Raw genomic sequence first — 71,016 nt, forward strand, 5'->3', positions numbered from 1 at the left:
ATAACTAATTATGGGCCAAACTGAAAATTGCTCAGGGTACCAGCATTCTGGCATACGATTATTTACAAACTGCTGAATTTACCTGAGTCAGAAGTGTTTTTAAAATTAAGTTGAGGTTGAGAGTATATGTTGACAAATCAGGAGCAAAAAAGAAGCTTCATACTCTAGTTATTCGGGGGTGGGGGGCAGGAAATAGAGAGGAAAAGGCAGCATTACTTTTGAGATATCAGGAATATCAGTTGTGGTAACACTCAGTCAGCTTTATTCCCGTCCTTATGGCTATGCTAACTTCTTTCTCTCTGTACCTTTGGGCTGTGTCTGATGATACACGAGCTATTTTCTGAGACATTTATGACCAAGAGAGGAACTGCCACATCTGTATGAATATGTATGGATTGATCATCAGCTATGAATGACTTTGAAATTACTATTTTTGACATAGGAAACTTTCTAAAAGTTGAAAGAATGAAAGCTATCCAGGAGTTTCATTCTTTTTTTAAGGAAAATCAAACTGTTAGAACTACATGCAAGTCACAGTTCTACGTGAATTTGTAATAGTCAAGGTGGTAACATATAACTGGTTCTGGAAAAGGCGGTGTATTCTTATTTGGTTGACACATGGGTGTAACAAGATTATCTAGAGCTTCATTAAGTGACTTAGAAGTGTAAAGAACCAACTGCATCTCCTGACATTTCTAATACCTTTGTAATGCAAGTAAGTTGCCTGACAGAAAACCAAGGTAAGAGGAAAATCAGTCCCTGTAAATTAGTATGTGTTTAACACTGCTTTTCTGGCTTCTTCACAAAGTGGATCCAACTTGCCATCACCTCCTAAAGGAGAAAAACACAACTTAGAAAGTATATGCAAGTAAATTTATTCTTATTTTACATGTCTACTTCTCCTAGCATCTACATTCCTTTGCATTCTCTCTCACAGTACTTGGACCCAGCTTGGCTCTACTCTGGTTAGCTGTAAGATTCTGAGATTGATTCAGCATTGATCTGGATTTGAAACAGAGCAAAAAGTAAATGTGGCAGTGCAGGTGGTTCAGCAGACAGTAGTGTGGCCTATTAGCCAGTACTTCACTGTCCAGCGTAGGGCTAGGATTGGGACAAAAAAAAGTTCTATTTTGTTGGAAGAAATATCCAGCTGGAACCTCCCAGTTCCTGACCTGTCTGCCTGCCTTTCAGAAAGGTGAAACCAACCAAGCTGTAGTGCTGGAAATGCCATTATCCTTGGTCAGTTTTCTGCTTTTGCTCTACAACTTCCGTCGCCAGCCCTAGAGAGGCTGTTGAAAAGTGGGGAGGCAAGAAGCAGTGGCTTTCAGCCTTTATCTGGAAGCCACTTGCATAGGAGATAAGAAAACTTGAGCCCTGAACTCCTTGTCTCACCTGCAGCAAAAAATGATAAAAATATTACTCTCTGCAAGGCACCGAGATGGTATTATCTGTGTTTTGCTGGGGGGGAGGAGGGGAAGACAAAAAAACCAAAGAAACTAAGGCCCAAGCAAAGAAAAATACTTGCTATTTTGAAAGCAAAAGGATGCCCTAATACCTCTGTGGACTGAAACCTAGCAGGTTTTCTTGTGATTGTGCATCCAGGAAGGCCCTGAACAGTGCTCTCCCAAGCATGGCCTTAACTCCCAAACCATCCTCTCTTCCTGACTGTGCCCTTCAAACTGCCCCAAATATAAAGGAGTGCAGAGCTTAAAAGTGTTAGTGTTGACAGAACCTGGACTGTTTATGCCTTAGGAAGCACTCATTTCAAAATGTGAGTGCTTTCAGCGAGAGACTGCGATGCATAAAACTCTGTACTTACCAAAATCCAGGTCATTGATGTTGCAGCGAAATACCATCTCCCCGTTGACCACCAGCTGTACAGTGTTCCAGTCTGGTATCTCTTCCAGAATAAGCTGATGCCTGCAGGACAGCTGGAAAAGCGCAAAGAAGCAGTGGCCAGCACTGTATTTTCTTGGTTTCCTGTGAACTCTTGAGTGTATCTAAGTTTTAGCTCTTATGAGGGCAAGGAGCAAAAAACAGTGTTAATGTAGTTAAGTGCTGTACAAATCCTATCAGCTTTAATCTCTGGCTTCACTATTATTACATTAATGGCTCTCCTTTGAATGAAGCCTCCACCCTCTGTCATTTCTAGTTCTAGCGGTAAAAGGCAATAAATTCATTATGTACTTGTATTTGCTATTAACTGGCACAGCAGCTGTAAGAAATGCAACGTATTTATTTGTAAGTACCATGGAATAAGACTAAATTCAAAAGAAATCTCCAATAAATGTTAAGATGGTGCTATAGAACAGCTGGAACATTAAGTGAACAACCTTGATAACCCAATTGTTCATTGACGCATAATTCATTTTGCTTCTGCTGAAAGAGTAATTCCTCAGGACATTAAAGACTTGAGATTTTGTGAAGCTGAGAATGAAACCAGAAGGGACAAAATCCTCTCTCGACCCACATATTTGTTTAGATGAATTAGGTGGGTTTTGGTTTATTACGGTACATTGTATAGTGTTGTTGTAAATTAATTGGAACTGGGGAAATAAGAGAACTGGCTGATAATGCAATTCCAGCAACACAGAAATGCCATGTGCTTCTGCCTGGGCCCCCATAGATTTTTTTTTTTTTAATTCATCTTATTCTGTTGACTTGTTTTCCAAGGCAGAAGTAGATCCCTGTACACTCAAACATTCAGGGTCTCACCTTTACAGGTTTTTATCAGCTACGTGTTAAGGCTGAGACAGCATACTGACCAATACCCATCAGTTATTTTGGCAGGCAGGGGTACTGCTTCCTCTATCCCAGTTCCAGGGTAGCTGTATGACTTGCAAGGGCCGGTGTTTCTCAAACATTTAACCTAACTGCATCCACCTGTGACAGCTGTTGGCAGCATTTTAATTCAACTTACTGAAAAGCTACAGAAAACGGCTGAGGAAGGAGTCTGGTTCATAAAGCAGCATGCTTTCAGCAGCAGCTGCTGCTGCTGTTTTGTCATCCTCTTCAGGCAGCTCTCCCTGCTTTCTAGGAAACTTCAATGGCAATCTCTGACAATTAATTCACATTTATAAAGTGGATGAGAGAGATGGCATATCTCTATACTGTTGGCTCTGAATTAAAAAAGAAACCTTACTAGTTTCCCTAGGTTGAGCCATGGTCTCTCTCGGTCCATGCCAGGTACATTGGAACGATCTCGCAACCCCAGTAAGATAATTTGAATGAGTTGCTGGTAGCCCATATATCGCATTAACTCGATGCTCTTTGTAAGTTTCCTGTGTTAACCAAATAGCGATTTGTCTGACACTGAGTGTATCTTTCTTTTTTTAGACGCATCTATGTGATCTAAATTCCTGCTGTAGGCTCCCAGCTGGAGCCTGGCTGCCAGCGCCCCAAGACGGAGAGCGCTCTGCTCCCAAACACGGCACGGGTACCCCCCCCCCCCCCCGAGTCTGGGGGTACCTGCCACCTACGTTAATTGCTGGGAGTTACAGCTGAGCTGTAAGCAACAAACGTTACTTCGTACGCCCAAGTACTTTGCTTTATAGCTACCTTTGAGCTCAAACAGTTTCATCTTTGATTTACGAGTTTATTTCAGACTGTGTTTTTAATGAGGTTTGTGTAATTGGAAAAGAAAAATACATACATACGAGCTTATTTCAGCAAACACAAACGATGGGAGTGTTTGTGCGTCCCGAGGCACGGCTAAGGACCAGCTCTTCACTTTGTCGCACGCATAACGCAATCGCTGGAGCCTCGCGTTGCCGCCTGCGAGCCGTCCGACACCGAGGCCCTTCCGGACGGCGCGACCAGCCAGAACCCCCCGCCACACCAGCCGCCCGGGCCGGGCCCTGCCCGCCGGGCCTCCAGCTGCCGCCCTGCCCGCTGCGCCTCCTCTCCCTCAGGGGAAGGGCAGAGCGCGGGGCCGCCCGCAGACCCCAGCCGGGCGGCGGGGCTTGGGGCTTCGGCCGGTGCTGCCGAATGAGCCGGCTGCTGCGGGGCGGGCGGGCACCCCGCCGGCCCCACAGGCGGGAGGCGCCGTCGCCTGCCGGTGACCCGCGCGCCGCCTCGCCTGCCGGGCCGCGCGCCCCGGCCGTTGGCGGGAGCCGTTGGCGGGAGCCGCTGGCGGCGCTGCCCCGGCCCTGAGGGGCGGCGCAGGGGGGTGTCTGAGGGGCGGCGGCGGGGACCGCCCCAGAGGCTGCCCCGCGGCTAGGCGGCCTGCGGCGGGGCGAGGGGGGCTGCCTGGCACAAAAAGGCGACGAGGTCTTTCCTCTGGTAGTTTTTATTGGCGGTGCGGAACTCCGTCTTTAAATAAGCTTGAGTTCGCGTTACCAGCGCGCGCTTCGGGTCGTATATATTAATATAGACAGAGAGATATATTTCGACACAGCACGAAACGTAACAGAAACAAAATGTGCTATAGGTACACATTTGCATTTCTCATAAATCTATGCTATATTATAAAAATAAAAGCATCGCTAAAATATTTTTATGTCTTCCGCAACTCGTACGCCAGAAGTTCGGCTGTATTGCCACAACCACGTCCTGCTTAACTACAGATGGCACGGGGCCTTTGGCAGCACTCAGAGGGGTGAGGTTGGGTTCTTACACACTTAAACCACTGCTCTTTTGCAGTCAAGTTGCTTTTTGCTTTTGTAAACACAGAAGTTGACAAAAGATCAGCTTTTTAATCTCTACATCCCAGTACTGCGTGTATGTGGGTGTACACCTACGGAGAGAGTGAAACAATTACCACCTTGAAATTCTCCCACAGGGAGTTTGCATCTCCCGGCTCCCACCAAGAGGTCTCATTAAATCATTGCCACTTGTTACCTTAATGTAATTACACTTAGTCTGTCAATTGAGATTTTCTCCCTTTTTATAATGAACAATCTATTCCATCGTTTTCTGGTTGTAAACACTTTAAAAGCTTCACATTTGATTTCCATAAGTGCATGTGCACAGATTGTGTATTTTTGAACTTCAGAGGAGAAGTTCATTTGTATAATACAAATACTTTTAAATAGGTACCCAAGAAAACTACCTATTTCCTGAAATCCTTAATAGATGCAGCTGCAGCACAGGATCATACCACACAGGTGTAGGGGATTCTGTTAACTGAGAAGAAGCACAGCCCCTTATGAAGCTCCTGCTGGCAAAGGGAAAAGTTTGTAATGCCCTGTGCTGTGAATTTTATCCATCTGTAATTTAATCAGGACTCTCCAATTTAAACATACCTAAACTGAGTCTGAAGTTTCTTGCACAAAGTCAGGTACTTTGCAGATACTACTTTTAGCATGGGTAATGGCTAAGGTTAAGCATGTACACAAATGCCTTCCTCTGGAGGGAGTGAGTTCACTAAGCTGCTCATTTCAGGCATTCAGGCTGAATACTAAAACCAGATCAGTAAGCATCTAAGATAAAGCATGGAATGGTTAGCTAAATAAATAGGAAGTATGGGTGGTCACTGGCTTCTTCCTCGAGTAAAAATGTGGTGTTGGTATTTCCTACCACCAGTATTTTCCAGTGTTGGAGAATCCAGAACACCTGTTATGGCAGCTGTAGACAAGTAAAGGGCTCTTAATCATAAATTGGTATAAAATTTCAGGTGTCGTAGTTTCTGTCTGAGATCTCAGTGACTGTGCGTTAAGCACGGTGTCTGAGCTACTGTTAAAAGTCCAGCCAAAAAATGTAAAATGAAAACACAGGTAATATTTGCAAATAAATATCAGTACCTATGGAACTAGGAACACAAAATAAAATTACACATTTCATTAGAAGCAAATTAATAAATAATCAAATAACTATTCACAGCATTTTTATACACTTAAAATATGGTTATAATTTTAAACATACAATTCTATTAAAAAATCTTGAGATTGTAGTGCTACATTTATGTTAAAAATGCAGAATGCCTTTGTAGTAGCATGAAACAGAACAAAGCAAAATTACTGGGAATGTTTCAAAGTAATTTTCATAATTATAGTATAGGAACAATTTAAAGTCATATTTTGAACCATATATTCATCAAGTGAACATTTGGTTTGACTAACAGTTTTCTTGATTTTTTTTTTATTTAGTTTTTTTACATTTGAACTTTGGGGCAGCTTTTATACCATAATATTATTTATATAACCTAACAATAGATTTCATCTTTGGCTTGAACCACAGCTCATGGAGTAATAAAACATACATATTTTTAAATGAACTCATTAACCTTAAAAAAATGAGCCCAGCTCTCAATCGCTGTAAATCATCACAGTTGATTAGCTCCAACATAGCTGACTTGCTCCAATTGATTATCAGGCCCACTGTGCTTTCATATATGGGGTCGTGGATAGCCTTTATCCAGCAGACTGCTTAATTGCATGTATGCAACTCCAAAGAGGCACTAAAATAAGCATGGACATATATAATCTACTGAATCTGTATCTAGAGCTCCTAGACAGAAATGTACCTGCGCTTCTAGTTTATTGTAATAAACTTATTCTCCCGCTTTTAGGCTTGAGAGAGCTTAAGCATGTGATTGTTCAGTCTGCAAAGGAAGAAGAAATGTTTCCGCTTCTCCGCAGGCAGGTGTGCTCCAGCTTGCCTAGCAAGGGGTCTGCACTGGAGTTAGTAAGTGTCTTTAGTCATTAAATTGTATTCTAACAGTGATGACTGAACACCTCTAAGCAAGGCAACATATTTCAGCTTGAGAGAAGGTAACTGAAAATATCAGTCCTTGGATTTGTAGGGAACAAAAGAGATAATAAGAAAACCCTCAGGATAACACTCTCAGAATATGGGAATTACCAGATACTATATTATTTTCCTCATTGCATTTACTGTATATTGCAGAATATGATACTCTACCTCTACTATTAAAAAATACAAAATATAAATCCCTCCCAAATGGGATGATGCAAAGCTGATATGAGTACTCTTAAACTGGTATTTATAGCTCTAGCTTGGAGACTTCCTTATATTGCAAGTTTGCCTCTTCATTCCAGTTACTTATTGCTCTTTGATTTTGTGTGGTTGCATACACTCTCCTGCTAGTCACAGTGACTGAATTCATTCCTGTGCAAACAAAAAAGGTCTTAAGTAGGATTGAATTGCACTTATGCTTTGTGCTTTGCCTCTCTGTCAGACTGGATTTTGCTAACTGATAGAAAGAAATAATTTCTATTTATTACGGACATGTCAATTTATTACGGACAAAATTCTCCCAGTTCTCTATGATGAATCTTATCTCCAGTATGCTGCTTTCAGATGGGACTGTGCTGGGGCCAGTGCAAACCAGAATAAGGGCTAAATTATTTCTGCAGCATTTTTGAACTGGGGGATTGTGCAAACACTAGTATAATCTTCCTAAACTCTGTTTGTGGAAATACCCAGCAGCCACTCTTAAAAATGATCTGCTTTTCTTATGTAGGAAATAGCATGGTGGTATTAAATACTCTTCATGCATATTTTCAAGATCTAATGGCATCAGCCTATTATTTACAATGTTACTCTCAACATTACCAATAAGGGAAATTATTTTTTTTTCTTTCTATGCAAATCTTGCAGGAATAGATGTGAATATTTTAGAACTACTTGCAGGGGATATTAATTAATTGGTGTGCCTTAGTATTTAATTTATGTCATATACAAACTTACTGATTTTTTTAGGTGATAAAATGGCCTAAGTTGGTTATGGTTAGAAATGGTAGTACAACACATACTTGTATTGCTTCCTCCTTCATTTCAGCCAGTATGACCAAACCTTTTTTGCTGACTCTCAAGCAAGAAATGGTAGCTGTAGTACTTACAGGGTTTTAAATGTTGGCAACAATGTAAAACAAATAACATTTTGGTTCTACACTAATATATTACTAGTACTATCTTGCCTTTGAACAACTATGTCATTGTTTCTTCATCAGGTGAATTCAGGAGAATAATTCCCACAGCCTCTTAGAGTTTGCGGTCACTCTGCAGCTGTGTGGCTGCTTCTTGTTTAGCAAGTGGCTTTGCCATTGTAGAGTTGCATTTGCTGCACAGATCTCTCATTTCTAGGAGACTTTCTTCCACAGCTTTTGCAAACATGTCTGAGGAGGTTTCTTTGCAGTCTTTAAAGCTTGAGATGCAGAATAATATATGCTCTGGCTGAGGGTTATAACATGCCCCATAACCATTGGGCACGACTGGCCCATAGCAGCAGAACATTTCCGTTGTAGTTGGAACCTGGTTGCAGGGAGAAGGTAAGGAGTGATCTCTGATTAATCAGGGCACCTGAAATCAGCTGGTTAGGAATGAGGAAAAAGACAAACAAATGCTACTAATGCTGGAAATGTGGTGAATCCCCCTTGTAGAATATCACTTCCTTCAGAAGTCCAGACCTGGAGCTGATACTTGGAAGGTAAAAGCTGATCTTGGTATAGAATTTGGTTGCTCTGTTTGTTTGCCCGTGTTTGAAAACTGGTATAATTTGAAGTGGATATAATGCATTTCTTTGCCCACTTTATATATGTTACTGATAGGGAGCTTTTAAGGCTGTATGTAATTATGATACGTAAAATTTCACTAAGGTTTTTAATTTCTTAAGGTTATATTAAACTTGTAATGTGAAGACTGTAATCAATTCTAGAAAGTAGTATTGTCCATTTCTAATAATCATTTATAATCATGATGCTGTATAAAAACGTATTTTAATACATCTAGCTGTTATATTTCTATTGCACCTCAGTTTAATCATGGCATAATACAGGAGCGAAACACTTTCTCCTGCAGAAAATAAAAGATGTGTTAGAAGTCTATATGTTTCAGGCTTTGTGTACATGGGCCTTCACAAATGACATTTGGCTTTTTAATGGTGTAGAACAAGCCATTAGTCCTGCTAATAGAGCCATAGAATTGTCAGATAAATTTGCTGTGCAACAGCCGAAGGCCATAAAGCTATTCAGAAGCACTCTTTGCTCATGGCTAGTTTCTTGGAGAATTTATGTGGTAGTATGTTGGTTACGTTCACTCATGTCTGAAAGCCTACAAACATTATGACAAGATCAAATTACTTATTAAGGTTTTATGCTGTAGCATGACATTATAAGTCTCTTTTGTTGCATAGTTCCAATCTGTGCAGTTGGGTTAGTGTTTCAGTAAATGAATTCCTACATAGATTTCTTCTTTCATTAGGACTGCTACTATATGCAATGAAACATTTCATTTTTAGGCTGTATGCTATAAAGATGTTTCCTTATTCAGAACATTAAATGTAGAAAGTGTTGACTCTTAGGAGTATCTTAGTGTAGTTGCAAATAACTGTAAATTCGTAAATGTCTGTAAATATCTAAAATGTCTGTAAATCCAAGATTCATGCCTGCAGAGGTTGAAGTCTTACACTGAGTAACTGAAGGCTCTCAAAGATTTCAAACACAGCTACCTTTTAAGAGTAGAATTTCCTCATGGCTCTTGGCTTTTGTTTCTCAGAGTGGCAGCCTATCTGGCTTGTGGCTGTACTGTCACTGGAGTAAAGAATTCCCACTAGAGCTGTCACCTTAGGGGAAGGAGGAGAAGAAAGGGAATGGGAAGATATATAGTTTGGAAAGTGAGGAAACACTGAGCCCTCATACAAGTTTTACTGAGTGAGTTTGTGTGCATTTCCAGGAAGATCTTTGGAATATTGCAAGGGAAGTGATAACTTCAGTCAATATTTACGGTGCTGATTTTGCAGAGTGAACCAAAACTGGATTAAAAATCTGGAGAATTTTCAGATTTCTTGATAGTATCAGCTTTTTTTTTTTTTTTTTTTTTTTTTAAATACATTGTTCTCACTGTGAGCTACAAGGTCTGGCAGAAGGCAAATGAATTAGCCTTTGCTTAGCAAGACCAGTGAACATGAGAAACTCACCTGGCTGGTCGAGAGGATGAATCGATTGCTTGTCAAATATGTCTCATCCGTAAATATCTCTGGCAGTTCCTTGAAATGTTCCCGTGCCACCTCCCTGAGCCCTAGCAGGTGATTGTCTATTGCCATTCCAGTAATAGCCTGCGTACAACATAAGACACCAGCATTTAACTGAGTATGGAGACGTTTTCTCGGCTGTTGCTGCCTTGTTCTCTGGTCAGAGTTGATGAACTGGGTTTGAGTGATGTAATGCCTGTAATGTTCAGATATTACTCTGAGTATGTACTTTGCTGATGATCAGTAACTAGAAATTCATATGGTGCTCTGAAGATGTAAAAAGTAGGAAGGAAATGGTTTTGAGATGTATTATGTACTGATGTTATCTGGCGTTCTGGGTGTTCATCATCTTTCAGAGCTGAATATCATGGTGTGGGCTTCCAAAGCTGCTGGGGGGAGCATATGGGACACCAGAAATCTCAGAGTATGTTTTGGAATTGCCTGTGCGTCACTTAGATTGTATTTCAAGATTGGAGGCTCCAAAACACCTCCAAATTGGAAGAAATTAAAGTTTCATTGCCTTGCTGCCTGCATCTCACTCTGGCAGGTAAAGTATGTGTAATTCCATAGAATTTAGATCCAAAGATTTCATAGATGTCTCCAACAGATTTAACAGTGATCATAAAATAACAGATAGCTTTACCAGTGATCTATCACAGATCTACTAGCATACCCCACCACTTGAGAAGACTGAGATTAGGGACACAGATACCTTCTCAATTCACTGCCCAAATATCCCAATTGTCTCCCCCTCTCCCTGTGCTGGCGTCATTGCAGAGCTGGATTATCTCAGGGGCAGCCCTTACTTTAGCCCTTGCTTTAATGAGGCAATTGGAAACAGTAAGTGTAGGACAGCATAGTTGGATGGTACCGTAGTCCAGGTACCATGAGTCTAAAATCAAATTAAACAGGGCTTAACAGAGGAAAATAATGTGCTTGACAAGCAAGAGACCTAGAGCAGTCTACTTGCCATCCTGCTTGCCCATGTCTGTGCTCACCATCATCACCAGCACAGAACTAGCCATGCTTGCCCTCAAACTCTGCTTCTGAATGTCCCCAATTTCCTCTCCCGTTTCATGGTTACAGGTGAGGCTATCAGCAGCACATGTGGTGGCTGAACATTAGCAGCAGGGGCACACTGGTGGCCAGCTAGCCAGCTCACGAGAACTGCTGCTGAGCCTGCAGTCAGTCTTTCTGCCATGAGCTTGCTATGCTTAGGTACGTCTGCTCTATCCAGCTACCTAATGCTATAGACTTAAGGAATTTTTTAGCTTTAAGATCTTTGCCCTGCTAGCAAATGTGATTGAAGATGACTAACAGGATCAGAAGTCAGTAGTGGGAGATGGGCAGACAGGATCGTTACAGAGTTTTGTTTCTTTAGGAAACCAAATCAAAATTTTGGCATCTGAAGAACAGCACTGAGCTGTTTCAACCAGGCATGATTTGCCTCAGATTAAAATGGGCATTTAAAATCCTTCAGTCTAGATTTATTCTAGCTGGTGAGAGCATTGATTATGGGGACTGAGCTGTAGCTTGAGGGAAATAAGCAACCTGAGAGAAGGCAAGATTTAAAAAAGAGAACAAGCTTGGTTTTCCTCTTACAGGGAGAATTTAAAAAAAACAAAAAAAAAAAAGAAAAGAAAAAGAAAGAACAAGTTCGTTTTTCCTTTTAAGAGGAGAATCATTTTAACCACTAATAAGTGCCCGAAGCAGGGGGCTGGGAGTGCAAAATCTTGTTTGGCTTGTTAAGGAGTAGGCACCATTGGTAAAAGGGCTATTTGTTCATCAGCCCAGACAGAGCAAGGATGCAAAAAAAAGTAGCACACATCAGGGCAGTGTTTACGTTGTTTTTCCCATAGAGTGAAACTGACTTGATAATCAAAGGAAATATTTTGCTATCACACAAGATTTATAAGGCTGTTAGCAATGACATTTTTGCAACATAGATCAATGTCATGTCTGAAGAGAGGCTGAGACAGGCTAACGAAATAAACTGTGAGTCAACGCATAGGAAAAAACTGTGCTAAATTGAATTTTAGAGCTCCGCATTTAAGATAGCAATGCTACTAGTAAGCCCTAACAAGGGGAAATAAAATCATTAAATTGCTTTTTGTTTTATGAAGTAGATTTTTTTGTTTTTCTTAGGAGCTATTACATTTCAGTCTGTTACACACAATTTAGTCAGACCATGTAAGTCTTGCCCATAGTTTAAAGGCACAACAATTACATTCTGCTATTCAGAGAAAGAAAGGGGAGCTTGGTGAGTAGAAATACCTGGAGACATTTTTAAATTTAAAGATAAGTTAATTTTCCAATGGTGATTTTAATATTTTCCCATGAGCTACACTGGAGACTGAATTTTATAACAGTTTCTGGAATGGAAATGACTTGGAGGGGGGATTTTATGGATTTTTTTTTTTTCTGAGAGATGTTGTACAGAAATTCCATTGCTTGTGACCTAGGAGACCTACAGTATGTTGTGTTCACTGTGAGATTACCCTGAGATGGTTCAGGTGAGACAGTTGCCCTGAAGTAAGACTTGCTTCTGCTTTAGAGATGATGTGGAGTCTCAGCTTCTAAGATGTGGGTTCCCAGCACAATCCTTGAAAGACAAAACTGTTTTTCTTTCCTGCTTCTTTTGTTCATGGGAAACATTAGGAACGAATCCTGCCTGGAAGCAACACTTTATCTCTCCAGTGGTCTGAGTATACTTTTGAAACCACCTCTGGAAGTGAATGATTTCTTGAATACTATGAGTATTTAAACAGTAATCAGCAATGTGGGTTTGTTAGGCAATGGTCTGAGGCAAAACCATAGGTAGCAAATTCACTTAACATAGCTGGTTATTAACATCTATTAATTTCATGAGTGGTTTGACTAAGTTGTTTGTAGAGTAAGTCTGTGCTTTGTCTTGCCACAGTGGGATATAGAGCATTAGCCAGGCTGGATTGTCTCATTTTTAATCGAGAAAAAATGTGTTGTATTTGATACTAAACTGATTTCTTCACTGGAGGGCATCTCTTCCTTTTATTAGACACCGCATTCAGGTCTTTAAAAGAGAGCTTACTATAATAATTCCTAGAAATTGCACTTTGGAATATCAGTCCACCTGAGATTCAGGTCCCAGATAAGGACCACTCTAGGGAAGAGAAACATAAGAAAATGCATAAATGGTTAGTTTTAGGGGGGGAAGAAAAAGTTCCTGATGTTCCTTCCAAAGAGCCGTCTTAAGTTTATCTGTAACATTATAGCTTATGGGTCTAAATACCTGTAAATCTGGGGGATCTGGATTTTGCAGTTGGAGTTCTATTTCTCATGCATGTTACACAGCAGTTAAATTGGTTGCTTTTAAGCCTTACTTACTTCTCATCCTGATAAGGCTCTCAGCTGTCCTTGACACTTCTCTTGGCTATCTGCATGGCTAACATTTCATGTTGATCACAAAGCACACAGAATAAAGGCTTATTTCATCTGGCTACTGTTCCTCCTTGCAAACTTTTCAATATTTATAAAAAAAAATCCCTTTATTAAATTTTGATTGCAAGCTCTTTAAGATGGAGGCCATTTTTTAATTGTTAATTTGTACAGTACCAAATAGTGGAATCCTAATTCATCCCTGTCCTAATTATGACACAGATACAAATCATAAACACTTCACAGATGCACATTCCCTGTGAATATGTTGAATGCAGAGTGTCATGTTCCATGACAGTTCTAGAAAAGAGAGCTAATGCCCAAGAGTGATGGTCTTGCCCCTGTTGTCTAATGCATAATTTTGTTATTTTTCTTTCCAGGAAGCACTTTTTAAGGTGAGATTAGTTGAATATGTCTATTTTGAGAGTGTTTGGGTCATCAGAAATTTTTGTAGGTGTGACATAGGAGGTACTTTCCTATTTAGAGATGCTTATGTTTTCTGGTACTTAAATAGTTAATGATTGTATTTTTGTACTTTTCTTGAAAAAACTAACTAGTCCTTATTCAGACAAAGTAGTGTTTTACTTACCAGAATAGTGTAATTAGTCTGAGCTGCAATTGCATCCTTAAATTTCTGCATCTTCTCAGAATCCTGTTGGGGGAATCAAAATATATCTATTATTGAATAAACCCTCAAAGAAATAGCATCTTCCATCAATTAACCAGCACACAAATAGCAAGCATTCTCAACTGTCCTTTGCTCCTGGCTCAGGTGTAAGTGCTCTTTATAAATGAAAAACCATAGGGATTCAATGTCCTGATCAGCAATGGTGCCTGATTGTGCAAGGGTTGAACAGGCTTATTGGTGGTGGTTTGTTTGAAGATGAGGAAAGACTTGCCATCTCTTTCATGGATTCCTTCCATGGATTTTGAGGGTGTAGATTATTACTAATTGAATTGCTCCATTTGAAGTAGGGAAAATAATTGCCTAGTGTAATTCAGTGTTTTCAAAACAGCCAGGCAGTATATCTTCTCCAGAATGGTTTATCTAGACAATGACAGTGATATTAATGAAAGCCATTACTGATATTTTACTAGCCGGTCAAAAAATTACTCCCCTGTGTGAAAGGGCATCTAGAATTTTCCAAGGCTGCTCTACCCTCCACAGATGCCTCACATTTCAGATAACAAGCTAGTAAATTCTGACTCCTGTCAAATGGCAGCCTTTTATATTAAGGGAACGATCCTAAGAAGTGCTGCCCTGCTGTACATCAAGTCCGACGCTGCAACTTTGTGAGACCCTGAAACAGCCAGAAATGACTGGGTCTTCAGATAAACAGGGAACCTTCAGCTCCTATGGACGATGAATGATCTTTTGAACAAAGAATTCATTTTAGAAGCAATTCAAGGCCACCATCAGGGACCTTCGAAGTCCAGAGTCTGATATTTTTTCATAGGGCTACAGCTAGGCCTTAGTTCCCTTCTACAGATTAAATTACCAAATGCAGTCTTTAAATCTGATTAATTTACAGCTATTCAGCAATCTCTGCAGTGTCAGTTGCTGATTATTTTACAGCAAGTGTCAAATGCATGAGATATTTCTCCTGCTAGAGAATCAATCCAACTCAATCAATCTTTGGTGACTGTTCAAGCTACCGTTTGAAGATAATTTTTATTAGCATCAGATAGAAAATTTCTTTTAATTTGATTTGGATTAATGGATATATTTTGGGGAGTTCAAGGCTACTTAAACCAAGTGATGCATCTCTCTGTCCAAAAAATAGAATTAACCCCTTCACACCCAGAGGCAGTCTGTAGGTCTAAAGAAATCACTTTGGAATAGGGTTAAGTGAATTTTGTTTCTGTGATTCTGTGATAACAATATATATCATTTTGAACCAAAAGATGTTCACATCAAAACACAGATTTCTAAAAGTTTGTGGGAAAGAACAATCACAGATCCGTTTAAATGTCCTTTGCATCTCTCAGTGGACAAGAAGCTAGGAAAGCTATCAGTGGATTGGTTTGCATTATGATTACAGGTTTTTCAGGAGGAATGAAACCATTATTCTCCCTACTTGGTACTGCCAAGGCATGCAATATAAAGATTTGGGGGCTGAGACTGAGCTCGCTCTAGACATTCATAGCATTCATCTGCTTGCTTCTGTGAAGCAATACAGTTTAGGATGCTGTGAAAGGTGGGCACAGTCCCAGATTTGGGTGGTAAAACAGTGAGAAATGCTGAAGCTTTGGGAGAGCTGAAGAAGTCAGTAAGTGTTGGAATAAGGAAGGTAGGAAGAGATTGTTGGAGGGAACAAGAAGGATCTGGCAAAACAACGTGCTAGGAGCAGGCTGGCTCCTCCTAGGAGTACAGTCAGCCTGCAGCAGTGTGTGTTGGGGCTGTGGGTATGCTGAGTGCCCAAGTGTGGAGGGGAGGGTGTGCACAGATGACAGCAGCTTCAAATGAAATACAATTAAGAACCATGTTGTCAGACAGGGACTGATAGCAAATAACAATTGCCTCTTCTTGTCTACTGTATGGTAGTTACTATTATGTGTAATAGTATGGTCATAATCTGCCTTGAATTACCCACTCAGTGTAGGGAATTACTTCAGATTTCCTTTGAGTTATCATTTTAACACGGAATTTATTTCAGTCTTGTTCATCATGGGCTAAGTTCTGGGCATGGTAACCTTAAGGAGATTGAAGAAGCAGTGGGGGAACAGAGCACTTCTCGGCAAATTTTCCTCATCCTCTGGGACATTAGAGCTTGGTTTACAATATTTCATTCATTTACACTTAATCTACAGCCCAGCAATACTTCTAGCAATGCTATGCTAGATTCTAAAGAACAGCCATGTGGGCTGTTGCCACTGGAGTGGGCTTACTGTGCAAAATAATCTATATTGTGGCAGCATTTTGCATCTAAACAACCACCTGGAAATTCCCTGTACAGCAGCGAAGTGCAGTGGGTGGAAGCGGTACACGGAGAGACGTTGAGAGAGGCTCTCCAGGGATGGCAGGCGGGACAGTGCGCAAAGCTGTTTGTGCAGCTATAGTCTCAGCTCTCTCAGCTGTACCTCTTTGCGTCCCCATCTACTATGTACAGTACTCATGCTTCTGGCAAACAGATGGTGGTGTCTCAAAGAAAGGCAATTTCATTTTTCTTTTTGCAGGATGATGTCAGGACAATTTGGAGAGTTGCTTTATTAGCTTGATGAAGTTTTTTCGTCACGAAGGTTCAGGCCCCCTGAGGATCCTATAGAACTAACTCTGTTTAGTAGAAACTTACCTTTAAAACCAAATAGATCAGCCAGAACCTTATGCAGAAATCAAAGCATGTGAATTGTATCACTTCACACATTGCAATCTGCAGCAGAGCTATCTACTGCAGGGGACCTGCCAGGCAATTCCCCTGGTGTGGCAGTATAAAGATCCTGAACTTTGCATGTTCAGCCTAGATCTCTGTAGGGAGCTGAATTTGGATATGATGATAGATCATTCAGAAGACAGTACTAAGTCTAAAATCAGATGTTTTGTTTCTTATAATGTCATGTTTAGGCACCTCTGAATCTTAAATAAAAATAAGGAAATATTTATATTTAGCTTAATGGTTGGTTTGCACAAAAACCAAAATCCTGCAGGGCTTGCTACCCTGCCCTATTCCTTTATGTTCTTGGTTAACAGTTTAAAAAATGAGTGATTGGGGATTGTGAATGCGCTATTTGCTTAGTGTTTTGCCAAAGAAGGCAGATGGAGCCAGACCAACATACCGATAGAGCTGTCTTGTCATCAGTCATTGCTTTTACAAAAGCAAATGCTTCTGAGGTAGCAGACCTAATATTGTCAACTCTGCCCTCATCAAATCGGCGTATGGAAGCACTTTCGTAGGTAGGGACAAGTCTCCTGTGGCATCTGAGAGAATGAAGTAAGAAAAACAAAGAATATTTTCAAGGAGTCATAAAGACTAAAAGAAATAGGCTTGGTATGTTTTATTGTTACAGCCATGATTTTATTTTTTTGCATAGTATTCATCTTTATGTTGATACAATTCTGTAAGAAACTTAAAAAAGATGGATGCTCACTCCTTTCTAATATGAGGAGCTGCATACAGCTGTATACATTTTAGTTATGCATTGCCAGTAAAAAATGACTTGCTGTGTAAAAGCAAGGCTAGTAAAGCTAAAATTTACTGAAAGATCTCAAGGAATGTTTTATTTGTACTGCATCATAAAATAATTGTGTAATTAATCATTCACATGTGGGCTTGAAATATGTTTTATTTAAAACAAGAAAAAAGTATGCTCTGTGTGAATGAAAAACAGAAAACTAAAAGGAGAAAAGACTTGCTATTTGAGGCTGAGAGATGGAATGAAAACCCACATAGCAAATATTGTTTAATTTGGGTCTACTATTAATTTGGAGCTACTATTCCTCGCTTCAGGAGACCTACTGTGCCTTCCAGTTGAAGCAGGGGTCTCGGAACATAACTGTGCCCCAAGGTTTTTCTTGCATACGTGGGATTTATATCATGACTGGCATTCAGATGAAAATCTTGGACAAGGTCACTGTCGGAGTTTGGTTAATAGAATACGCAAACTGGATGTTTAACAGATGTTAATGGAGTATACAAAATGTGTTAGGCATCTCTGTTTTTTGACTAGGTAAAGACTGCTTCAGGATTTAATTTGACATGATAAAGAATTATTAGTGTAATAGGCTGTTCTGCAGGAAACCATGCAACCAATTTCTAGCCTGGAGCGTTAGCTGTTCTGACAATGTAGAAAGGAGCTTTTAACTTTGATAATACCATGGAAATTAGAGGATATTATCAAATCTTGGGATGCTTGTGAAGAAGGAAGCAGCAGTAGTTACTATCCTGTGTAGGAACTCTGATCTGATATGCTGCTGTAGTATTTTTCCCTGTGAATGCTTTTCACCTTGTGGTGCAAGGGATGAATGTGTGGTGAGCTATGGGTTACTGCCATGGTTCCTCCCAAGCTACCTGCAGTGGCAAGGGACTTGGACTCCCTAGCTGCTTCTGCTGCTCTGGGTGGTGGGGCTGTCTGCCACTACCTGCCACATCCCCTCACCCTCTTCTCTATGCCCAGCGGAGGGACAGCTTTGGGGAGGGTACTGGCTGGGAATGGCATGTGTGGGACACAGGGATGGGAAGGTAGAGCAAGGAGAGGGAAAGGGAGTGAAGGAAAGGAGTACTCTGTCTCAGAACTGGGTGGCAATTTCAATCTTGTCTGACCTACAGTCATTAGGCAAGATCTCATTTCCATGCAGGAGGCATTTGTTTGGGTGCCGAGTCAAAAACGGACCCTCTGTATAAAAAACAAAATGTGAATCTACTCTTGTGCTACCTTGTTCCTGTGATTTGAATTAACCTTACCTGTAAAATGCCAGCTGAAGTGCTACTTGAATGTAGGCATCTGGGCTAATCTTTTGTTTCTTAATAAATTCCTTTCCATAGCTCTCAAACTTGTAGGCGATGAAGTCCAGATTTTTTACTATCCTGGAAAACAAGCAGAGGCAATTACTGTGAGGGGAGATGCAAGAATCTCATGTTCCATTTCCATTTGCAAATAAAACCCAGAGATCATTTCCTGCCTGTACTCCCTTGGACATGAATGGGCTCCTGCTTTGCAGACAGTCCTGGCCTTTGGTAACTTGCCTCTAGTCAGTAACTCTTATTCATACAGATTCTAGGCTGGGCTTGTTATCTGCAGTCTTAACATGAGCTATGGCACTCAGGTCATTCCGTTCATGTGAGTAAAACACCTTCTTTTAAAACCTAGTGTTTCCACTCCTGAAGGCTAAGCCAGGGCCTCCTTTGTTCTCAACAAATTTCTGTGAGATTTACTACAGTGAGAAATGGGTGGATTTAAAACCTGATGAAGGCTGTAAGCTCCTTGCAAGTTTCAGTTTAGAGGACTACTACCTTTATTTAAAAACAAAAAGGAATTACTCTGCACCCTGAATGTTTTCATACTCTTGTGTATGTTTCTAGCCACTTTGAGGTCTCATCTAATGCAATCACACTTGATGTACTTACAGCTGATCATGTAGACCATATGTTAATTCTCTACAGAGTGATCACAGGCCTGAGTGTTGAGATGAAATAATTTGAAAAAAAATATATCATTGCCATCCCCACCCCCAAAGATCATGCAAATCTTTTACAGTCTGGAAACACAGTCAGAAGAACTAACCTTTGTGGGAGCAACATGGATGTAAACAAATTACATTCCTGAATTCAAATTGTTTATTCAAACCAGTTGTATTCTACTGTCCCATATACATATCCCCACTGCCCTGGCTTTGGCTTTAGTCAGGTCAAACCCATAAAGTGCATCCACAAAAACCGAGGACCTGCACCGTTTGCATCCCAGGCAAATAGGACTCAACTGTTTTTCTGGTGGTCTTTAGCTTTCCTAATATTTACATGGAAGGAAAGCAATGGTAATGCAATTCCTGAATACAGCGAAGTAGCTCCAGCCCATAAGGTTGCCATCCTGCAAAGGGATGCTAGGTACGTCCAGTTTGGGAAGATGAGGAGGAGCGGGAGGGCAGGGAGAGCCCTCTAGGAGGAAACCCATGCCTGCATAAAATGTGCTGGGTAGTTCCCAGCTTGCAGTCATTGTTGAGAAAAACAAGGCATCTGTTCTACCTTTGGAGTTTTTCTGCTGCTGATGCCAAACGTGCCTGAATTTCAGGGGAACATTTCCATCTTAGTCTCCGTGGAGCAGGAAGCTCACTCACTGAATCAGCTCGGACTAATTTCTTGGAACTCTCTTTCCTGTTAGTTTGTGAGAGAAAAGTCTTTAAGGTCACAGGAATAATTTATTTGTTAAACACTGCTTTTTTTTTAGCAGGTAAATGACTGATTTCCAATAGTTGTATGGGTCTTAGTGGCCCTGTGCACCAGGGGGAATTAGCCACTGGCAGAGGCTTCCTGGGGGCTAGAGTGGATACAATAGGCGTACTGAAAGGGGACTCACATGTGCTTGAGCAAGTGTTCAGTGCACTGCACCAGTACGATGCCATCGAAAGGGGAATGTTCACACACGGTACCACAGACTCCATCTCTTCCTACCACAAACTAAGCAAGAAAAAGAACAAGTGCAAGATATATAGTGAATAAATCATGTTCTGGGTAAGTTACCCATGATAGCTACCTAACAGAAGATATTGTCATTCTCCTGTGGTTTTCTTATTGCTCACATCAGGAACTTCCTTGACTTGCAGATCAGTGGGTGACTTACAGATTTATCATGGGAGACTTTCTTGTCCTGTGAATGGCATTGCATTGGATCCCTTTCATGCTACTATTTTGGACTGAGTCCTGTGAGAATATAAATTTTAGCATTTCCCATTGGAGTCTAAGAATTGGATTTAGCATTTGCTTTATGGTAGAGAAAACCTGTTGCTGGGGTTCTCCTTCCACATTTGGGGGCAATGCAACTTCCGTAACTGGGAAGTCCCTTAGGATCACATTTTATTTTGAATATTGTATCCAATAAGAATAGTCATCCTTGTTTGATAGCTCTCTCATAGCTTGTTTTACTGTTCTGCTTCCTCTCCACCTTTTCTTTTGTGGTGCTTTCTTCATTTCCCTCTTACTTGTCTTCATTTCTGATTTTGTTGCATACACATGGTATAACTGGTGACACTTAACCTGCTGCACTGTAGTTCTGTGATACCCCCAAGCGGCTGGTTACTTTTGCATCTCAAACAAAAGCAGATGTCTAGGACCAAACTGCAACTTGTCTCACATGTTTTCTGTCCTTTTTCTGGACTTTTCCCCCACTTCTTTTGAAGTGTCTTTGGCTGGACTTCTCCCACTCAGCTCACTCTGCACATATGTATCACACATATGCATCCTGCCTCCCCGGTTCCCATGGGGTTTTCACAGAGTAAGTGTGTGATGCAGAAAGTTTAGCTGGATGTTTTCTGATGCATTACTGCAAAGTTGAAGAAGAATATGGAGAGAAAGAACAAGTCCTACTGTGAGAATGGCTTTCTACGTAATCTGCATTTGCATGAAAGAAAATGGGGTCTTTTTTCCCTAAGAATTTCTCTTTGCCTTTGAATTACTTCTAGCCTGAGCACATCTTGACAGATGAAGATCTCCCATATACTATGCAAATTTATTTGCTTTCTGCCACCTTCTAATAGTAAACAAAAATAAAATCTTGTTTATTCTCATCTGCTTGAAACATCTCAACTAGTGGCCCTGCAAATAACAAGGGATTTTAACTAGACAAATGGTTTGTTCTTTAAAAACACAGCACTGGAGTCTGCTAATAATGTCACTTGCAGTAGCATAAATCAGTAACGACTACTGAAATGTATTTGTACTGGGGTAAGTCAGTGCAAGTGAAATTAGTTTAGTGGTTTCCTTTTTTATGTTGCTGTTCTTAGATATGGCAAGAGCAACAAGCATTGCACAAGCAATGTATCAGTCAGGGTTTTTTCAATTTTTCATGAGGTGTCAACATTGTTGACAGTTGGAGATTAATACATTGCTTCACCCTGGGTCTAATGCAAAATGTGAAAATAACAGTGCAACACTTTCAAATATGACAATAAAAATCTGATTGGGGAAAAAGGCTGGAGAAATAAACACTTCCAGGAAAGCCTCAACAAGGATGTCACCAAATGAGTAAGCAGTCTGTTAAGTAAGAACTTAATACTAACTTAAACACACACTAAATTATAAGCAGTAGTATTTCTAGGATGTCACGAATATGTGTGAAAAGAGAAAACAGACAAAGCTATTGTGCTTTTCTTTCTTGTTCTGGGATGCTAGTCCAGCATTTTTATTTCATTTGATTGAATGTAATTAAATGTGTACTGTTTGGGTTTTTTTTTTAATCAGATGTCTACCTATCTGTATGTCTGTGTATCTGTCTGCCTCCTCAAGTGCAAAGAGCAACTTCAGGGAAGGTGAAAGCACACCTGTGTTGGAGAAGGCCCCCCCACTGCCAGCAAGGCAATAGGTCTGCTTCCCCTGCCTTGCAAGGAACAGTGCTGCTTGCACCAACCCTGCCTTGGCAGATGCTGACACCACCTCCCCCTCTTTCTCCCACTTCATTCTAAGTGGTTCCTACCACAAGGGCAACTGGTGTCCCTTGCCACATGCAAGTAATATCATAGTACCGTAAGGTTTTTACCTGCATAGGTTTGTCATACCAACGGTTGGCCCCATTTTTATGGTAGCCTCCCCCATGTAGCAGTTGCAGTGCCATGTTTGTATCACTGAGTTCCACCTCGCTTGGGCTGTCCAGGCACACCAGGCATATGCACCGTTCAATCATGTCAAGAGAGTCGCGGTTAGTAGAGTCTGGGGATAAAAGAGTGAAATGTTCACATCCTCTTACCTGTAGTGCAGGACTGGCTGGGGAACTCTGCTGCCTTGGAGAGCACTGAAGATCTGACCATGACTGCAATGAGCTGGTGCCTGCAGAGCTCTCTCAACAACAGAACATGTCAGTGCAAGGAAAGGTTACACCAAGGCATTCGTTCATGTGTTAACTTTTGCAATATCTCTGTATCTTTCATATGATTCAATAATAGCCACTTTCTTTTTCTGCCTTTCATTTCCTGAAGTAATTATATTACAAAATAGATCTATTTTACTCTTAAAGCCAGCAATGTTTACTTATTTTATATATAACAGTTACAGAGAGGACAGGTGGAAAATAGAAAATTTCAGAGCTCATGCTATTACTGCAGTGCTGCAGTATTCTGCTCTGGGCCAGCAGGGCCTATACTGGTTTTGTGCTGTTCTCCTATTAAAACCCTTTTCTGGACAAGGAACAGCAGGGCTCATGTTGTTTTTGTGTTCTTGTATAAAACCTTCCTCTCTCTCTTGTCCGTGGTAATTTCTTATACTTTAGAGAAATAAGCCCTGGACTGGGTATACTGCCTACATCACGAGGAAACGTCTGCGGATGAGGTCGTGAGGTTTAGTTTTTGAACATGGTATTGCCAAAACCATGGGTTGACACATTCCACTTCTTTCCTGCCACTAGTGTACTGCTGAATAAAGTGTCCTTTTTCTGGGTCTCTTTCTCTGTTTCTTTTCCCTATGCTGTCACTCTTGCTTCTACAGATGGACCACAAAGGCTATTTTTACGTTGTCCTCAGCGCTTTCCTCCTTATTAATGGTGTATTTATGAGGCCTTTTTTTTCTCAGCTTCTTTAACTCAGAAAAATTATGAAGGTAAAGGTTTGTACGCTTCTGAGGGCCAGTTTGAAGCATAGGAAGTATTTAATTGTGAGCACTTAATACAGCTCTAAAGCATATAACATCATTAATTGCTGTTAAATGGTTGTTAACAAGATCAAAGGAAAAAGGGCTTTCAAACATCAACTTAAAATTCCTTCCATTCTTAACAGATCAGTTTTCATCCGCTGGTTTTGCTAGATTTTAGTGAAAATGTTTTTGTTTCAGAATGTTCTTAATGAAAGATATGCATTCAGATTGATCAACACTTCTTGCAAGTCTGTGCTAAGTTCAACAAATCTGTGCTCAATTCAGGAGATTATTATCACTGAAAGAATGGAAAACGTCTAAAATGAAACAATTCTGATTTGCATTTGAAATATGGATCCATTTCAAAATGTGCATGTTTTTAATGTTTGGAAATATGAAAAGTAGCTTGATCCTCTGAAATAACAGCATTTGTCAAGTAAGAAAAATTGTACCTTCCCAAAATGAGTAACATAGGTTAGTGAGGAGCTAGAAAATATACAGATGCTTGTTATCATCCAGGTTCATTCGCCAGTTGCTGTGTAGTAAAAAAGAGCGCAAATATGGAAGAAAAGAAAAAGGTGCCAAGAGAAGGAAAGGCAGGTGATAGCAGTGGCTGAGAAGGAAGGGGGGAGGTGTGGCGTCTAGCAAGTTATGGTAAGGTACTGTCTATTGCTGTCTGGTGGCTCCTCTGAGGGAGTGTTGGCAGCCATGGGCCCAAGTGACAGGGACAGCCAGCCTGAATTCTTGCAGGCTGTGTGGGGACCTGGTGGAGCACACAGTGTGTTGTCTTCTGTTGCCCACAGAAGCAGAGTCCTAGGGAATGCACCTGGCATTCCTGCCAGCTCCTACAAAGACTTGAGCCAGGAGATTGTAATTGATGGGGCATGCAGATAGGCTGAGCTTTCTGCCAGCGATCTGTGCCTCCCTACAACACGTAAAACACTGATGTCCCTACGAATTGTCTTCAAAAGCATTCAGAAGCTTTATAAGGGAGAAGACATGTCCCTGTCCTCTTTGCTGTAAAGCTCTTCTAGTATCTGACACTTGCAGAGCTGAGCATAGTTGTGGTTATTTATTCCATTGATGGTCTGGGTACATCAATGCAAAGGCTGAAAAGATCCTTTTGAATGGAAGTTGCCCCATATACATCAGCTGCCAGTATTTGGGGACAGGCGCCTTCAAGGAAAAACTGCTTGGACAGTGATTTACAAACTGCTCACAGCTTGCTCAGCATTCTGCTTTATGTTGTCTGATAGGTTTATATATATTTCATTGTGGCTGCTGCCCACACATCTTTGACAGATATGAATCCCTTATTCTGACATATGGCTTCAGGGTATCTTGAGTCTAGGTATTAGAGTGAATAAAATTAATCTCTGCTAGAAAAAGAAACATAGGGGAAAGATGCCCTTACAGAAGGAAACAGACATGTCCAAAGAGCTGATCAAACACTGAAAAAATTATCATGTAAAACAGGCAATGAACTGCACAAGAATTCATGAACTGTGACTTGGGATGGAAAAGAAGTATTTCCGGAAAGAGCTGAAACAGCGGAGAAGTGTGAGAACAAGCCTAAAGCCCTACAAGACATTTCTTGTCCTTCTTCCTTTCTAATGCACACAATTGCATTGAATTGGCCAGTCAGCTGTTGGTTAGTTGGGGTTTTGGGGTTTTGTTTTAAAAACAAAAACATGAGGAGACAGTTCTGAATCAAATTCAGATATAATATGCATGGGACAGCAGCCCCTATAGCAGTAAGAACTGAATTCCTGTGCTTAGGAAAGTGAGTTAGTTCTGCAGCCTGAATGCAATTAAAACATTGAATGTGTTCATAAATCAGTGATGGCTAGGTTTATTACAATTTCTTTGAAATTTTCTCACCTAGAAGACCTATCCTCTACTTGTAGGTCTATGCAGGCCCATGTATATATCTCCTTCATAACATCTGCAAAGTGCTGTATAGGTCTTCTCTGTCCTGAAGCATCATCTTTTTCCCTGCCCAGTACAGAACAGTCGTGGAGTGACCCCTTCCACCTCACACTGCTTCACTAGAGGTTTTTCTCTTCCTCTGTTAGTTATTGTTGCATGAGCATTTCACCACAGATAAGAAAGAAAAAAGGGCTGTTAATAATCATGTATCCATGTGTAACAGCAGTGTATTATACTATATAGAGGAGCTGTCCTAATACAAGTTGTCTAGGATGGGATTCCTGCTTAGATTACAGAAGGCTCACATCATGATGCTGCAATATTTTCTAGTGCCGAATCTGGTTTTTTTCAGCTGCATAACTGAGTTGGTTTGCTTCCTCATTAAAATGAATATTTTGGCAAATGCCAGGCAATCCAAAAACACCATAGAGATGGTCCTGCTAGTTTTTGTTGATTTATCTTTTGTCTTTAGGATTATGTAGGTTTACAAAGATGATTCTGCTACAGGTTTCAAGGTACTCACTGTTTTACTTAAAAGCATGGCATGAAAATAAATGATTAGGTGTTTATCTCAGTTTTCGTTAAAATAAAGAATCTTTTTTTCTCCTGCTTTAAAAAGAAAAGATGAGGCGGGAAAAACCTAAAGATGAGACTGGTACCACATAATAATGCTCTAATAATGGCCAGGACTCTGTGCATGTGTGTGTTTATCTATATAAAGTTATTATAAGCACAGATAAACTTGAATAAGAAAAGTGAAGGTCTTCCTTAGGATGGTAAACATATTTTGAGACTATTGGTAACTCTTGTATGGTCCCGGGCATTGGTAAAACAGAAATATTTTCTGTAGCATTGCAGAACTGGGGATAAAGAGATGAGTTAACACTTTTCTCAGGAGGGAAAATGAATACCTAAGTCATCTAAAATGGCAAAAAGAGGGCGTTTACATCACTTAGCTTCAGGGTAAAATATATAAGGTGTGAAGTCATGGAGGTGACCAATCCCATCCTTTATTTTCATCTGTTTCAAAGTCAGGTATTCAAGTCCAGAATCCAAGACAGGTAAATGCTGCCTGTTGTTGGAAGACAGAGAGAACTATCCCCAGATAATAACTGGTATCACCTTTCCTAGATACTTACTTAAGATTTGGATGAATCAGCCCTGGTAATTTCTATTTTTCTCCATTGACTAGAGAGAGTACACGGCTAGATTCAATAGGTGTTTAACTTGTAGATGCCTTTGTTAGATGAGATGAAAAACGTCTAATAGTTGTCAAAAGTGAAGAGGATACATCATTCCTATTGGTACAAAATGGATGTGAAGAAAGAGACAAATCACAAAATCTGATGTAATGTAATTTATGTGATGAAGAACAAAGAATGAGTGACAGCTATTTACATGGCGTAACATTTAAACATACACAGCCAAAGAGTCAAACCGTATCTGCGGCTTCCCTGGTAACACACATCTGAACACTTACAGGTATTGAGTTTTGTCCTGCTAGAAAAATTCAGCAGTGCGGTTGCACATTCAGTCCTATACTTGCTGTAATGTTCACTCCCAGCAAAGAAAGGCAATGATGGTGAGGAGGAAGAGGAGGAAGATGATGAAGAGGAGAAAGCTGGGATTGCTGCTGCTAACCTTTCATAAGGATCGTCCTGGCCTCTGCCCACTCTGTTCTTCCGTCTGTTGTCAGCAGGCCAATTGGAGGCAGCATTTCCTCTTCGTTCTCTGCCATTTTGGCTATCTTTCGTAACTGAGTGAAAAGATCTCCCTCACTGAGACGACGGAAATTAATGACAACATCCAAAACAAAAAACTGCAAAAAAATGACAGAAGTCAGAAGAACAGTCACAGATGGGTTGGACCCTTACTGGTCCAACATTTCACTTTTGCCTGGGTGGGTGTTGAGATGCTGAAGTCCTGCCTGGAGAGCCAGGCCTGCAGGCAATGGAGCACAAAACCACTGGGGACTGGCCCAGGGCTCACCCCTCCTGTGTTTTTACACCAGTGTAATGCCAGTTGCTTCAGGAGACTTACATTGTGTGTTGGGCTCAAATAAAATGTAGGTTATTTGAATAAGCTTAAAAAACCCTGAAGAGATAAAATCAGGAAGTATGCAAATTATTTCCATGGTATTATTTGTTTAAAAATAACCTAGAGAATCTAGAGAACTTCCCATTGAGGTGAAGAACAGGACTTCCTGGAAAAGGGACCACTAGGATCTACCCCTTCATTCCAAGGGGGCCTGCAGGCATGGCTCCAGTACTACAGATAGTCAAGCTGGGCTGTAAGGTACCCTGTCCAGCCAACTCACTCTGCTGCTCGATGCCATTTGTTGGCTGGGGCAGATTCACTCCAAGGCTTCAGCAGTTTTGCCTGCACCTATGCTAACTTCCTCAGGCATAGCTCAGGTCCCCCTACACGCGACGGTGGTATATATGCCATGTGTTGTGTGCCAATACTTGACTGTCAAGAGAAAAGCATTTCCAGCAAGTGTAGTCTAATAAGATTTTTTTCTCTGTGGTTTCACCTCTGTTTAATAAACATTTTTGTTTGAATAAGAAGGCAAATGAATTCTGCCGCATTCTTCCTTTCTGCATCACTGTACTTGAAACATAATGTGGGCTAAGGACAAAAATGCTGCAGAAGCATCTTTTGGAAATATTGACAGTGAATGCTTGGTAAGAAGTGAGCTCATACGTAGCATGCTAATTGTGTTTCTGAACAGTGATTAGATTAGGCTCTTCTTGAGTGAATTTAAGCAAACTAAGAAATATAGAAAGGTATAAAAAAAAGAACACTCATTTACCTGATTGTTACAAGCAACAATGATGTGCTCTGGTTCTGGCATTACGCTGCTTTTCTGGGCCACGAGTGTATCTTTGGTATGTCCTGGAAGACGATAGGAAGAAAAGAGTCCATAGTATTGCTTCATACAGAGAGGGTGACCAGACAGCTGTCCACGAGCAAAATCAACAGGTAAAGCATGGCTGGAGAGAGAGAAGGAGAAAAACAAAGCCAGAGGAAAAGAGGGGAGAGAGGGGAGAGAGAAACAGAAAGGAAAAGAAATCTAATCTGTCCTTTGTTCTGTTACAATTAGATCAGGTATGACACAAATTGAATAATAAAACGAGATTACAGTATAAGGGAAATAAATGAATTCCCATACCAAAGTTAAATGCATCATTCCTGGCAGCTTCATGCATATTCATTAAGCAATTGCATTATCATCTAGTGGAAATGGAAAGAATAGCAGGTCACAAGCAGCTTTGCAATGTGCATGGGAAGACTGCCTAGATGGGACCTCGGAAACCTGCCAGGGCGGAAGTCAGCAAGAACAGCTGGAAAAGACATAGCACCTTGAAAAAAAGTACTGACGAAATTCACTGCAAATCACAGTGGCCCTGTACTGTGCAGAGTGGTTCTGGAGTGCGTGAGAGGGCCCTGCCTGATGAACAGGAACGACTGGGGCAATACAGAGGGCATTTCTGTTTTCCACAGAGACTTGCTTATGTGCTAATCCTTACCTAGACCTATGGGGGAATAAGTGCTGAAAACCTATTCCATTTCTATTGGAAGGCATGTGAAAACAACACATCCTAAAAGGCTTCTTTAGTGGCCAGAAAAAAAAAAAAGTAGTTATCACAATCATGATTATGGATTGTAAAATATCCCACTGACACTGTAGCAGGAAATAATGGTGCTGTCACTTGGGAGAGGCTGCAGAGACCACAGGAAGAAGACGATCTTGTAGTGCAGAGGTTTTCCCTCAGCAAAAGAGAATTAAGCTTCCAGCCTGCCAGAGAGGGGCAGGGGCAAAGAAGCACACAAGGAGGGTTACTGTCATACAGGTAACATTTTATGCTAGTTTATCTTGTTTAATTGTCTCTTTAGAACTGTTGCAGTTCTAAACCAGGGATATTCACTTTACTTCCTGGCTCTCAAACTCTCTGCATCACTTATTTCCTTGTACAGGTGCTTAATTTTTTTTGTTCCTTATCAGCAAAACGGTTATTAGCATTCTCCTTCTCCCACATTTTGCATAATGCAGAAATCTGCTTATATTTAACAGAGTTTTAAAGAGCATCTATGATGATCAAAAATAGTGGAATAGCATGGTAGATTTAGACAAGACAATCTGTAATTATAGCAGTTAAGAAAGGCGTTATTAATGCTGACTGATGGCACCAGAATAATCTTGTACTGATTTAGGAGATGCCTGTGTAAGATCTTACAACTCTTTTATGTGAGCAAGTTAGCATTTGTTTGAAATATTTAATTCTGGCAACTGCATGGAATATCTGCACAGTTAAAATTAAATGCCTCAGTTTGGGCTGGAATATTGTGCTTCTGCATGTGGGATGATCCAAGAGAAGCTAGCAGTACACTCGCTGGTAGAAGTCCTTAACAGCAACAGGGAACTGAAAATGTTACAACTACGGTGTCCTCATAATTATACAGGAAGGGTGATAAGCAAACAGTAATAACAATATGAGGACACAGTAGTGAGGATTTAAATGATTATTGATTTAAGACAAGCTAATCTGATCACAGGAGTCGTTGGATCTAGAGTAGTGAGGTCAAAATAGTAAAAATTTAAATTATCCTTTGTTTGAGCAATGTAGTTTCTTTATCTCATCTCAGATGCTGTCATATAAAGATGCAATGAACTACACTAGTATGCATGCAGTAGTACTTCATAGCACACCACTGCTGGTCTATGCATTTGCATTGCATATCTTGGACAAAAGCATGTTCTTAATTAAGTACCTCATCTATACTTTCTGAGGAGTAGCTGTCAGACTTTTGAAATGAAAAATCAAACAGCCTCTTCCTCTTTCTTTTACCTAATTCATAGATGATAGGGTATTCGTTGTTTGAATATGAACTTTGCCTTTCTCATCCAAATAAGCATTGCTTAAAGCACATCACATAGGCCTCTTGTATTTCCAGACAGGAAAATGACCCCTTCCCTATCACAGTGTGGTATCCGTTGTGTTTGGCTCTCCACTGTTTCTATTCTTTGGGGAGCAGTGATTTCAGCAGTAAACTTGGAACATACTAGGTGAGGTTAAGAAGTGCTATGTAAAATGTTGTTATGAGCTACCTCATACATGATTTAAACAATCATGGATTTCCCCTGTGTTTATACACAGAAAGTAGCAATGGCTTAAGTAACTTCTTATTTTTACTAGCCACTGAACAAGCCTGTCTATGGTGAGGCTTCCTTCTCCTGGTGGGATGTGTTATTTCTTTTTTTGGGGGAGGGAGGCAGGGGGGCTGATGTGCTAAGTGGAGGGTGCAGTACGTGGAAGGGGCACTGCATCCTGGCAGGTGTCCGGTGCCAGGGGAGGTGTGCAGGCTGTGTAACTGCAGTGCTGCTGCTCTTTGGGTCTGGGGAGCACAGACTTCCTGGTGTGTTCTCAGTAGCCCTGTCAGGCAGATTGTGGGTGTCCTTTGGGCAGCAGCACTGCACGTGCTAGAGTGATGACTACCAGGCATCAAAAAGAATCCTCCTCCAACCTGTTCGATTGCAGTAATAGAGCAGAAAGTGCATAAAAAATTGCTGAAGCACTTGCCCTGAAGCATGCTGGAGCCCCAGCCCTTCCAAATGGTGGAGAGGTGCAATGCAGCCTGACTTCGGGCATGCTAGAGCACCCTTGAATCAGAAGCCCTGCAGATACTCAAGCAGCAGCTCTCCTTTTAAGCTACTTACGTGTCCAGTAAAGCTTTATAGTCTTGCACTCCTGAAATGAGATTGGCGGCAAACCTGCAAGTAGCAGATAGAAGTGACATCAGTCTTTTGTCATTTGGCAACACTGGGCTGTTTCTGAGAGACAGAGGAGAGCCTGAATGATTGATGACACAGCATAAGGAGAGAAAGTCTTCTGGCTCGGCAAGAAGAGGCCCCCGCCCCCACCTAAAACCTAAATTAATTCACGTCAAGAGAAATACAAAATCCTAGAGATGGTCCCTTCAAATGGTTAAACAGACTACCACAGGAGGAAGCCTGAAAGCATTTATTTAGAGAATGGGAGCAGAGGCTGAATATTTAATAGAATCCTTAACATGGGTTTCAATATCAATACTCATAAGCTGTCCAATTTCTTAGAGTACTTCCTGTCCTAAGCAGATATTCTTTCTGCAGAGCTGTGGACAGGTGTATTATTTCCTGACACTGCCCATTTGCACTGTGTCTGAAAGGGAGGCTCTGAGAAAAAATATTTCCTTGTTAAAGCACGTGCATTAGAAAATGCAAAGTGGAGGTTTTTCAAAAGCTGTGTGCACAATAAATTTAGTCAGTAATGAATGGAAGCATTTATAGTTATGTTTAAAGTAAAGTAAAAAGATGCATTGGCTGTCTACGCAAAATGTTAGAATAACACATATCGGCTTCAAGGTTCTGGCTGTTTTATAATAGCATAAATTCACATGCAGTTAATTCTTTCAGTAATGAGCAGCTAGAGAGTGCTAAAAGCAAAGAGGAAAATTGCACTATATGAAGGTAGATTTGATCTGGTTTACTGTTTTAAGTGGAGAAAATGTTTTAGCAAAGGCTGAAGAGTGGAATCCTGTTTTAAGGGTGTCTGGAGAGGTATATTCTGTGCTTGGCTACTTGCTTACCTTTTCACTTTTTAAATGATTGTAATTGCCCACAACAGCTCAAAGGAGAAAGGTCAGTTCAGGGCTGGGAAGAATGGGCCTGAAGGAAGCAGTGTTCTTGGGGAGGAATGTTTTCTGAATTCTTATTCTTGGATCCCTTGTGTTTCTGGTGCCCTTTTGGGCATCTGAGAGGGACAGTTTAATGCCAGTGTGGCCTTTTCAGTTTGCAGGGTGGCTACGAGTCATAGTGATGGCATGTTAAAGATTGTTTTCCTTCAAACAATGTGTCAGAAATTAGTATTTCTTTTCTCCATTGCAAAATGGTTTGCTTGAATTATACAATGAAAAGCTTTGCAAATATTCCTTTGAAAACTTATAAATCCCTTGGCATTTTTTTTTCATGCAATAAGTGTAATGACACTTTTATTTCTGAGTATCAGCATGAGTAACCCCAGAAACACTGACCTCAGTCAGCAGGCCTAGTATGAAATCATTTAATGGTTACAGCCCTTTTTTTTTAAATGAAACTTGATTGTCTTTTTGCAAAAGCAGTACATTTAAAATATCCTTTCATTTAGCAAAAGCTGCAAAGTCGTAGTACATTACCTCAGCTGGTCATTTACGTCCTTGAAATACTGACGAGCAAAGATAATTGCTGGGCTGGAATTGACTGGAAGAGCTAGCCGGTTGTTGAGGTACATGTCATCCAACCAGTAGTTAAACACCTAAGGGAAGGGGACATGAAATCTTAAAGCTATGAACAACATGCAGAAAGGCAGTCTGGGGGTGAGGGGAGAGTGCTTGGTGCTCCTGGTGACCTGCAAGGGCTCTGATTAATGGAGCTGCTGAGCATTTTCAGTCTGGGCTCTGTGACCTCAGCTCAGCTGAAATCAGCCGCAATTCCATAATCCTATTTTTCAATCAATGGCAATTTACAGTGTGTTCCATTAAAAAGTAAACAAGCTCCATATCGTGGTATTTTGGGTATTTTCTTGTTTGCTTCTCTCTACAACAAAAACGTGTTTGAGTACAACATGCTAACTGCTGACTCTTGAATAGTGATTTGGATATATTTAAGAGACAGAAAGAATTTTACTAGTGATGGCTTTCCTCGGCAGGGCTTCAAATACTTGTAAATCATGCCAAGATGCTCTGTTGTTAGCCATCAGATACTGTCCTGTAGCAAGACAGAGTGGGAAAAGAATTTCCCGAGCCTAATGGTTCGGTCTTGCAGATACTGGTATGTGGATAGGTCCCCTGGAGAATTCCCTCTGTGTCCACTGACACAAATGTAGATTACTGATGCTTGACCCAGACAGACACACGTATTAAATTTCTAACCATTTTTATTGAAAACACAGATGTACGGTAACCGTATTCTTTCATATCTGAGCAGAGATTGAAGAATCATTATTTGGAAAATAGAGGCTTTCATAAAAAGATCAAATGGTCTTTCAGAGTTTAGCAGGCATGCTTTGCATGTAGTAACTATAAAAAACAACAAAATTATGCAAAAATAATTATGAATGCATGCATCAGTTGAAAAAGTTTTCCTCTGAGATATTTCATTGCTGTTAGAACAGATGCTTCCCCCACAGTCTCTGGAGTCTTCAGGAGGACAGGCTAGAGCTGTACTCCTGGCAAGTGGAATTCTAAATAAAAACATTTCTAGTTTATCTTAAGAATCAGGTATTTAATTTTAATAACTGGTATTTAAAGTTGAGACTTTTCAGAAAACGTTTATACATCCTTCCGCTGTAATTTTCACGGTATAAGTGGTTAAATGAACAGTTGTCTCCTGGAATGTTATTTGTTATCAGGAACACTATTTAAGTGATGGTTAATTTAGCCACCAAAACCATGAAGTTCTATGATCAGAATAACAAAACAGGATTCAGCAGCAGTTAGTGGAGGCCTCAGACTATGGCAACAAGTAGTTCGGAAATTAAGTGCTGCTTTTAAAATAAAAGCACTGCTAGTACTGTTGCCTTTTTTTCTGACTACAGCAGCAATTTGATGGAGTTTTCTTGTGGGTCACACAACTGAAAAGTTATGGGAGAACCACATTTCACTGATATCAGTAGCAAGCCTGCAGGATTTCACTGAATCCATGAAACTATTCAGTGTCTCTCTTCCTTGCTGGGATGGAAGGACTTCAATGAAATCAGTGCTTTTAGTTTTCAGCTGCCATATTCTAACAGTTAATGCAGGCAGGATGAATTGTGACTTTGTGGAATGATAAAAGCTATTTTATCTATGGCTTATTTAATTTTCCTGCCTTGGGAAGCAGAAAGCTGGACTTTTTTAAAGGCTAAGTTCTCAGCACGGTCTATGTGAGATATATGTATACATGTATGTGTATATTCGGCAAAGTAAGTACTTCAGGGTAACTACACTGGTATGGTGTGACAATGAATGGCAAATAATAGTTTAATTTAAAAAGAGTAATTCCTACCCTTAAGTGTTCCATTCCAGAATAATTCGACTGGATCAGAGCTTTGGCTAGATGGGTATGCAAGGCACTTTTTATAGCCTTATCAGAAAGCATTTTTCATTTTAATAAAACCTCTAAATCCCATAATTAAAGGGAAAGGAAGAAATTACATCCAAAAAGGATGTAATATAGTGCTTCCTAGAGGTAGAGCTGACACCTGTGTGCATGCACCTGAGATGCATGAATTCCCTCATTTATGTCAACAAACTGTTGATCTGAAAACATAACAATGACATGGATTTTGACATAATTTGAAAATTTTAGCCTAATTATGTCTGAAATATTAATTCCCTTTGGTAGAATCTGTGGTGACCCCTGTTTGTATTGACCCACTGAAAGAAAGCGGTGATCACCTACAGAACAACACAAAGAGTTTGTAAATGAGCATCATCCAACACAGCAATTATTTCTCATCTGCATTTGCTTACCCAGTTCGTTGTCTTTTCCCTTCTTTCCTGGAGGATTTGCTGCAAAGATTCCCCCAGGCCTCCTGCAATTCCAAACTGCTCCACAATGACCTTGGTCTTTCTAAATTGCTCCTCTGGCACCAAGTGTTTCATGCACTGTAGGTACATGCGTAAGGTCTGTTGTAGTGGTGGGACTGGAAGTTTTGGCACTGCCTAATCGTAAAAAAAAAAAATAAAAAAAAATTAGCAAGTAATTCTACTTGTTCCCAAACTGTCCTCTTTTTTTAAATTTTTTTTCTTCTGTTGCTGATTAATACATTGCAACCCTTTTTTAATCCATTTATTCTGTTTTAGTAGTTGAGATGCCTGATTACTGTACATGTAATTGTGTGACTTCAGTGGAGTTTCATTAGGTCTTAAAGTGCCTGGATTTTAGGACATAGTATGTGGTTGCATGCAATACTGAAGCAGTGGTAGCTCTCCAGTAGCTCTATTTGTAGGCCTTTGGCCAATGAGAATTTCAAATGGATAGCCCAGGAAACTAGTGGAAAACAGGAAAATATTCCTTGGTAAAAATTCTAGAAATCCTAGGACAAACAGGCAAATAGGCATGATGCAAGCATATAGTCTGAGCTAGACTCTAGGAAATCTTCAAATACATTAGAGCATAATAAAATAATGCATTAAGAGAAGGTATTTCTTTAGTAAAGAAGTGCATTAGCTTGTGATCAGTAAAACCGTGGGTTAATACTTGTCTTATTGGTAATATGACTGGTTATAAAATTGCAGAAATAGGAAAAATGCAGATCTACCTGTTTATTAGCACTGACTACATACAATCCTCAATAAACCTGTTTTTTACCCTGCCAAACCTCTGCTGTCAGCCAGTCTGGAACCCTTCTAGAAGGCTTGATAAAACATTTCTGTTTATACTTGCTTTATCCTTACCCTGTTTGGAGCAGGAAACCAATAGTATCTGGGAAGAGAACAACCTCATGCTGTCCATGCAGTTAAGCTTCCTTTGTTTTTTAATGCAGAATTAAACAGGTGAAGTGTAATTAGTCATATAAAAGCCAGAGAAGTTATGGGAGCAGTGGGAAAATCAAGCAAGGAGGTAATCCATGAAAGACTGGGAAACTGCAAGAGGCTGTGATGCTCCAAGCATGGTTCCTCAGGGAGGTGGACGTGTCTCCCAGTTGAGAAATGGTCACCTAATTCAGCTGTGCTTGTCTATCAGTGATTAGTGTAGACCATAAACTTTTGGAGGGTTTACGTCTCTGATTTTTGCCTGTCTCCTAAAGCAGGTAAAGTTCAGGTATTTTTTTTTTACTAGCTCTTGATGTAATAGACAGTCCTTTTCACAGGATCGCAGGATAATAGCATGATTTAGGTTGGAAGAGAGGTCTGGCAGTCACCTAGACCCACCTGCTGCTCAGAGCAAGGCTAGCCGCAAACTTCTGTGCTAGTGCATGCAGAGAGGGAGGGGGTGGAGGAAGTGCTCTGAACAGAAGGCAGGGAGTGGGTGTCCTCCAAGCTCAAATACCAGTTCTACCTTTTGACAGCCACAGAAAAGTCAGTGCTGCATTATGTTTCCCTATCTAGAAACTGAAGACTTCAGATACTCATAAGAAGTGTCATAGGATTACCTGTTATTAATGGAAATGCAAATCCATTTTAGCCTGGATCTCAGAAATAAAAGAATGGTAATTCTACAATTTCAAGCTATGTTTAGTCAGGGCATATCTCTTCTGTCATTGATTTCTTGGTCAGTGGAAATAGATGTGCCAAATAGTATTTCTTTCTGATATCTGGCTTTGGCCTTATCTTTCTGGGTAAGGTTACTGTACAGTTCATGACTCTGCTTAGGAAAAAAGCTTTTAAATCCAAAGGGTTGACTACTTACAGGCATATACATCCGGCATCTTTTAAACCAGCTTGAAAATGAATCATATATGATAGTTTGATAGTTCTGTAGTATTAAGAAATAATTACATGCCATCTCTGTATAGTAATGCATCTGCTGTTGTGTAAAAATATTTCACTTACTGGAATTCTTCACAGGATGTTGGGATGAACAGTGTATTTGGATATGAGAAGCACTAATGTTAGATCAAAGTTCATGATTATAAACTGCTGCAGGATAACTAGTGTTGCCTAAAATGAAGAAATCAGCTCTGGAACAGAGCTTGGTTTACATTTATATTAACTTACATTAATTTACAGCATTAAAAGTTGTTAAGTCATCTGTCTTCAACCTATTTTTTTCCATTTTTTCTTTTTGTTTTCCCAGAAGCAGTCACTTACTGTCTCATCTTTACTGCATGTATCTTTCTCTTTCTTCTGCATGTTTTTTTCTAGGACAGGCATTCCTGCATTCCTTTTGATATCTTTTGTTGAGGACAGAAATTGAAGCCACTCGGGGGCACTTATGGAGCCTCACGCCTCAGTTCTGGAAATAGAAAAGATTTAAAGTCCAGTCAGTACCCATTATTTATAACCAAAATGTACATGGGGAGTATTCCCTGCGCAAGCATACACAGAAGCTTCAGAATGCAAAACTGAAGAGAAATAGAAATACAACATTCAAAAGTAGCTGAACTGAGCCCTGTGGAGATTGCTCTGACATTGTTTGTCTCATTTCACTATAAATTTCTTTATCCAGAACTATCTGATGCACATAAATGGTCCCTTCTCAGCATGGTTTATTTTGTCACTCTAATTTACTTCACAATGCATTGTGCTGTGATGTGCACGCTTTGTATTACTGTTATATGCTAGCTGGAGGAAAGAGGTGACTTTTCTTTGAATGTACTTATGTCGACACAGGTAATAGTAAGGTTGCAGTTTTCTATCTAAGGATCTTACATGTCCTCCCTTTACCATTTTATATGAAAGCACCACAGTCTTTAAATGTATTTGTCATTGCATGGTTCCATGGACACAGTGAGGTGCTGTCATCTCCGCTTTTAAGGTGTGGAAGCTGTGGAAAGGAGCTTGATGGAGTCGTACCTTTCTCCCCTGCAGGCTAGAAGCTCGCAGGGTGCCAGTGCTTTGGGGCACAGCTCTGGGCTGGGGGACCCTGTGAACCTGCCTAGGCTGGCAGGCTGGCTGTGGGAGGACTGGGAGGGGTGGCATACACTGCATTTGAGCTGCTTCGTACAGCAGCCTTCCCAAATAGCATATACCTATCCAGGGAGATGGCTTAACCTGCCAAAAGTCACAGAAGTCATCTGTGACAGAGCAAATGCTTCCACTTGTGTCTCTCTGGTATTGTGCTTATCCTGGTTTTCACTTCTAAAGATGCCTCTCATTCCTTTTCTGTGCAAGAATAAGCTATATGACACACATATTTCTTCCGATATAATAGTGCCCACACCAAGCAGTTGTCCTTCAATTATGGTGGTACAGCTAAAGCAGAGTAAGTTCTTGTGTTCAGTCAGGTCTTGACAGATCACAGGTTTTTGGGGTTTTTTTAATTACTTTGCACTGTCTCTATGCAAAATATAAAAGACAACATGTGTTGACTAAGTAGAAAAGAACGTCATATTTCCTTTCTGAAACCCTTGGGACTGTACATTCAGGGCACTTGAATTATTTCATTATTCCATTATTCATTTCTACAACAGCTTTTAAGAACAATTTGGATAAAAAGCTACAGTGTCTGGAAGTGAGATGAAGAGTTTTGTTTAGCGATGGGCAGGGATGGCTGTGCATTATTCCTCCCCTGAGGAATCGGCTTTGCTAGTCCAGCCTTGCAGCTTCAGTGTGGCTCTGTCCATGTGTATGTGGTCACTGACACCTTGTGTTGATCCTGTCTTCTCCCCGTCCTGCACTGGCTGCCAGCAGGGCCATGTGCTGTGAAGGAGGTTGTATAAGGTTGAGAGATGTCCCTGAGGCCCTGGAACGAGCCACACAGCAAACTCATGTTGATCTGTCATCTGCTCACGATTTCAACCCAGGTGAGAGACGATTTCCCTCACGGAAAGGCCACATTAACCCGCTGCGCTGCTCCGCTCCCTCTTGTCTGCTGCACAGGTCTCATCACTTAGCCGTGCCCTCTATTCCTAGCAACGTAGGTTCAAAGCACTTCAAAAAACGGACACATCCTGTAACTCTTGGAAGACTGTGGCTTTACCAGTTGTTTATGGGCTGGCCTTAGCTCCCCACCGGTGTTCAAACACAGAGCAGCCATTTTGTCTTCAGAGCCCCTCAAGGCAAAATCCTGCTGGTATTCTTCTCACTGGGACTTTTGTTCTTTCTTTCCTTATGTTTTTTGTCAAACTGCACTATGGAATCACACCGACTACAAGTCCATACTGGCTTTGTGTCTGTGGGAAATGCTGCTAGTAACAGACTCCCCTATCTGTAAAACGAGTGTGATAAAGGGTTCAGGGGTGGTGGCCTGAACTGTACTTTTCTCTGTCACGGGGATGAACTGAGGCTTTGTCTCTGGTTCAAGCCCTGCCAGCTTAGCATCACACCCAATCCTGTATTTGCCTAAGAAAGGACAAGGAAACTGACACAAGAGAAAATGCTGCAGAAATTCAAGATGACTTCAAAGTTGCTTGCTGGAATGGCTGTAAGGTGCACTGTCAAAGTTATTAGGCAATAAAAAAAAATAATCCTAGCTGTTTTTATTTACAGCTGGCTTAGCTGGAGGGCCGGGGTGAGGAGCTTAGCTGGGTGGCTGCGAGTCACGGCAGGCTGGGGAGCCTGGTGGCCTTCCCCACAGCTCAAAGCAGCAGCTCAAATCCACAACAAAAGGCAGTGATCTCCCCGTCAGCAGATAGCAGAGAAGGGCTGAAATAAGCCCCCGTGCTTATACTTGAGTTCTCCACACACTGTGGGCTCGGGAGGCAGCTTGCGACATACAACGTTGGGGCATTACGCTCAGCCCCCATCTATTCATCCTCACCCCCGGTGTTATCAGGAAGATAACCTTAAAGTTCTCGGGCATCGCTGCTCAAAGTCAAGAGGAACGCAGGCGTTATCGGCAATACACGTGTGAAGCGCGCACAGCCGCGGCCGCTGACACTCCGAGAGGAGCCAGGAGCCGCCCTGTCGCCTGCCGCCAGCTCCCTGCGGGCCGCAGCAGCGGCGGGGCCCGTCGGGGACCGCTCACGCTCCGCGGGGCCGGCGCGCCCCGGGACCTCCCCGCGCCTCAGCCCCCGGGGCGGCGGCGGGGGGGGGGTCCTTCCCTCCCGGACCGCCCGTCGCGGCGGGACCCGCGGGCGGCGGCGACGGGGCGGCCCCGCGGGTGCCGCCGGCGCCGCGGACTTCGGCGAGGGGAGCCCCTCTGGGCTCCGCTCCGCGCCGCGGGACCCGCCGCCCCCGCTCCCAGACCGGCGGCTTTCCCTCCCCGGCACTCGCAGCCGCGCCGTCGGGGCCGCGGGAAGCGGGGGGGGCGCGCAGCCCGCCCGCCCGTACCTGCTCGTCGGGGCGCTCCGGAGCGGCTCCCGGGCGGGCTCCGCGCGTCGCGGCGGCTCTGTCCCAGGTCCCGCCGCCTCCTCCGCGGCCAGGTCCCCTCTGGGCGGGGGCGTGCGGAGCGCGGCTCGTCCCCGCCACCGCCTGGCTCCTCCCCGCCCCGCGCCCCCGGCGCCGCCCGGCCCGGCCCTGCCCTGCCCGCCCCTCCCGCCGCGCGCAACAGGCGCCGCCGCCCTCCGCGCCCGGGCCGCGCCGCTGTCGGCCTGCCCCTTCTGCGGGCCGGGCCTGGCGGCGACGGCAACGGCGGCGGCGACGGCAACGGCGGCACCGGCGCCGGCTCGCCCCGCGCCGGCTGCGTCCCGGGAGGGCGGGCGGGAGGAGCCGGGCGGAGCCGGGCTCGCCCGCGCCCTTACCGCCCTCGGGGTCAGCCCAGAAGCTCCCCGGCGGCGGCAAGGGGAGCCCCTGAGGGTCGCAGCTCTCGGTGACCCGCGCCGCCACGGGGGGTTGTCGCCGGTGGCGGGCAGCGTCGCCGCGGGGCATCTGCGGCTCCTGAAAGCTCCGTGGCCGAACAGGGCGGGCGGCGCTGCCGGTGGGCTGCCGGCACCGCGGCCGGGAGGGGCGGCGGTGGCGGGCTCCGGAGGGGCCCGGGCTCCGCGGGAGCTGCCCTGGGGCCGGCAGCAGCGGCGGACCTGCGCCCGGGCCGGAGCGGGGGCGGCCCGGGGCGGCGCCGCCGTTGCCGCTTTAGCGCAAAGAGAGCGGCTGCGGTTTAGGGAAGCGGGGCTCAGCCCCTGCCGCGGCGGCCGCTGCTCCTTCGCCAAACCCGCCGTGCCAAAGCGCCGTCGCCGTGTTTTCGCGAGTTTTGCGCCGCCCGAGCGGCGACCCAGCCGACCCGACAGGAGCTGCGGCGCGGCGGGGCCGCGCGTCCCGCGCGGCTCAGCGGAACCCACGAGCGGTTTCTCCGCGTCTCCTTCGCGGCACCCAGCTCCCCACGGACGGGCGGAAGCCCTTTCGTAGTTGCTGTGGCCGTTTGTATAAGTTTTTCCCCCCTCTTGAGATGACAAGTAACTTATTTTGTTTCCTAATGAGCTAGGAATTTAAATAAACGATTTTCTTTTATATCAGGATAAATTTACAGGGCAAGATACGCATTCTGGTTCCATTCCGGTTGGATTGAAGTTTTCCACTTTGTGCAAAGGTTTGAATGAAGCACTTCACCTATCTTTTGTTCTGTTTAATCCCTGTCGGCCACACCGAGCCGGGCACGTTGCAATCGGGGCAGCTTTCAGCACCAAGAAAGGCGTTTTCCAGTGTTGTGTCTCTAACTGCCAGTAATGTAATTTTATTCGAATATTCGAAAATTGAAATTCATGATTATGAGAATTAAAATTAAATTCACGTGAGAATATGAGGAGCTGCTTTTAGGCAATCGATAGCATGTTTGCAATGCAACGTTGATTGCTTGGACCCGTTAATGTATGTTTTGAGGAATGAATGAGAACAATTTTTACCAGGGTTTTCTCCTGGGCGATTTTGGTAACCCGTGACGTTTGTGTTATGAGGAATTGTTACCGTAGGGGTTACACTGAGCACAACCAGCTCCCTCCCTCAAGCAGCCCTCAACAATGAAACAAAGACAATCGACCCCCTTCAATTCCATTTATTCAGATCATATTATTCTTGTAGTTTGGACTTCAACGTAATACAGCATATTGCACTTACCAGAGAGCAGCACAACAGAAAAAGTACAATACTTCAGTTTATTCCCAAGGAAGAATAAGATGTTGTGATAGTTGTTGCTCTTCTTAAATACATGAAACCAACTGAAAATCTAAGTATATGTACACAAGATTTACTAAGTCCCTGAATATGCCATTCAAAATTTTACACAGACTTTTTTGCTTTTCTTATATTTTTTACAGAGATATACAGTATGTCACACACAGTTTCAGCTTGAGAAAACTTTGCACAGTTATACCCCAGCTACGAGGCTGTTGGGTTTTTTGTTTTGTTGTTGTTGGTTTTCTTGGAAGGATCCCCCCCAGATTTATGCCAATGATTATTCGGATAATTTTCTGCAGGATTGTCCCCCCACTCCCCACCCCCTCCCCCTAGCCAGAATGCTGAAGGAAATACCAATTAAAAATAAGTCTAGAAGAAGAAAGCCATTACATCATGACAAAGGTTAAACTGTATATATTGCACATCAGTACAGAAACATAATGCAGTAACGCTTTCATCCCCGCCTTTCCCTCTCTCCCACGTGCCCCTCCTTGCTCCCGGGGCTGGGCCGCGTGGGGGAACCTAACTGTACTCGTAGTCTGACGAGTCCTCCTCGGACACCCCTGTCAGGTCTCTGCGGTAAGAGTCCATGCCGTTCTCCTCCATCTCGCCCGCTGGCCGGAGGGTTTTGCCCACGCCTTTGCGCTCCTCCATTTTGATGGTGTCGTAGAGTCCCTTAGGTTCATCTTCAAGGAGGATGTTCCTCTCCGAGTGAGAGGGTTTCATTTGGCAGACGTTTTTGAGGAAGAGGAGGACAGGGGCATAAAGCACGTTGGCGAGCCCCATGCCCAGGTTGAGCTGCGCAAAGCCCATAGTGTGCACAATCTGGCCGGCCACGATGGGCCCCAGGGCGTACGCCACAGAGTAGGAGATGTCTGCGATGGCGTAGACGCTGCCGTAGACAGAGACGTGGCGCACGTCCACCAGGAAGGCCAGGGTGGGCAGCAGGGCCGTGTCCACCAGGGCGATGCCGAAGCAGATGCCGCAGAGGGGAACGATGACCTGCCCAAAATTCCTGCAGGCCGGCACCAGGCAGGAGCTGGCGCCGATGATGGCCATGCCCAGGGCCCCGTAAAACCACTGGAGGTGGGGGTACGCGGCGGCCAGCCGGACAGTGACGTAGACGCCCAGCACGTGGGGGAAGAAGGCGGGCAGCCAGGTGAGGCCCACCTCCCACTCGCTGGCCCCCATGGACTCCTTCATCCAGTTGGCGATGGTGGGCTCCAGGAAGGCCAGGGGGATGTTGCAGGTGGCCAGGGCCCCCGCCACCACGGCGATGTAGGGGTCGACCATGAGGCGGTGGATGGGGGTGCCGACGGGCATGTTGGCCCGCGCCCCGGCGGCGCAGGGCGGCGCCAGGGCCAGCAGCAGCAGCCCGTCGAGGAGGCAGACGCAGGCCAGCACCAGGAAGGGCACCCGCTTGCCGGCGAACTCGTAGAGGATGCCGCCGAAGGGGGGGGCGGCCAGGCTGCCGAAGGAGATGCAGGCCAGCGCCGTGCCCAGGGCGCGGCTCCGCGCCGGCTCCTCGGCGTAGCGGTCGGCGATGAGGGCGATGCCGGCCGTGTCGGCGAAGGCCGAGCCCAGCCCCTGCAGGCTGCGCGCCGCGAACAGCGTCGCGTAGTTCTCCGCGAAGGCGAAGGTGGCGGTGGAGAGGAACATGACGGCCAGCCCGGCCAGCAGCGGCGCCTCGTAGCCCACGCGGTCGATGAGGGTGCCGCTGAGCGGGTTCACCAGCAGCTGCAGCATGGCCTTGGAGGCGAACAGCACCCCGATCTGCACGTCCTCGTTGCCCCCCGCGGCCGGCGGGTACCGCGGCCGCAGGAGGCTCCGGTTGCCGCCGCCGCCGCCGCTCTCGTTGCCCCCCGCGGGCGCGAACGGGCCGGCGGCGTCCCCCCCGCCGCGCATGGCCGCGATGTAGTCGGGGATGATGGGCACGATGACCATGTAGAGCATGTTGTCCAGCAGCAGCGCCACGCACACCACCACCAGCAGCAGCCGCCGCTGCCGCCGCGCCTCCCCCATGGCGGTGCCCAGCCGCCGCCGCCGCTCGCCCACCGCCTCCGAGAGCCGCGCCACGGCGGCCCGCGCCCGGCCCGCGCCCCCCTCCTCCGACATGGCCCTCAGCGCCGCCGCCGCCCCGCCGCCGCCCGCATGGGGCACGGCAGGGGCGGCCCCGCCGCCTCCGCCGCCCGAGCCGCCGCCGCCGCTCACCTCCCGGCGGCCGCCGCCAGCCCGCGCCGCCGCTGCGAGGCGGCTCCGAGGGGCCGGCCCTCCATCACCACACTAATAAGCGCCGCGCACGGAAACCCCACCCGCCCCCGCCACCGCGCCGGCCCCGCACCCCCCCCCTCCCGCCGGCCCGGCCCCGCCGCCCGCCCTCCGCGCCCCGCCCCGCCCCGCCGTACCGCGCCGGTGGCGGCAGTCCTGCCCGGCCGCGGGAAGGGGGCTGCGGGGCGGAGGGCGGGGGGGGGGGGGGCGCCGCCGGTCCCTGCCCGCCCCGGGGATGTGCCTGCGGGGGGCGGCGGGGAGACGGCGCCACCCCCGAGGCGGGGGTCCGCCGGCAGCTCTCACCGCCCCGACGGCGCGGCCGCCCGCGGCCCCCGGCAGCCTCCCGGAACCCTCGCTCCGTCGTTTCCCTCTGGGCCTGGCAGGGGCAGCGGGCCGGGTCCGACGTGCGCCCGCCGGCGCTGCGGGCAGCGGTCCCGTCTCCTCGCGGCCCCGCGCCGCAGTTGCCCCGGAGGGGCGGTCCGCACCCCGGCTCGCCCGCGGGGCTCGGCGATTACCGGCTCGGCCCCTGTGCGGTGCGAGCCGCGAAGGCCCCCTCCGCCCCCGCGCCGGGGACGCAAGGAACCGCCGCCCCCTCCCCGGCCGCCCTGTGCCTCCGCGGCGCAGCCCGCACCCACCGGCCGCCGCCGTCTAACCCGAGAGCTGCTGGCCGGGGCTGGCCGCAGACACCCGGCGCAGCTCCCCCCGGCCCGGGACGCCCCCGGACGGCGTGGCCGGGCCAGGGCAGGGCGCGGGGGCGCCCGCGGAGACCCGGGCTAACCGGGTACGGGGCTAGACGGGGCCGGGGTGAGCCCTGCCCCTCCTCAGGGGGTGGGTGCCCCGCCGGGGACAGCGCTCCCGCCTAGGACACCGCTGAAGCTGCACTGGAAAGCGGAGGGCAACGCAGTAACCGTCTTCCCGCTGCCTGTGTGCCTACCGCTCAGACAAACGCCAGGGAAATAATCTTAGAAGTGCGGTGGTATTACGTACTTCCCGCATTTTGCCGGGCCAGGGCTGCAGCGGGAAGCCCTGCGGAGCGAGGGGTCTCTCTCGGTGCAGAGGCTTTGGTATTAGGAAGACACTTCTTCACTAGCATAAAGCACAGGGTAAATACCATTCATTAGTCTTGTAGCAGAAACGACACGTGGCCTGATCCAAGAAGGATCTCTGCAGAAGGCTGTGTGAAATGACTGGATCTCTCAGCTGAGCGGTTCCTGAGGAGATGTGGAGTTTGGGCGCCTTCATTTGCTTGCGTCGCTGGGCTTCTGTGGCTGAAAGGGAGATGATTTATCTGTCAGTTGCTGTATCTCGCTCTGTTGCAAGAAAACTGTCTAGATGGACAGAAAGACTTTAAGATGGATCCCTGCATGGAGTGGCATACAGATCCAATTGTGCTTATACAGAAGTGGAGTCTTAAAGCACACTTAAAATAACAATAACCCTAGACAGCCGTATTGTCATTTTTATCATTATTTGTTATTCGTTCGCTACCCCCACTGTGAAACTGCAGAAATACACCACTGACAATAGGGACAAAGCTCTTGACCTGGGACTCCACCACTGACAATAGGGACAAAGCTCTTGACCTGGGACTCTACATAAGCTAGTATCCTAAATGCTTCAAAACATCATTTCAGAGTGTAGAAGGGAAGTACCTGAGAGAATAGAAGAGTCTTGTTGGAAGGGTACTAAGCTGAAGGCCATGGGTGCCGCACTTGGCTGCACGGTTCAGGCTACTTGTCACCTGCAAGACTGATTTAGTTGGGGAAAAAAACCCAACAGACCCTGCAAAGCCCATCCTCCTCTGGTTCCTCAAACAGACCCTGGGGGAGCAGCTTGGAACAGGTTTCTGCAAGGGACTGTGGGCGTAGGAGGAGCAGCTCCCAGGATGATAAGGGAACTGCTGAAGGATGCACCTCCTGTTTGGGATGGATATCACGTTTGCAGTAAGCAGTAATGGGTCGGGGGCAGATATGACTTTGGATCATTGCTGTGCTGCAGTCAGGAGTATTGGAATCTTGGCTCTTGCTTGATGAGGCACTTTATTTGATTAAAGTTTCCCTTTTAATCAGAGATACGGTCATTTCCCGTCTCTAAAATGGAATCTGGCTCTGGGGGTCATGCCTGGATAATAAAGGGACTGGTTCTCTTGTCTCAGGGGAGCTGATATTGAATTTATTACCATCAAGGGAAAGCAGAATTATACTTGTAAAATGTTGCATAATAAATTTAGCCCTCTTAGTAAATCAAATCAGCAGATACCCTTATCTGCAAGAGATGCGTCATCGCTACGTGAGCTTCTTTGACTAGACAGAACTAATGGGGAGAAAATGTACCTTCAAATGTGGTCAAAGTTGATGGACCCACAGTATATTAAAGTAAAAAAAAAAAAAAAAAAAAAGTATCCCTGGTGTTTGGCTTAGAAATTCATAGTTGTATTTGGGAAGAGAGTTCAGGGTGAGATGAGATGAGTTTTAAAATTTTGTACTTTTATCCCAAAGCCCAGAAGATGTGACACTTACTTGTTTTGAGAGGAGGAATGCGGAGGAGGTGATGTGCTTCATTTGTCCTCCAGTGCAGAACATGCTCTTTTGGGAAGCCTCTGTTAATATCAAGGAGATGGAGAAGATTTTAGGTCTGTATAAAGAACAGAGATGACTGCACCAGGGCTTCTTACCACTTTTTTTTTTTGTTCTAGAGGCTGTAGATGAAGGAAAATGCAGCTCATGATGATTGTTTTGCCATAGAGAGGAATTTATTCTTGAGTCAAAAAAAAGCCCAGGACCCAGGAAGGGAAATTACATTTAGGACCTTCAAGATTTCAGAAAGAAAAGAAAATATATAACACGCGTATAAGCATATGAACCTACACATCTGCTGATGGTATCAGTTCAAGTTGAACGTGAGGGGAAAGTGGGGTTTAGTATGACCAGTTGGTCACACTTCTAACACTCTCTTTAGTTGAAAAAGAAAGACCTACTTACATTGGGAATTTTGGAAAAACGGGAAAGGTTTCTCTCTAAATATCAAAATACATATCCGAGTAGTTAAACAGAAGAAACGACTTGTGTACAATCTGCGCTTGCTTGTCCTGCTACCTACTGAATTCATAGTCCTCGCACTTTGGAATGACAGTTGGTTTTGATGCTGTATCAGGGTGATTTTACGGAGAGAGAGAGAGAAGCAACAGCTGCTGTGATGCACTCTCCTGTCAGGAATGGACTTAAGTTAATCGCACATCCTTAGGAGTCTTTCTTCCACAGGAGAAATAGTTTTTGCTATGAGGAGTCCAAACACAATGAGTCAGAGAGTTAGAGTTCCTCATGTCTGCAAGATACTAATTTTCTTAATAGCCTAAGTACTTGATGTCTGCAATAGAGAGCTTGTCCTCTTAAGGGTATGGCAATACTTTTTAGCACTCAGTGCTAAACTAATTATGTGCTTCTTTTCTAATTTTAATTTCTGATTAAAAGACCTGCTAATCTGATCCTGCCAAATAGGAGAGGCTCACCTAGTTTGACAAGTATGTTATAATCTTTAGAACTGTGGTGGAGGAAAAGGGAGGAGATAGAAGTTAAAGTCCATTTTCAACAACTTAATTTCAAAAGCATCTTTGTGCACAAAATGGTGGGACTGTCAGACAGAAACCAATAAATTATTGCTGTGAGTGGAATTATTGAGAAAACATTGGGTATTTTGTCTTAGGCATTAACATCTTCCTGTATGTCAGTGGTAGTTGAGCTTCCTGCCGTTTCTGTTGGGCACTAAAATCTTTTTTCCCAAGGCGGACAGACACACTGGTGCAGGCAGAGGCACACAAAGGCACACACAGAGCTTTGGAGAGCAGAGGAAAGAGGGAGTCCTGGCAGGGGCTGGCAAATCCCACGGCTGGTGGTGCCATGCGGTGGCATCCGGCGGGGGGGTGAAGGGGGGGCAGGGCTTGGTGCCCCTGGTCCTGCTTTCAGGTTCCGGCAGGGCAGGTCTGGTTGGCAGCACTGGCTGGACAAGGCTTAGCCGCTTCAGCCAACGAGGCTTTTGGCATTAGCGGGAATAGCCACCAGGCACAGCCTTCTGGGGAGATCATGTCTGCTGTAATTCTCTGTCAAAACCCATGCATGATTCAGGTGTGACAAGGGACGGGGACTGTACATGCAAAAGCTGTGTTCAGTAAGCGAAACTGCTCTTTATAAATGGTTGTCATAACCTTTTTTTTTTTTTGAGGAATGGTAAATGATCTGGGTTTTGGGTTTTTTTTGATGTTGCACCCGTACTTCATGCTGCTTCACTCTTTGTCAATAATGCTTAGAGAGAGACAGAAAAATAGACGAGAAAGAGAAGAGAGAAAGTAATTCAAGGGTTTGTATCTAAGCTTATGTTAGCTCTAGCAATAGTTGATTGTCTTGTTAGTTGTAATAGACAGTTGTTCAGTTAGAATTAAAACAGAGCTATTAAATTCTAGCGTGTCTTCCAACTCTAGAAGTATAGGGTAGTTTCTACAATAAAGTCACGTCTACTTCTACATGGCTGAGCGAATGGAGTTTCCACTTCCTCCCTTAGAGAATACGAAGCTGTCCAATAAAATTGACAGCTTGAGTAGTCTCCTAATGTTCAGTTTGAAATTTCTTTTCCTGTTTTGTTCCCACCATGCCTGTGTCTACTCTGTGCGTCACCTTAAACCACTCTTGCCTCTTCTTTACATCCTTCAAACTTTTGCTCTGTCAGTCTCAGACTAGACGAGGACAACAAATGGTATCCACCTTTAAGATGCAAGAAGCAGCTTTAAGATCTGGGAAGATCCTGCTCCTCCCAATGACTGCTTCTCTTCCTAGTGCTTTACCATTATTTTTGTCCTATCGTGTCTGTCTTTGCTCTTTTGAGGACGCCTGTCAAAATGTTCTCCAGCCAACCATAAAAATATGGTTTTTTTCCAAAGTTACCCTGTTTTTCAGCTTTTCAATTGTAAAAATACAATTGCTCCAATTGCTCCTTGCTCCAAACCCCCTCACGTTCATGCATGCACTCATTTCTCATATAATTTTGCAGGGAGCAGGAGCTGAAGAAATGTTTTGATGCTACTGATTCTTAATGTGCTTCTCCACTAGCCACTCATGTCTGCTCACCTTTTGGGCCTTTGCTGTAGCGCAAATCAAATTCCTCATTAGCTCCTCATTGCTTAACAGCCTCTCAGAACTAAGACATCAGGAAACACATCTTCCACATGCTCACAAGTAGTTTCTGTAGCTTTAAAAGTGGTATCAGACTGGCAATCTGATTCGCTGACAGTTTAAATGTAGGTTTCCATCATGCTGGGCATTCTCCTCATGCTGGCTACAGAGGAAGGATATTTCAAATAACCTGTCAGATATTTTGGTTTGGTAATCTGTAAAGTGGTCAACATTCTCCCAACCAGAATGAATTGAATATGAATGTTTTACTTAACCGGGGAGGCAAATATCTTGGCAAAGAATTAAAAATTATAATTGCAGGATATATTGTACATGACACATCCCAGTGACAGGATACAAGTCAGCTTGCATCTTCATACTGTTGAGAAAAGCTCTGGCATCTGGCAATTTTGTAATGCCTTTTTAGAAAATTATTGCAAAGGAGACAATTCTGAGTAAAGTATGAAATAGGTGTTCGTGTCTGGAGACAGCATAATGTTGTGGTGGGTCCTACTTTTCCATGTGACTTATGAAAGTCAGGAAAGGTAAACCTAGATAATTACTCAGTGCCTTAGATATTTACACATGTGCATATATTATAGGCACATTAGGCGTGGCTGTGGCAGAATTTATCACTGGTCTTGCCCAGCTCTTCTCATTGCATTCTTTTGTTCATAAGAAGTTACATTTCTGTAGCTTTCATCCTTTGCCTTAACATTGTGAATGGCTGTGGCATTTCAAAGTATTGAAAACACTTGAGAACAAGGGGAGAAAATGCTCCTTTTTGCAGCATAGATAAAATCAGTGGAGACTGAAGCCATCTTGTAGGTACTTGCAGGTATGTAGGACTAGTACCCACACAAATACAGGAAGGGACAGTAGGCGTGCATCACGGCTAGTTCCTCAGTCCTATCCTGCTAGCATACAGGACTTGTGCAAAGCATTTGACACGGTCCCGCATGACATCCTTGTCTCTAAATTGGAGAGACATGGATGTGATGGATGGATCACTCAGAGGATAAGGAATTGGCTGGATGTCACACTCAAAGAGTTGTGGTCAAGGGCTCGATGTCCAAGTGGAAAGCAGTGACGAGTGGCATTCTTGAAGGGTCAGTATTGGGACCAGCGCTGTTTAACATCTTTGTTGGTGACATGGACAGTGGGATTGAGTGCACCCTCAGCAAGTTTGCCAACAACACCCAGCTGTGTGGTGCGGTTGACATGCTGGAGGGGAGGGATGCCATCCAGAGGGACCTTGACAGGCTTGAGAGGTGGGCCAGTGCGAACCTCATGAAGTTCAAGGCCAAGTGCAAGGTCCTGCACACGGGTCAGGGCAATCCCAAGCACAAATACAGGCTGGGCGGAGAATGGATTGAGGGCAGCCCTGCAGAGAAAGATCTGGGAGTGTTCGTTGATGACAAGCTCAACAAGACCCAGCAGTGTGCATTTGCAGCCCAACAATGTGCATTTGCAGCCCAACAATGTGCATTTGCAGCCCAACCGTATCCTGGGCTGCATCAAAAGAAGCGTGACCAGTGGGTCGAGGGAGGTGATTCTCCCCCTCTATTCTGCTCTCGTGATACCCCACCTGGAGTACTGCCTTCAGCTCTGGGGCCCCCAACATAAGGAGGACATGGACCTGCTGGAGCGAGTCCAGAGGAGGGCCACAAAGATGGTCAGAGGGCTGGAGCACCTCTCCTATGCACACAGGCTGAGAGAGTTGGGCTTGCTCAGCCTGGAGAAGAGGCTCTGGGGAGACCTTATAGCAGCCTTCCAGTATCTAAAGGGGGCCTACAAGAAAGCCAAAGAGGGACCTTTTGCAAGGGCATGTAGTGATAGGACAGGGGATAATGGCTTGAAACTGAAAGAGGGTAGATTTAAATTAGTAGTTCTTCACTTTGAGTGTGGTGAGGCACTGAAACAGGTTGCCCAGAGAGGTTGTGGATGCCCCATCTCTGGAAGTGTTCAAGTCCAGGTTAGATGGGGCTTTGAGCAACCTGGTCTAGTGGAAGGTGTCCCTGCCCATGGCAGGGGGGTTGGAACTAGATGATCTTTAAGGTCCCTTCTAATGCAAACCATTCTATGATTCTATGATTTTATGGGCTCAGACAACAGGTGAGGCCAATCTTGGGTTGGGACAAGCCAGTGTTGGTTTGAAGCTGCTGTTGGAGTGAGAGCCTGGGATAGATTGTGGGTAGAGGCAGAAGAGTGAAGGAAGTGATTTCACAGTGCTTTTTGTCACTTGGAGAATCTGCTGAGATCTCTGTTGTCAGTGCTGCTTCAGAACAGCATATGGTCCATGGCGCCTTTATCAGCTGGGGGCTCTTCTTAGCAAGGTACAAAGGGCAGTGGTTCTCCTGCTGGTACTTTTAGATCTACTAAAGCAGCCTTTAGTATTTTTGAATAAAGCTGAATAATAATCCATACTTAATAATACATTAGATCAGGTTTTTTTGGTCTTTGTTCATGAATCATCTGAAGGTACTTTTACAGTTGTCTCACTTATTTTGCTTGAAAATGTTGTGAGTTGCTCTCAACGTGAAGGTTGTTCTCAATACGAGATACTTGACATTGGAAACCTGGACTGCACTGACTGGCTCCCAGGGACTGTGCACCTCCCGTTGCCTCCCTGCCTGGGCTGGAAGCACGTGGAGTTCAGCCAGTTTCCCCTCTCCTTCCTGGTGTCTCATCCTTAGCGCATCTATGCTGATGCAGGGCTTTGGGAAATCTTTCTTGGGGTTGATGCTTCCAGACACCCTTTCTGGGTGAGAGCTGGGCTTGGCAGTGGAGCGGCAGGCACTGCTGGCCAGCGGACTGGCCTGGCCGATGCTGCGGGGCTATATCCTGCTCCCTGCCCAGGGCAGTCCTGGCCCCTCAGGGGCTGCAAGGCTGCTGCCAGCAGGCTCCAGGCTGCACAGCACTGATGGAGAGGCATTGCTGACTGTGGCCTGGCTGCAGAAAAAGGCAGATGAGATAGGAAAACTGTGAAAGGGCAGATGTATCATTGTTACTTACTTCTGGAAGTGTGTCCCTACTTTGGCTGTGTGAATGTTTCTCCTCCCCAAAGCCTCGGCTGCTGCCATCAGTTTGGTCACTTTTAGGCCTTGTTGGATTTGCTCTTCTTGTATTTGCTTACATCCAAATCAGCTTCCCCTCTGCTGTGTTTATAGGGTCTGAGATGGGTCTGGGACTCAGTTCAAGAGGTCGTTTCTGTAATTTTTAATACATTTTTATATAAGTTCTTCCCCTCCTGCCCTTGGATCTGACAAGAGTAGGCCATAAGTGGAATAAATGTCTTAAGAAGTCCTGAAATTTGTCAGCACATCCAGTAACTTTGTGTTTAGAAATTGTACTGAAAGCTCTCTGCAGGATTTGCAAATCTGAGGAGATGAAGTTCATTTGCTAGGACCAGCTGGGTAGCAGAAGCACCTGGGAGAATCAACTGAGAGAGCTCCTGCTCTGAGCCCTCTTGCTGGTGGGAAAATGCATGGGATTTGCTTTCAAAATGTGATGGGACTGGCGGTGTGCCGGTTGTAATCCCAAAGAGTTTCTGGTTATGTAGGTTAGAGTCAGAATCAGAACTTCAGTTTTCTTTAGCAGTTTGGCACAGTGGATGTGTGAGAGGGTTTTTTTTTTTTTTTTTTTTGTTTTTTTTTTTGTTTTTTGTTTGTTTGTTTGTTTGTTTTTTTCTGGAAGCACAAAGTTAGCGGGCAGGTTTTCTTTGACTTTCAGTGAGACGGTGGCACCTGCAGGTAAACTTGATTCTCACTGAATATATCGAATTGATTTAATTTTGAACACAGCAATAGAATGAAAAGTACCTTGGATCTGCAGGGTGTCCTATTTTTCCCAAAGACTTTTCAAATTTTTATTGGTACTATTGATAACTCTGTTTTTCAACTATCTCCATAGTATCTGAACATTATGTCTTCTGTGCACTGCATGACCTAAACAGTATGCATGGAAAAGAAGGCTGTCCTCTGCAGGCTTCTGCCTATGTAAATTCCTTCAATAAAAGGGAAATGCAGGGAACATGCAGCAGTGAGCTAAAGGATGTTGAACATATACTATGAAGGAAAGTGCCTCTTGGAGACAAACGAGATTGCATTTGAAGGGAACCCTTTACCTCCTGACAAGGATTTCAATGGGCTCCAATAATTTCCTAACAGTGAACTTTTAAAGAGACTTTCCATTTCCTTGATTGCAGCTATATTTAAAGAAGATGCCACTTGAGAATTGAGAGCAGGAGGCAATGACCTTGCCTTACCTGCAACGCCAGTGGCAGCCGCCTATTCTTAGTGCGGTGTAATTCTGTTCTCACTGTGAGGCTGCCTTTGATTTCAAGGCAGAAGGCTAGAGCTCCCACATGGGAGACTATTGTCCTGCATCTCTTACAGAGCGTGCATTAACTGGAGAGCAGGCATCTGATTAACATCCCTAGTGCTGTCATAAATCAATCTGTGTATGCTTAAACAAGTTACATCAGCCTAATGGGAAAAGATGTGGCGAGACAATTAAAAGAATTAACCCAGAGCAGGGGGGTCGATACCATGGAATAATCTGTTGCTGGAGTGTGACGACCAGGCACCGTGGTAGTTCTGGCAGCCAGTCCCTGCAGGAATTGAGCCCCAATTTCACTCATGAGAAGGCTGATGCATTTTCAGAGGATCTGGTGATGGGGCTCTGGGGCTTCCAAATGCTTGAAGGCTGATGAGGTTTAATTATTTTTATTATTAATTTTTATTGCTCCAAGGTGGAAAGCAGCTGTGTGTGGATGAGTTCACTAGTGTGTGTGTGTAAATAAACCAGCTCATACCTTTCCTGCCAGTGGAATCAGAGCATAAGCAATAGGGTGCAATCAATTTTAGTGATTTAATACTGTCTAGGTAAGCTTTTCTTCTTACCCGCTGACTCAAGAAGGTTGTCTTGCAATATCGTTCTTATGCTTTAGTGAGTTGCCTAAATCAAGCAGTGCAAATGGCTACTGATGGAAAACAGAAACTCAGACTTCGTATTAGATTTAGATTGCAGTGGTCATTATGGTGAATTTAATTAAAAAAAAGGGGGGGGGAGGGGAGGGGTGTCCAAAAAAGATATGGGTTTGTTTTCCTTAGCTTTTTTTTTTCCCCACTTGTGAAAAGTCAAACTGACAACGTGTGTCTATCAGGCTTATATCCTTAGAGCATGCATTGCAAGCTTCTATTAAAGTTCAAGACAATTGCACAGGAGTCTGTGAAAAATGAACTCATGTCTTCCCCAGCCAGTATTCATTACCTGAATCCAGTTCAACCAAGCCCTGTGCGAGTTACTGAAAGCCTCTGGTCCTCCATTTCCCTTGAATCTGCTTGAGGTTTCCCTGGAATATTTCTTTTCTGTGAGGCTGCTCTCAAGAGCTGGTACAAAGGGACACTCCTAGCATTGTGGCTGTGTACTTGACCCTCTTCTTTGCTGCAGCTCTTGTTTTCCTCAGGCAGAGAAACCTGTGCTTGCAGGTCACCTTCTCTTCAGCTTATCCCCAAGCAGCAATAGCCAAGTGCTACTGAGGCCATAAGGGGTGACATAAGGACCACCTGCCTCTTTGGAGGCGTGGGAGGAACTCCACCATGTATCTTGGAGCGTGTGGGGTTGATGTTGTGAATCCACCAGACCACCAAAGCCTAAAGGGTGAGGTTAAAATGCTGTCAGTGTTTTCAACAAACTGAGTTATTGGCTGTCTGACCCTTTGCTAAGTGTTTCTCTTGGGTCAAGGCAAATCAGCTAGTGCTGGGACTTGCTTTGCTGCTGCTGCATTATGGGGAGGCAAGCAGTGAGGCAGCTAAGGGTGCAGTGTGCTCTGTTTCCAGAGAGGCAGCAGCAGCAATGGTTGTGACAGAGCTGCCTGCTGGTGCTGCTCCAGGGGCTGGGGTGCTCAGAGGGATGCTGGCTTGCCACAGAGCTGCCCCAGGGTTGGGAACAGGCATCTGCTACTACCTCCCCTGGGGGAATGAGGCTGGTCCAAAGCTTCCTTTAGCAGCAGAGAGTTAGGTCCCATTTTAAGCCCCATAAGGGTACCCTCAAGACCAGGTGCTGTGTTTGTACCTGGAAAATGGGTGTCCCACTGTGTGGTGAGAAAGCAGTGTGTGCAAGGGCCTCAACTGCGGTGCAGGCACCACTGTGGAGAGAGCAAGAGTGTGTGTGCTGACTTACTGCAAGGGGGAGTATTTGAACTCTGCGTTAGGCACTGGCTAGTTTAAAGTGCTCTAGTTTGCCCTTCTGTAATTACCTACCTTTCCCTGACAGCTGGTAGGGAAGATGGCTATCCTACCCCCTCCCTCACATATGCGTGACTTAATTTTTGTGTGTGCAGTACTTAGATATGTTTTTGGAGGACATGCTGAAGAGGGTCTGGAGCAAAGGAAGGCTCTTGCTGGCCCAGGAGACTGGCAGCATGGAAAGGCTATTGGGAGATGCAAAATGAGTGCTGGCCCTACTTGGTCTGCTGCCTGTTTGCTGTTTTGAAGCATCCTGGCAGTGAGGTAACATGCAAGATAAGCTTTGTGGCTGCTTTTCAGTGTGCTATTTACGTATATAATGGATCTCAGCTGGGAAACCCTACCAGGACGGGGCAGGGGTAAAGGTTAGTGCAAACCTGGCTCTGACCCTCCTCTAGCAGCTATCCAGATGCATCTTCTAGCACAATGCCTTTAGCAAAGATCTATAATCATCGAACTTTTGACCCCAGTCTCTGAAGTAATGCCAAGTATGTTTAGCACACATACAAATGAAGTGGAAATCATTATTGGCTTGCTCATGACCTGCTGAAAAATGGTTCCCCTCCGGGGTGTCTGTTTGCATTTCCCTCAGTCTCTCTAAGCACTCAATCTTTCAGTAGTTTCACGTGCTACAAACCAAGCATCACTGTGCTTTTGATCAGAGCTGCTTGCCATTGCTTGTACACTCCAAACCTTCCCTTGCCTTACAGTTTCTCAGGCAGCAGTAATAGGGCTCATACATAAACATACCCCGCCACCCCCCATGTTTATATTGTGGGTCCTGGTATGGCTCTTGACCACATCTAACTCATGTCATGCTGAGAGTTGGTCTCAGTCTGTCCTCCCTGTCCCTCCACCACCAAGTCCCAGGCAAAGAAAATGCATATCTGTGGGCTGTCAGGAGGCTGTGCCGATCCAGGTGACTGGCAACCCAAATGGCAAGGCTTCTTCCAACCCTGAGTTTTATTTCCCTGCTCTCCCTCTGCATGCACATATTCAACTTGTCTGGGCTGCCACATAGGTGTTAGCAAAGCTGATATCTTCTTTAAATGTCTGTCACTTGGAGCCCCTTCCTTCTCTTCAAAACAAAGAAACCTCCAAACACTCAGAAACCTCTGAGTTATTTGTCTGAAGGACAGGAATAACAATACCATATTTTTCTCTTTATTTCTTTCCCAAGCAAAGCTACAAATAAGTTTTGAGATAAGAACAAGGCTCATTGAGAGAATTGCTACTTATTCCGTGTAAATACAGAGTAACTCCAATACCTGGATTCTTCCTTGTTGGAGTTTCCTTTTGTGTGTGCATGGAAATGATGACAGAAAGAAGTCCCAGTATTCACCTTGTCACCTTATCCTGCAGTAGAGGTGAAATATCCTGAATGTTGATCCTTCCATTTTGCAACTTTGGATGCCTACTTTTTTTTTTTTCTGTTGTATTTTTTAGTAAATGGCAATTTCTGCTCCCAAGTTTGTTCTTTTTGGTGGGGTGGGGTAGCACTAGAACAAAGTAAGACCAGACTTGACTAAAAAAGAATAATGATCAACTCATTAAAAATGGAAAATGAAATAACCATATTGAGCTATCTTAGTAAAAAAAATATATATTTTTTGTTTTAAAGTTCTTTTCTGGCAGTATGCTAGAGTCTGTGCTGAGACAGCAACTGCTCATGGGCGAAGCACCATGCGTTTGCATGCTGTTAGCTGTCTGATTGGCAGCCAGCCCCGTGGCAGCAAAGCCCTGTCCTCCAAAGAGGATGGCGTGACTGAGACCTGGTGTGGGGATGTGGCAGGCCAAGGGGAGCAGGGCCCTGACTCTCCTTCTCTGCCTGCTCCGCTGTTTGCTGCAGTCTGCTCGGAAATCTTGCCATTGCACTGAGGGGCGGCTCGGAGCCAGGCAAGCTGTGCCTGTTTGTGTCTCTAGTGCTGCGCGTAACACCCTGTCACTCACTTCGCGCACAGCGCAGGGGTGAGTGTTGCTCTGTACCAGAAGATTTACCGGGATATTCTCAGCATCCCTTTAACCTCTTCTCTTTATGTCACGGGACAGCTCTTCTGCATCCATGACAGACAGCTGGCAGTGCAGCCGGAGCAGTGCCTGCCCCAGGGTGTCCCACTGCTCAGGAGTGTGTATCGGCCCTGGGACTGAGGAGAGCGGTGCAGATCTGGAGCAGTGCAGAAGGGAATCGAGCCTCCTGCTCAACTGAGCCACGTGGAAGAAACTTTGAGGGCTCTGAGGCTCTCTTTGGTGTCAGTGCGCAGGTGTGCGTGTGTGGGTTTTTCTTCCTGAAACTTCAACCATCTGAGAGATGCTTTCAGTACAAGTCTGTGCACCCAGGTTGCTTTCCATTGCACTTGGGTAGGGCTCCAGGGTGTGGACCAGTTACTGAGATGATAACTTCTCTCTCAGTACAACCTGGGAAGCCTCTGCTTGGGCAATCAGTACAAATGCATCCCCGAAGTTATACAGAAACACTGTAGGAGAGGGAATGTGGCAGCGTGGCCCTCAGACTTCACGGGAAACCAACAGAAGATCCAGCCAACCCCCCTGATTTCCTTTTCGTTGGAAATGATGTAAGTGGTGAGGATCATGGGAACCTGTTCGTTTGAAACTCACGTGCATTTTTGAGGTTCTGCACCATTGCTGACATGAGACAGTATTGCACGTGTTGTACACACTAAGGGATGTGGGGTCCTTCTGAGTCCTGCAGTTTCAGTGGTCTTCCAGAAAAGCCAGGGCAGATATGCCAGAAGCCAGTTGCATGGGGGGAACAGACAGGAGGGAAGAAATAAAGCATTTTTGTTGCCAGTGTAGCATGAGTTAGTTATTGGCTATAGTGCTCTAATTCCAGGGAGTTTACCCAAGTGGTAGCTTAAATGACAAATTTGTAGCTGTGTAAAATGCCCAGGACTCTTCCCTGCTAGGCTCTGGTAAGCAGCAGTTAAGGACACTTGGAGCAGATTTGCGGCAATTTAATGCCACCTTCTGGTTATAAATATAACAGCAGAGATGCTCTTTAAAAATGGGTTTATTGCTATCTTTGTTTGATAAACTGCAATAACCAAATACCTAACTTCTTTAGTAGCTTTCTTGAATACTTTTATTTTAACTTTTATTTTCTACCAAGTAACATGAACGTTTTCCCTTGGATCACTATTTAAATTAATTACAAATACTGATGAGAATAAAATCATCATACTGTGATCTGCTGCTGCTGACCTTAAAGGGAGATAGTCGAGGTTCCAGAAGAGGGCTTGCCATCCTTGCTACAGAAAATCTGCCACAGCGATTTCTGTATATCAATAGCAAAGGCCCGGTTTTCAGTAGCTAGAAAACGTTCGTCCTCCTGACATGTTATTTAGTGATACATTGCTATTTAAGGGTTTTTCTGATATTAAAATTGCCTTTCTACCCAGCACAAGAGGTCTCGTTCCTTATGAAAAGCAAAGAATTGCTTAACCTCGCAAGAAGGTAATCACAAAATAAGGAATTTTCAAGAGTTTCCCTCATTATTCATTAATCCTATGTGTAAACTTTTCACTAACTGCCACTAAAGTCCGTAGAGGTTATGACTCGAATCGAACTGGTATCCCGGGGTTAAGAGAAAGCACATGTTTCGATGCAACCCGGTGGTCCGAGGGTGATGGTGGGACGAGATCTCCCCGCCGCAGCGCTCGCCGGCTCTTCGCTCCTGACCCTTTTCCCAGCAGGGGGAGCAAAGGGATCGTGTCTTCTTTTTGGGGGAAAAAGCCCTTTTGCATCCCGGCCCCAGATCTGGTTATCTACTGCCTAGCATTTAGGGAAGTCTTTGACAGCAAAGGAAAAAGAGGGCGTAGAAGAAGCAGAGTGTAAGCAGATGGAGAAGTATTATTTGATAGAATTTCATCTCACTTTGCCCATATGCCAGTTGCTATAGGAGATGCGGCCTGGCAGGGAATGGGGTTCCTTCTATTTACTGTAACTCACTTCTATTTACTAGATAGTATTTTATTGTAACTGACAGCACAGCATTTCTGCATGTCTTTTTGGGTGAAAACATATTTTATTTTCATATTTGAGCTATGGAGCAACTGCCGCTTTTTCATTCCTAAGCGCAAAGATCTGATGCCACCTTTTGCCTGTAAAAAAGACCTGCTTTTCTGAAGTGAGAAGGAACTTAGTTATTGGGGCATACTAAGAAATGAATTCCACCTTCAGGTTGACAGAGCTTGCTTATTTAATATTTCGTCTTGCATCTTGGAGTGTTTGACGTATAAACTTCATTCTCCATTACTTACCAGTATAGGCCCCAATTTGTTGCTTTAACAAATGTTGTTCTTGGCTGGTGTATACTGACATCAAATTCTGCACAGAAACATCAACTCTCTGATTTCATGCCTCTGAGACTCTGATGGCAGTTGTATATGTTTAGAAAATTTGTTAATCAATGTTACGTATTTTCACTAGATTCTGTATGGTGTAATGGTATGTATTTAGTGGTAGAATTATATGAAAGGAATTAAGAATTACAAGACAGCATTTTTGTCATAAAAAGTAATGCATTCCTTGACAAATGTTGATATCTTTGTGCTTGATAGAACATTTAGCAACTTCTTCCTCACATAGGAATTACTTTAAAGTTGTTAGCTTCAACAGGAGTTTTGTATGAGGAAGTCCCTATTTTGTATTCTCTAAACATTCATGAGAATCACCATAAAGGATTCCTCTCTCTGAGGATGGGTACACTATGTTTTATGATCAATGGAGATATTAATTTGGTTGTGACATTGTGGGTTTTTTTTTCTTTCTATTGTAACATCAGTAATGCCTTAAGATGATGTCAGTGAAGATGTGTCACAATGTAGGTGATGAATGTTGTTCAAATGATGTGTTTGGTGAACAGCAAACAAATACATGAATCTTAAAAATATAAGTTTCTTAGAGAAACAGATTTTTTTCTGGCAGAGTTTGTTTTCATTAAGGGCAATCTGCTCAGGTGCTTGGGTATCATACTCAGCTGTCTTTATTTGCTCCTGGTTTGTCAAATCCAGATTTCACAGTAAAATCTGCAGCATTTATGCAAGAGCACAAAGCAAACAGCAGCTGCTCTGTCTGGGCTGCTTAGAGCAGATTAAGCTGCAGCGAGGTGTGCTGCCAGTGGCCATTGGCCTGAAGAGACCGGACAACGAACCTCCCTCCACCTTGTTATAGTCAGCTCTGCCCTGTAAGTCTAAAATAAATCAGAAGTTGAGTTGTGGCTGGGCTCCTTAGACAAGTAGCTGAATGGAGGGGCCAGCCAGGGCTTTAGACGTTTCAACTATTTTGTAATTACAGTCTGAGATGCATCTCTGTATCTTGGCCTTCTGCCAAAGAGTATTTTCTGTGATTTCAGGCATCCTTCTAGTGCCATCTTTGAACTTAACCACCTTCTTGGTTCTGTTCTTACTTATCCAATCTCCCTTTTCATACAGTTTGGATGGGTGCTGAGAGAGGACACCCTAATTTCGGCAGGAAATCGTATAGTCCACTTCTTTAATTCAAAATCCAACACAAACAGCCCATGCCTCTACTAAAGCTTCAGCAAAGACTGAAGGAAATGGCAGCTACCCCCTGTTGAGAGCTCATCAAAGCAATTTCTAAAAGTGAAGAAATAGTTGTCACAGAGACCTGTGGCTTTCTCGTCTCATTGCTCGGCTTTCTGCTACTTTGTGCTGTCTTGGACTGATGATCTATATTCAGCAGCTTTCTTCCACATAATGTTATTTTTTCGAGAGGAGGCACAGCACTGACTGACCTTTCCATCTCCCAGCTGTGCATGCAAGTATCTAGTCAGCAAGTATTTGATGCGGTGTGTTTGGAGGTGACCTTGTGGTACCTTTGAGCTGGCAGTGGCAAAAGAAGAGAGCTGGTTTCTGCCCTTGACCCAACAGAGGGCATGAGTTGGCTCCCAGGACCCATGCCACATCCAAGCGTGTGTGGAAAGCACAACTTGTTTATGTATCACAGTCATTTTCTGCCACTGATAAGCCACAATAGGGCATGTATTTGGGAGATTATCGCACTTCTTGGGTGATTAAAGTCCAGAGGCAATCTAAGGTATGTGATAATCGCTCAGAAATCCACTGCCAGCTCGATCTTGTGGTTTAAGTAGATCATACCGTTTCCTTCTGTAGTTTTATGTAGCATTCGCTACATATCAAGGTGCCACGCTTAGATCACTGGTCGGCCCGGACCAGGGAAAGAGACAGATAACACACGCAGTGTGAGCGCCAACTTCCGCCTTTTATTGCGCAGTTAATTCCTTTTATACTAACAAGGGGAGGTGGGGTTACAGGTACATCACAAGGCTGCGACTAACCCTCTAACTTTCCGTGACATCGCGAGATCTTCCGAACGCTGACCCCTACAGTTTTGGAAGCTGCAGCAATGGTCAGGTGCTGCCATTGCTGTGGGAAGGTGGAATGCTCAGAAAAGTGGAGACCCCTTCCCTGGTGCATGGCTCCAGCCCCCCAGGAGTGAAGGTGGCTTTCATAAAGAGCTGGGCTGGCCACATCATGTTGCATCTGCTCCTCCTGCTTCTCAGACCTGCAGCGTCTGCCAGGCTGAGCTAACTTGATTATCCCCAGGATAAGATTACCCAAAGGTGATTTTTTCTTTTTGTGCTGTGACACGTGATGGGAACTGACTCTTCACCTTTGGAGTCACGCTGATGGAATAGGTTTTTCTCCAGGAAACTAAAGATGGTCTTTATTACCTAGGAACCATAATTGTGTTTGTGTTATGTATCCCTTCCTGGCTCATTTTCCTATATTTATATCTCAGATCACCAACTCCCTGCTCTGAGCAGGGGCTCTCAAACTGTGCTGTTTGGCTGTTTGTGGTAAGTGCAGTGGGACAGTCACGGGGGATCTGTGACTGCAAGAGCATCCCCAGCTCCCGGCTCTGTGGGGGCATGTGCAGGTGGAGATGTTTGATGGAGTGGGTGGCACCAGTCCCCTCAGAGGAGAATGTCTTGGACTGGGTTTTTTGTCTCTAATTTTGAAGCAGTGTCTGTACCAGTGTTGGTAAGGATATATCAGTATCAGAACAGCAGGCTTAGACAACGCTCATTTTTAAAATGAACTTTATGTCAGTTTATTGATCTTATTTAAAACAGCAGTGGCAACGCCTAGAAGAGGACCTGTGGAGAAGTTATGGGTTACATACGATACCTAGACGTGGTCCTGTGTTGTCTGCAGTTCTGCAGCGTGGCGGGTAGGTGAGCCTGCGGCACACAAGCTGGGGAAGTCATCAGAAGGTCACCTACAATGCATTAGGAGAAGTAACTCTAATGATTACTGTCGCAAAGACTGTTTGCTGCCCTTTGATTAGCTTTTTCTGTCATATGCTGAAACAACATGAGTTGTGTGACATGGGGGTAAATACGATTTTGCATGGTTTGATCTTTTGCGTGGCATGCTTAATTACTATAGAAAGGTATGGAAGACCTTGAAAAGGAAAATAGTATGATACAGATATATTTAATAACAGGTCAACAGATCTTAATATTTTGTAAGAGATCAACATTATTTTCTCTAAGGGAAAATGGCACAAAGAGACTTCCACCATACAGTGACACAGAATATTACACCTGTCAATAAATAAGGTAATCTGTGATCAGAGCCAGTCTCTGCACATTGCAGCAGACTCTTGAAACTGTCTTTCAGTGACCAATACTCCTTTTGCCTCAGTGCTTAATGACAGTCAAAACCCTTGAGAGAGAGCACAGGGGAATGAGCCACCTGGCTGGGCCTCTCCTCTCAACTGGACATGTCCCCTTCTCCCTGAGGAAAGGGGCTGATGGGGGAATTTGTATTTTCTGCTTCGGAAAATGAAATTAATTTTGTAAAGTGCAGCCTTTTCAGGGCTTGTCTGAGATTTGCTTGCGGGGACTGTGCATGTGCCTCTAGTCAGGTGGCCTGTAGAAATGCTCAGCTGTGGGGAAAGTAGTCTAACAGTAATGAATGAGCCACAAATCTGCCTGTGTAATTGCATGTGCTGTGGCCACATCATACCATTTTTAGTGTCTGACAGTGGAAGTTTTGCCCTAGTTTCTTGTCTGTTTCCCTTTCAGACAGACATTCCACAAATGACTGTATGGAAAAGCTAGATTAAAAAGTCACATAAGCTGCTTTAGCAGCCATTAGTTTAAATACACTCAGTAGAATAAACATTCAGATGCCAAATCAATTCAGTAAATGGAGACAGGTCACTGTATTAAATGGACTAACGGATGCTCAGGACACCAGATCCTTCCCCTCAGCAAGCGATGCAGGGACTGTTCTCTCTCCAGCACTTTGCTCTCACTAGAAACAGTCTATTGGGGAAATGATTTTATTTTGTCATTACTTAGAAGTGGCTCCCCTGGTTAGAGAGGTCTCTAGGAGATTTAACATATCCCCAGGACTGGGAGGACAGTGCTTGCTCCTAGGGAAGGAAGGTACCCTAGGAGTTGGGAATAGCTGGGTGGGTACAGCTGCCTGTCTTTGGCTTACATCCCTACGTGAGTGTGCTTCTGGAGTGAGGGGCAGCATGGAAAACTAACAGCGAGAGAAGCTGTCAATGCCTTTCCCCTCCAGCGATGCTGTGGTAGGAGAGAAGGGGTCTTCTCTTGGTGTACTTGGCCAATGCTGCTCAGCTGGTTGTGCTTAATAAACAATGATGGTCACAAACGGCAGCGTGGGCAATTGGGTGCCCTGCAGTCCTTGGGAGGAGTGTCTGTCTCTGCTGTGGAGTGCGGATACTAGTCCCAAATCCTTTCACCGGGTGTGGTAAACCTGTCGTGGTGGGCTGTGGGAAGGCCTTGCTAACACCTTTGGCAAGTTACATCTGAATATGCACCCTGGAGTTCTCTACGCACATGCCAGGTGAATGGAGGTGGTGGGCTCTGTGAATCTCCTTCCTGTAACAAGGGAGAAACAATACTATGGTAGGAATGTTGACTTTTCAGAAAAAGCAAAACCAAGAGATGCCAAGTGATTTTTTTTTCCAGCTGTGACATTGGTACAGCAGTGTCATCGATCAGGCTGAGCAGATCAAATAGCCGCATATCCTTAGGTCTCTGCCACATATGCTCCTGCCACTGATTCTTCCTTCAGCAACACTTATGGGCTAGCAGATTGGGTTCAACGTGATTAATGTGGATAAATTGTGTGCACATTATTTGTGCACTTCATAGTTGGTCATAGCGGGAATGTGCCTCCCCAACCCTCACGGCAGCTACCCCCAGGCCACTGGAAAGGACAGCCTGAAGAGGTGTGAGGCTGTGAGCCACCAGCGGGACCCAGCAGCCCCCTGCAGAAATCGGACAAGTTACATGCTCCTCAATGCATAGATCAGTTGTTTCATTACAAATAATAGCAATATGCTATCAGTTTGATTTCAATGCTGTCTTGAGGGGATGGTGAGGACAAAGCTACTGTGAAATTGGTCCATCCCCATTCGTTCCATGGTAACAAAAAGAAAAAAAAAAAAAGAAAAAAAAAAGTCCAGTGCTCTGGTCAAGGGGCTGGCAGTGCTGAGGATGTTAGGAAGTGCCCAGGCATTGGCTGAGCCTAAAATTTGGGAGCAATATTAAAGAAATGTTTTTCTCATTGTACTCCCCTTGTTGAAGACTTTTTATGACAAGAACTATCTAAGAAAAAAATGGTTGATTGAGGTTTCCTTGGGGCCTGCTAAGGCTGCTCCAGTGATGGGAAATGCCATAGAACAACCTCAGCTGTGCACCAGCTGTGCAGCTTTCCTGGCTGTGTGTGTAGGATGTGGTAACTTGGCATAAGAGCACTTATTTTGTCGCTATGGTGGAAATTTTCCATTTCATTGTTCTCTGGTAAGGGTAACAGAGGACCGAACAAAGAGAATTTGAATTGGAGGGAGAAAAGTTTTCATTTGCACGCCAGTTCTGGTCAGTGTTAATTATTTCTATGTCCCCCACAAATGATTGTGCAGGTAGTGAATTGTGATAAAATAGTAATGAGTTTTTTTCCTCAGAGGCTGCAATATCAAGGAAGTACAGTACAGAGCCAGCATGGAGCAGTGTGTGCCATTACCCTGGCACAGCTTGAGGGCTTCCTCTGGGTAGACATGGACACAGCTTATGGGATGTCACTGCTGTGCATCGGTCATCACAACTGCCCTCTGCAAGCCATTACCCCTCTTGACTCACTTGCTACAGCAAGCGATTCCTGTAACTGTCACACAAGTAGTGGCTGTATTGTTTTCTTAACCTGGAAAAATACATGCTGACTCTTCACTGGTACAGGGGGCGTCCCCACTTGCCTAAGAACATTAATCTCTTTCATCCAATTTCAAAGATTGGGCTTTCTTTCCTTTTTTTTTTTTGTGAGTGGAATTGCCTTTAGATAACCCTGAAGCAAATTACAGAAACTGTAGTTATGATGAAGTCTGGGTGTTGGTTTTTTTGTTGTTGTTTTTTTTTTTTTTTAAATAATAAATAAAGAGGAGAGCAAAACCTTTGCTGCCTCCTTCATCTGGAGTGACATGTTGTTTCATATTATAGCTATGCCCTATAGTATCATTGCAGAGCCTAAGAAGGTTAAACTAACCTGTATTTCATGAGGAAATGAGAGCATAGATAATTGCTTAACTTGCTAATCTCTTTAAAAGTATCAGTAGGCAAGTTTTAAAAATTCTGCAGAATGAAAGTAAACAGAAACACTTTATTCCAAAGGGCCTAGTTTATGACACCCAGATGACTTCTTTTTCTAAAGTGTTTAACCTGCTTGGGATGCTTGTCCACCACCTACTGTAGGGGATTTGAACCGAGTCAAAGAGGTTGCTGAAGTCAAGAGTTTAATATATTTGCAAATTGTAATACAGGGAAACTGAAGACATTTCTCCCCTAAATACGTGATTCTACCACCATGTCGTTGTCCTTCATCTTTGTATCCCCCCTCCTCTCTATGGTGCTTCTTTCCTCATGTCTCAGTGAGACTGAATGTCCCTCAGGCACCAACACTCCTGCTGGGGTCCACGAGGTGCACAGTTTAGCTTCAGGAGGCTCAAAATAAACACCTGGACCTTATATTTTGTCCTGATATTTCCTGTATTGATTACTATGTTATTACTCCTTGGTTTTGTATCCAGGAGTAGTTGAAAACACTTTGTTTAGTCTTCTACTCTACAACTTGTCCAGAAAACAAAAGAAATTTGATGCTTCTTAAGGAAAAACATTCTGGAAGCAGCATGAGAGTCGTGTTTGTTACTGTGGGCTCTGGATTTCATGCTTACAGCCAGTTTGATGCTTTTATGTAGAACCCTAATACCATTTTTTCAATGTGTTTGTTTATTTTGCTGAGATTTCATAGCTTTTTAAACAGAAGCTCACAAAATGTTTTGGTAGTGGTCATGGCAGTTCACAAGAACATTTTCTGATTCATTAATTCTCCTTTGACCAGCTCTATCTATCCTCTCCCTCCAATCTGTATTTAACAGATGAGTGTATCTCAGTAATGAACATCTGAGAATATCACAATCTGTGTGTGTGGCAGTCCTCCAAGTGAAGGAGGAAAACTCTGTGGGAAGAGCTCCTGGGTACTCATTTTACTGCTCAGCTTTAGGCATCTGTTTAATTGTTCCTAACAAGCTAAAGCAAAATGGACAGGCAAACACAATCAGATATATTTTAATTTGCATTTCTATGACATTTCCCATGCCATAGGGTTTGGCAGTCATTCTGTCCCTGGAGTATGAGAAAATGTCAGGCTTGCTGAGGGTGGACTTCCCTTCTCTCCATGTGATGCCTGAAAAGGACAAAGGTAAGACATGGAGAAACTTGCAGCCTTATTAAATCTAGTACTAAGTTTTGAGATAAGCCTGTAACTTTAAGGCTGTTGCACCTGGTTGTTGTTTACTTCAGGATGACTGGGTTATTAGGATTCATTTGCCGTGATGCTCCTCCGGCAAACTGGCTGATGAAAAAACATAGTTGGTCCAGAATAAGTGCTGTTGCAGAGGCAGAAATAGAACATACAGGTTAAGGAGTAAGTATGTGACCTATAAAGGTCTTAAGTTAAAATCCACGGAGTGAGCTCTGGCCCTGGCAGCCTGGGTGTACCCCAGCTGTAAAGCTGGTTGCATTCAGCAGGAGCTGGCACCGACTCCCTGGGGCCAGTTATGGGTATCCCTGTCTGACTGGGAGACCTCTGCTCTCTGGCAGCCTTCCCGAAACCCCTGCTTTGATGCTGAGGACATTTTTCTTCCTGAAGCAATTGCCAAGTGAAAGGCAGGGTTCCCTGCCTTTTACTGAAGTCATTCCTGTTCTAGGTTTTGAGCCTGTTTTAGCTCTTCTCACTAGTGACCGAGGACGATCTAGTGATGGTCCTCCCTTCGTTAAGGGATATACTGGTTTTCCTTGTGAAGGTCTCATGGGGTCTACAAAGGACTGTCCTGGAAAAACTAGTGGGATTTTGATTCACAAAAATGCTTTGATGTTCAGTGTTAAACATTTGCAAACATAGCCAGGATGAAGTAGCTGCATGAGCAGCTCCAGTTTCTGGTTGTGCTTTTTGGGATGGCCATTTGTAAGGGTGAATACTATAACCAATCTACCTCTGTGTGGCAGACTAATAGCTTGTAAGACCTAGGTTTCCAAAAAGCTGTTAAGAGAATTCACCACTGTTGAGGTGATCTGTTTATATGCACTGAACAACTTATTACCATTTTTTTTTTTAAAGTGTGAGAATTTTTCTAGCTTTTTTTGGGCGTGTGTGTGGTTTTTTTTTAAATGACTGTTCCTGCATAGTTAACTGGAGTCAACTTGAGGTTAAAGCTAATTTAAACTGGATGCTATATTTAGCATTTATGGTGCTAAAAGGATTATAGCAAAATAGATACTACATAAGTGGCCATAATCTTCTCACTGTTTGTGATACTTGAGTGGCAGAGAATGGGGTGCCAATCTGAGATTAAAAATCTAATTTTAGGGAGCTAACAAGAGTCACATTGAAGCAAAAAGGTAAAGATGGATTAAATTTTGTGGACTTAATTTTTTTAATTGGGCCTCAGACCTGCTTAAAACGTTGCAATCAGAGATTTAACCAAAGCCTGTGATTCTAAATTATGTACTATTTCCATACAGCAATTTAATAAAATCAAACTAGACACTTCAGTTATACTCCTGACGGAACAGCCAGGATACATTTTCAGAGTTCGATTTTTTTCCACTGCTTGAAGTCTGACAAGCCACCTCTGTACCATTATTTTTGATTGCTGGAGGCAGTACTTAACCAGCTCCTCTTCTGTGTTAACTTCCAACATGACAGTGACAAGAAAGCCCAGTCCGGGATGTGAGGAACGAATGCAGATTGCAGCTCTGCAGCTCCAGTACTACCCCTTGGTCACAGTATAGTCACCTTGCCTGAAAAGACTTCCCAGTTCATTTCTTTTCTATCACCTGGAGAAAAAAAAAATAAAGAAGAAATAGAAGTGTGAATAGTAATGCTATTTGCAGCCCTGGCCTTACGGCTCTGCCCGAAGAGTGCGTTACTTCTGAAAAGAGACGTAAACAAATTTTAAACCAGGAAAATCCCATCACTGCATTATAGATGCACCAGCTTCTCTGAGTTAAGTTGTCAGTGCAACTGAGAAAGGACTAGCTGCCAGCACATAAACACTGCAGGAGCCTGGTGACTCGGTGAGAGGTAATGCACAGCACCGGCTTACTGGTGTTTGCTTACAGTAACCGGGAGTTATTCCACCTTCTTTCAGTCATATTTAATGGCTGCCAGCAGAAGGAGGGATGGATCTTGCATTCTCAGTGTGACCAAAATGTAAGCAAAATCATCACCTTGAGAATATCTGAACTGGGCTCGCTTTTATTCCTGCTTGTTTGTAGGCTTTAAAATAACAATTAAACCCTCTTAATGGGATTTGTGTACCATATGGTACCTTCCCCACAGGATGAATCTTTCTTGTTGCTATCCTGTCATTTGTCCATATCTACAAATAGTTTTCAGCCAGAAAAACAACATGCACCATTTAAAGACACCCAAGGAGAGATCACCATTTCTTTGGATAATTCTTTATTTGTATGACCTGTCTGAGGCATAGTGTTCTTTTGTGGTGCTCTAAGTCAATGGAACAGACTTCAGTGGCAAGCTCAGGCCTCTGAAATGTTATAGCAAAAAGAAGTTAATAAATGCTGTTGTGGTTTAACCCCAGCCAGCAACTAAGCACCACGCAGCCGCTCGCTCACTCCCCCCCATCCAGTGGGATGGGGGGGAAAATCAGGAAAAGAAGTAAAACTCGTGGGTTGAGATAAGAATGGTTAAATAGAACAGAAAAGAAGAAACTAATAATGATAATGATAACACTAATAAAATGACAACAGTAGTAATAAAAGGATTGAAATGTACAAATGATGCGCAGGGCAATTGCTCACCACCCGCCGACCGACACCCAGCCAGTCCCTGAGCGGCGAATCCCTGCCCCCCCCTTCCCAGTTCCTAAACTAGATGGGACGTCACATGGTATGGAATACACTGTTGGCCAGATTGGGTCAGGTGCCCTGGCTGGGCATGAGAAGCTGAAAAATCCTTGACTATAGTCTAAACACTACTGAGCAACAACTGAAAATCAGTGTGTTATCAACATTCTTCACATACTAAACTCAAAACATAGCACTGCACCAGCTACTAGGAAGACAGTTAACTCTATCCCAGCTGAAACCAGGACAATGCTCAGTGCAGGATCTAAGCATAGACTATTGGGTAGTAGGATGCTGACATGCTTCTAGTCCTGAATTCCTTTGTTTTGTTTATAATACTCTCATTTCTGCTGGTAATGAATTCTCGGAAGGAAGAACTGCAAAAGGACACCAATAAACCAGTTTTATTATTTGGTCAATATAATACAAGACACACTAAGGTATTGTTTGTCCTACCGATGCTTGTGATGCTTGCTTTTCCTTTCATTTCACCCTAATCCCATTTCAAAGCACTGAGGTTCAGCCAGCAGTAGTTACACAGCTGTTTGCTGGTAGATGAAGCCTTTAATTATGGGCAATGCCATGGGATTAATGTTTCTAATTTCAGCTGCTGAGTGGG

The 71,016-nt window shown here is 44.1% G+C and overlaps 3 protein-coding genes across 3 annotated transcripts; all 3 read right to left on the reverse strand.

Annotated features, from left to right (window-relative positions):
- Positions 1 to 766: 766 nt before the first annotated feature.
- Positions 767 to 3,247, reverse strand: C4H10orf53 (chromosome 4 C10orf53 homolog). Its single transcript, XM_075026719.1, has 3 exons — positions 3,143 to 3,247; positions 1,820 to 1,931; positions 767 to 831 (listed from the first exon to the last, which is right to left on the reverse strand). The coding sequence occupies exons 1-3, from the start codon at positions 3,245 to 3,247 to the stop codon at positions 767 to 769; spliced, it is 282 nt and encodes a 93-aa protein (XP_074882820.1).
- A 4,697-nt stretch (positions 3,248 to 7,944) lies between these two features.
- Positions 7,945 to 37,416, reverse strand: CHAT (choline O-acetyltransferase). The gene is made up of 14 exons (XM_075026888.1): positions 37,354 to 37,416; positions 35,071 to 35,262; positions 32,755 to 32,873; positions 31,262 to 31,315; positions 28,355 to 28,535; positions 27,184 to 27,361; positions 22,529 to 22,698; positions 20,354 to 20,454; positions 20,023 to 20,151; positions 18,745 to 18,867; positions 17,120 to 17,261; positions 13,935 to 13,997; positions 9,878 to 10,015; positions 7,945 to 8,214 (listed from the first exon to the last, which is right to left on the reverse strand). The coding sequence occupies exons 1-14, from the start codon at positions 37,414 to 37,416 to the stop codon at positions 7,945 to 7,947; spliced, it is 1,923 nt and encodes a 640-aa protein (XP_074882989.1).
- Positions 37,417 to 42,700: 5,284 nt separating this feature from the next.
- Positions 42,701 to 44,367, reverse strand: SLC18A3 (solute carrier family 18 member A3). Its single transcript, XM_075026889.1, has one exon. It carries the CDS (start codon positions 44,365 to 44,367, stop codon positions 42,775 to 42,777), a length of 1,593 nt encoding a protein of 530 aa, XP_074882990.1. The 3' UTR covers positions 42,701 to 42,774.
- Between the last annotated feature and the right edge of the window lie 26,649 nt (positions 44,368 to 71,016).

This window comes from Buteo buteo, chromosome 4, assembly GCF_964188355.1.
Source record: "Buteo buteo chromosome 4, bButBut1.hap1.1, whole genome shotgun sequence".
Taxonomy (NCBI): domain Eukaryota; kingdom Metazoa; phylum Chordata; class Aves; order Accipitriformes; family Accipitridae; genus Buteo; species Buteo buteo.

Coding starts and splice junctions, on each gene's coding strand:
- C4H10orf53 (XM_075026719.1), bottom strand. CDS start 3,247: ATGGGCTACCAGCAACTCATTCAAATTATCTTACTGGGGTTGCGAGAT. Junction 1,932..3,142: donor GGCTCAACCTAGGGAAACTA/GTAAGGTTTCTT, acceptor GCGCTTTTCCAG/CTGTCCTGCAGGCATCAGCT. Junction 832..1,819: donor CATCAATGACCTGGATTTTG/GTAAGTACAGAG, acceptor TTTCTCCTTTAG/GAGGTGATGGCAAGTTGGAT.
- SLC18A3 (XM_075026889.1), bottom strand. CDS start 44,367: ATGTCGGAGGAGGGGGGCGCGGGCCGGGCGCGGGCCGCCGTGGCGCGG.
- CHAT (XM_075026888.1), bottom strand. CDS start 37,416: ATGCCTGTCCTAGAAAAAAACATGCAGAAGAAAGAGAAAGATACATGC. Junction 28,536..31,261: donor TATAAAGCTTTACTGGACAC/GTAAGTAGCTTA, acceptor CTCTCTCTCCAG/CCATGCTTTACCTGTTGATT. Junction 8,215..9,877: donor TCATCCTCTCGACCAGCCAG/GTGAGTTTCTCA, acceptor CCCTGCAACCAG/GTTCCAACTACAACGGAAAT.